Source organism: Neovison vison, chromosome 9, assembly GCF_020171115.1.
Source record: "Neovison vison isolate M4711 chromosome 9, ASM_NN_V1, whole genome shotgun sequence".
In the NCBI taxonomy this organism is placed as follows: domain Eukaryota; kingdom Metazoa; phylum Chordata; class Mammalia; order Carnivora; family Mustelidae; genus Neogale; species Neogale vison.
In genome coordinates this window covers 100,730,847-100,800,864 of record NC_058099.1, presented here as the reverse complement: position 1 = coordinate 100,800,864, position 70,018 = coordinate 100,730,847, and the positions used below count along the sequence as shown (strand labels likewise).

General features: G+C 57.4%; 1 protein-coding gene across 2 annotated transcripts; it reads right to left on the bottom strand.

Annotated features, from left to right (window-relative positions):
• Positions 1-18,633: 18,633 nt before the first annotated feature.
• Positions 18,634-57,221, bottom strand: SYK (spleen associated tyrosine kinase). Of its 2 annotated transcripts, XM_044266100.1 has the most exons (13): positions 56,808-57,221; positions 55,061-55,221; positions 45,783-45,921; positions 43,455-43,536; positions 43,066-43,115; positions 41,613-41,681; positions 34,153-34,240; positions 33,421-33,598; positions 30,823-31,032; positions 29,741-29,930; positions 23,468-23,608; positions 22,737-22,849; positions 18,634-18,772 (listed from the first exon to the last, which is right to left on the bottom strand). In XM_044266100.1, the coding sequence occupies exons 1-13, from the start codon at positions 57,219-57,221 to the stop codon at positions 18,700-18,702; spliced, it is 1,908 nt and encodes a 635-aa protein (XP_044122035.1). In that variant the 3' UTR covers positions 18,634-18,699. The 2 variants fall into 2 exon arrangements, with proteins under 2 accessions (XP_044122035.1, XP_044122036.1); XM_044266101.1 differs by lacking the exon at positions 41,613-41,681.
• Positions 57,222-70,018: the final 12,797 nt, after the last annotated feature.

The window sequence follows — 70,018 nt, the reverse complement described above, 5'->3', positions numbered from 1 at the left end:
GCTTGTATGGAACACAAAATAGGGTGCCGATGGCGGCGTCCTGGGTTGCGACCACACCACCTCAAGGAGGCGGGCAGGTGCACACCGGGTGGCCGCTCCACAAAACTCCCCCCAGAGAGGAGGAGCCCAGCAGCCTCGAGCTGTTCAGAAGTGGCGGCAGGCAACCTGGAGCTCCCCGCCCGTTAGCAGGGAGTCACACCGCTGGTGGGGGAGGCAGGGAGGAGCGGCGCCGGCGCGTTTCCAGGAAGTAGCCCCCGGTGACTGCGGACTCGTGGTTCGGAGTTTTGTGCGGCACGGGTACTTTCCACCCAGACTGCGCCGTGCCCTGGACTGACAATGAAACCTCAGTGCTGGGCTCTCGTGTTCTAATTTGTTCCAGTGAATGTCCTAGTCGTTCCTCCACGTTCAGTGATTTCTAACAGTGGGATTGCAAATGCCCAGACGTGATTTCTAGCAGCGGGACGGTTTGATAGGGAAGGATGCTCTGAGAAGCTCAGGAGAGGTGTTGAATCAGAGCCAGGCTTCAGGAAGGCGGCCAGAGCCCCTAGACCTTGGGCAACAATCAGCCCTTGATCGCTCAGCTCACTCGGACTGTGTTTTGGAGGGGTTTTATCCTTTCATGATACATCCCTGGGGCTCGAAATCTCACCCACTTAAAACTGCCACTTCTCAAGTAGATGAGAGTTACAGTATCCAGGAAAACACCTACTCTTGGGAAACTTTGTAACCAGTGATGCTGTGAATGAGTCCTCAAGTCACAGAGCTTTGGTCTTTGGTGAATTACTGGTCAAAGTGTCAAAGAAGGAAAAAATGTATCCAAACCTGCTAAGTCTTTCCATTGCTGTAAGTATCCCTGATTATGCGCGTCTGAATGGTCCCCTGTATTTGTATTTCTAAACATACTGACTCTACTCTTACACGTGTATTAGGATGATGCCCGCGTATGTGCTGTGCTTGGCGCTACTGAGCCCTGGTATTCACACCCTGGTGTTGTCCCCTCCGAATCACCGCGACTAGGCAACCGGCTTTGGCCTGCAGGACGTTAGCCAGCGTGACAATTTTGGAACAGGGTCTGCAGCCCCGAGTCTCATGAGAAGAGGCCCGGCTGCAGGGCCGGGAAGACAGTGTGCGGAGCAGAACACCCGGCCAGCCCGGCGGGGTGCAGGGACCAGCCCGGGCTCCAACCCCAGCGCATCGCGGCGCCCAGCCCCGAGAGCTGAGTCAGGAGTGCCAGGCATCACCGTCTGCACCCCTGAGATGGTAGCGTCGTGGGCTTCACGGGGTGGATAATTGAGACGGTACCATTCACAAACACCGCTCTGAGATGAGAGAAGATAAAATTACTCATCAAAGCACTGGTCAGAAGCAAGCGTTGAGTGAATCACCGATTCATTGCAAGATTAGGAGTAAATAGCATAGTTAGACCCACGCACGGAAGGGCTTGCGACTGGATCCCTAGCGGTGGCGGGTGTGCTAAGGTCCGGGGACCGGAACCGAACGTGGACACGTGAGCGGGGAGGAGATCCAAGGTGTCCGGAAGGAAAAGTGCGGCTGGGCTCTGTGCTGTGAGTCTTTGTGTGAATCCCGAGTGCGGACAGTCAGAAGCCAGGCCAGCCGTTCCCCGGCAGGCTGCACTGACTGGGGCCAAGAGCAGATTTTCCTTTTATCTTGCATTTATTGTGAAATATAAAGCACAGTCAAAAAATGGTGCAGAGCCGAGATAACGTATCAGCACGTAAATACCTGCATAGCCAGGCCCCGGGCCAGAAGGACCAGGCAGCCGCTCCCAGGAGCCCCCCCGCTTGTGTCCCTGCCCCTAAAGGTAACAATTATCCTGCCTTTGATGGAAATCACTTTCTTGCTTTCTTTAGCGATGGAATGCTGTGGTGGAGCCCCGCTGGCTTTGATGCTTGTCTCCATGAACGCGTGGTGCGGTGAGTAGTCTGTGGTCTCAGGCTGGCTGTATTTAGCAGCAGATCATTCCTTTTCCTTCCTGTCTGCTCACACACCTTACACACCCGTCTCTCTCCCTGCCCTACTTCTGTTTTCAGTTTGGGGCTGGAACAGACACGCGCGCTGAGTGCCGCTGTGCTGACCCCTGCAGCGTGGGTCCGCTGGGAACACGCTTGCTGCTGAACGTGGCGGTTCCCACACAGACTGTGTCCTTGGCTTTAGTGAACGATACTGAGCTGCCCTCCAAAGCTGGTCGACGGGCCTTCCCGCAGCCCCGACAGCCCTGTCACCACACGTCCAACCAGTGCCCTGGCGCTCTCAGTTTTGGCCGTTGCTCGCGTGGCGATCCGTGAAGCACCTGCTCGTGGGTTTACTGTGTGCGTATGCGCTCTTGCTCAGTTTTCTGTTTGATGGTCAGCTGTTCTGTTTGTTGGTAGGATGCCCTTCTACACACCAGGACAGAGCCCTTGGGAAGGTCGGTGCGCTGCGGATACCGCCTGTCTCCTTCTGACTGATGATCTCCTCCCTTCTTACCAGTGCCCTGGGGGACCAGAGGGTCTGACAAGTATCATAGAGCAAGTTGCCAAGTCTTCTTGTTTGTGGGTAGTGCTTTTTGGCCCTGTTGCATGCGTCTTTCTCCGTCCCGTGTCCAAGAATTTATCCTCTTACATTTTTGCCTGAGAATGGTCTTGTCTTGTCTTTGACATTTGGATCTGTGGGGCGCGTGCGCGGCGTGAGCCAGCTCTGGGTTTTCCCACAGCTGCATGTGACTCTCCCACAGGCCCAACCACATCTGTGGAAAAATCGGGTCTTTCACTCCGGCCAATGTTCCCGTGACTTCATATCCCATTCAGACCTGGCTTCAGTTACTCCATGGGATACGCCACCCTGTCTGTCAGGCACTGTCCGTGAAGTGGGAAAGGACCCCTGGGAAAGAGCCACTGAGCTGAGCTGGCCTGGGCTGTCCCCGTCTTCACCGGGATCCGGCCTGGCAATTCTCGAATGTGCTGTGACTTCCCCAGCGCCCTGGACCCACGTCTCTGTCCAGCTTTTCTCCCACGCCCAGCAGGAGTTCCGTTTCTGGTGACCCCATTCATTCCTACTAGAAGCAGAAGTCCGACTCAGTTTTAAATAGATTAGGGTCACCTTCGGACCCGGCAGGAGAAGGTGGGGGCGCAGGCCAGCGGGGCGTGGGGCTTCTCGGGGGCGCACGTGGCCGCCGGGGCTTCGGGGAGCGGGTTCACGCTGGGGGTGGTGTAAGGCTCCCCGCAGCGTCTGAGGCTTGGAGGGAAGGCGGTGGCCGGGGACAGAGGGAAGACGGGGGTCCGTGGGGGGCATTTGCGAGGCGGCAGTCACTCCAGCACCGGTTGGAGCCGCGGGGACAGGAGCCGCAAGTGACACACAAATGAATTCAGCGTCTCCTGGATGGCAAGGGAAATGCGTTTCCTCATGTAGCGCAAATTCTGGAGTCGGGGTGATTCCAGAGTTGATTAATTCATCTCCTGGTACCACCGAGAATGCGGGTTCTGTCCATCTTCCTGTGCCCGATAGTGCTCCGCAAGCTGTCCACGGGCAGGAAAAGGGGAGGCGCCGTCCCTGCCTCTGTCTCTCTCTGCAGCAAGGACACCCTTCCCCAGAGGCCACCAGCAGAGACCCCTCAAATGTCTCTGACAGAGAGTTCTAGAATGTCCATGCCTGACGCAGTCCCCGGGAAGGTTGGATTGAGACTCATTCTCTGGTCTGGGGTGTGCCCCCAGCCTCCCACACACAGCCACGGGGCCTCTGGGGGGGCATTGGAAGGGCACAGGGAGAGCGGGTTCCAGCACTGCCTGAGTGGGACAGGGGAAGAAGAAGAGGTCCCAAGGCCAGCGGTGGGGGGCCCAGGTGCAGGGAAGGACAAGAAGGTTGGGGAGACATGGAGGAGGGAAGCCAGAGGAAGAGAACAGGGGCTGGGGGCAGCTGCCAACCAAGAGGGGGCATCAGAGTCGCTCCATTGCGGGCCAGCTGTCCCTCGCTTGGCTCCCCGGCCCGGCCTGCTTTCATCCCCTGGAGCGTCAGGTACCCAGACGGACTGGAGCTCTGGCAGACCGAGCCTCAGGGGCTCCTTGCCACTCAGCCTTTTCAGACCCACCTTTTTGCACGAGATGACAGCAAGCCCAACGACGTGGCTCTGTCTGCACCCAGGGAACCGTTCACACCCGAGATGGGGACGGACGTGCCTGGGTACAGCATCGCGGCCGAGCTAAACCTTCTGAAGCAGGAACCCGCTTGTCCTTTGGTTCTCCGGTAAGGTAGGGCCCTCCCCAAGCTGCTGGGGTCTCCGTCCCGCAGCCCGTGGTCCAGGCAGGTCTTGTGATTCAGAGACGCCCCAGCACCCATGGGAACAGAGGCCGCAGCTGCGCTTCCTAGGAGCTGGCGGCCCATCTCTGGGATGTGCTGGTGCTCCGGGATGCCGGCCGGCCCAGCGGGAGTCATGGTGCACACGCTCTTTCCCCCGGTGTGAGCTTGGCGCCCATGCTCTCTTGCTCTCTCTTCCACGAGCGAACGCTGGCCAGGCAGTAGGGGGCCCGGGAGGCTACAGGTGGTCGTGCCTCCCGAGTGGCACGTGCTTCCCAGTCGTTACGTCCCAGGACCTCTGGATGCAGCTTCAGGCTCAAGGGCACAGATCAGGGCCAAGTCGACTCACGCCTGAAGGACCAGGTAGAAAATCATTTCGGGTCCAAGGTCGGACACTCTGCATTTCAACCCCCACCCCTGTGGTTACAACCTGGAAACTGGGTGCGGAGCAATATGAGTGAATGAGTTCTTGTAAAACTTGACGGACCGTGGCAGGCAGAGAGCTGGCTTTGGCCCCTGGGCTGTGGCTCACCCGCTCCCCATCTGAGCCAGTGGGTGATGCTGTTTTCTATGGGAGAAAGAAGCCGGGGAAATGGGGCTAAATTCTTCTTTTGTCTGGATTCACTATCTGTTCGAAACACGCGTTCGTTGCATTTTAAATTGCCATTTTTAGTAAATATGACGCATCATTTTGATCTCTTTCTGGTTGGCCATCCCTACGTGCGCAGGCCAGAAAGCAACCACTGGCCCCAAACGCCCTCGCAGGGGGATTCTGGGCGTAATTTCGTCTCAGTGTGATGAGGTGCGCGCCTGTGGTTTCGAGCAGAAGGGGACCTGCTGGGCTGTGTCTGCTGCTTCCATTGCAGTGTTCGGGAGGCAGGGGGCTCTCTGCAGCAGCCTTAGTGGAAGTCCCGATGTCCGCAGGGCCAGGCGGCTGGCGCACGGGTGGTGGGAGCAGGGCTTGGCGCAGCCACCGCACCAGTAGCCTCTAGCGGGGGCCTGGGGACCTCTTCTGCCCCTCGTGCCTGGCCGCGTGAGCCTTCCCTGAAGCACACAGCTCAGGCTGATGGTTTCCTGCTCTGGAATCTTAGTGGAGGCAGATGCCCTCGGGGGCGGCGGGGGCTCTCCGAGGGGGAGGTGGCTGCACCTGGTCTGGGTCCCTGACTTCCCACTGTGGCAGAGGGAGCGGAGCCCTGGGTGGACGGTCCGCTCTGAGACCGCTCGGAGGCCCCGGCTAGGGTCGGCCCTTGCTCCTCTCTGCCAGTTGGCCAGCAAGAAACTGCTCCCGGCAGATCTGCCTGGCTTCCTGGCACCGGGTCTGTGTGAACCAAAGGTCCAGTCCCGGGTCCTTGGGGGGCTCTGCCTCCACACCCCCCACCACACCCACGAACACACGGAGCTTCAACTTGCCCTGAAAACATACAGCTTGTCCCTCAGGAGCGTGGGCCGGCAGGTGGGGCCTTGCTCTCAGCCAGGCATCTGGCCAGCCCCACACCACCTGCCCTGGCCGAGGACCTCCCGCCCCCCGAGGGCATCCGGGTGCTGCTGCTGGCCTGGGCGGGCGCGACCCGCCTCACGCCCCCAGGAGGACTGCGGGGCCCCGCACAGGAACGGGCTGTTCCTGGAGTGGGGGGGCGGGCTGCCAGAGTCCCGGAGAGAGCAGTACCTTTGGGGCCCAGAGTGAATCATGTTCCTGAAATTTGACTGGATTTCCAGCCGGAGGTCAGACGAACCTGGGAACAGAAACTCCCTCCCTCGATGGGCGGGTCCATTTACTCTTGTGTTGGGTGGATGATTTACAGAACGGCGCTCTCTGGGGGCAGTAAAGGGCCGGAGCCTGTAGGGACCAGGCGACAGCCTGCGGTGAACGTGCCTTCACCAGAAGTCGTGCCGGGCGGGCGTGTTAGCGGTGGCCGGAGAGCACGGACGCTCAGAGCCCCGGCTCCCCCGCGGCACGGCTGCAGTGAGGTCCCGTGGCTCCGTTCCCCTCCAGTACTCCTTCACCCGGTCACCTGCGTGGCTGGGTGTGGTTTGTTCCTTAAATTCTGTAGACAACGTTAGCTGTGTGCACGTGGATGTACCCTCGCCAGCGCCCTCTGGCCACCCAGGGAGGAGCTGTCAGCGCAGGAGCGCACGGGTGTGTCCCCGCCCCGTCCCACCGTGGAGGGCGTGCCAGGCATAGTGAGGACACGGTGACCTCCAAGTGCCTGGCACACACACAGAGGAATCCTGCAGAGGCAGTCCAGGCCCGGGCAGCCGGAGGGAAGAGTAGAAGCCGCGTGAGTCCCCTGCCGTGATGTCCAGGGAAACCGAGCCTCGCAGTTAGAGGCTGGGGCAGAGGTGACCCGGGTGGGGTCCTGTGGCCGGGCAGTGACCCCCTGCGGAGCGGCTGGGGTCCGATCTCATTCTGGGGCCGAACACGTGGGATGAGCAGCACGGCTGAGACCCCAGACGCCACCATCGAGCCCTTAGGAGACTGTGCGTCTTAGGTGGAAAGTAAGAAGAGTGAGGGCCGGCTGTGTCGCAGAGGGGGGAAGATCAGAAGACGCTGGGGGCCTCTGGTGGGGGAGGCCTCCCCACATACCACCTTCCTCTGCCCAGCGGTGCTCTGGGCTGCGTTTCCTTCCTGTGGCCTTCAGTGACACCCCTGGAGACCCATGGGGACGGCCAGGACAGGCCGAGGTGCTGCCCCTGAACGCCTCCACGTGGACAAGGGGAGACCAAAAGCTGATCCCTGTTGTGGGGGTTCTCAGGAGTTTGACTCCGGATTACCCAGAACAGTGACCACCCCGAAGTGCATCATGGCGCTTGAGATGGAACATCCAGGATCCTTCTGGAATATTTATAACGGGACAGGGAGAGCAGCGTGGGGCGCCCTGGTCCTGGGCTGGAGGGAGATACAGCCAGGGACTGCCCAGAGCCCGGGAAACGGACTTCCCGGTACAGACCTCTGGGGCTGTGCCCGGAATTTACTATTGGGATTCGCAGCGTGGCACTAAGAGTAGTTAGTAGTGCAGGGAGTTGGGTTCATGCAAAACCGATACCCTTAGGAGGAAGAAATTCAGTTTCCCTCTCAGAAACCCTTAAAAAAAAGAACCATCCTCTCCCGAGAGAAGCGGACAGCCCAATTCAAAACTCTCACTTCCTCAACCCTCGGCAGGAACTCAAGCGCCCTTAAGGAAAGAAAAAACCACCAAGACACACAGGACTATTTTAAGAATATCAGGTATTTGCACATCTTTGTGTTCTGACTTATTTCTAGATCAGAAACGGGGCCGCAGGTCCCCGCCTGCCGTTTGCTCTGCACAGTAGCTGAGGAAAAGCAGCTGCGGGCCCAGCTGAAAAAGGCCGTTTCATCCTTCTTGTGATAAAATGCCAAGAACGGACTGACTCAATGCTGACACGATCCACAGAGGCCAACACTGGAGCTTAGCCTGGTCTTTTCTGGAAATGGTCCCTTTGAAGTCTGGAGGTCCACTTAGGGACGTGTCCCCTGGCCACACCCATCGCCACCGCCGCGTGTGGCCTTCGGAGCCGAGGCTTCCTCTGGAAGCTGCGGACGGGGCTTCTGTTCCCATGCAGAGCGTGAGGGTGTGCGTGTCCCTTCCTAGAACCGTGCCGGAATGAGTGGGGAGGGAGGGATTGCACAGACATTCAGGTCTGGGGATTCCCCGCAAGGAATCCGACCGTGTTGGAGCGCGAACCAGCCTTCCGGAACGTCAGGCCTGTTGGCCGCACGGGGACGGGGTCGCTGGCCCAGGAGCCACAGGGCACAGTCCGTGTAGAGGCAAGGCCGCCGGAGGGACCCGGTTGGCACCTGCCCCCCACCCCACGTTGCCTCACTGTGCTCCCACAGATACGTTCCCCCCGACAACATGTACCAGAGCTAAGAAGAGTTGAGAACCACCGACCTTCTTAAGGTCTGTGTTTTACAAATGAGACGAGAAGGTGGGAAGGGGGAACGTGCCGGTCATGGATCCGCAGACAGGCAGGGGAGCGGAGCGCCCAGCGTAGCCAGACATTGGAGAACCATCACCGTGAAAATGCAGCAGCCCAGCTGCCCCCCACCCCGGCAAAGCCCGCACAGCAGACTAAAGTCTCAGTCAGACGTAGACCGTCCAAGGGGCTGGAGAACACAAACTACCACAGCCAAGAAGAGGTTGGTACGGGAAAGAACCGAACCCTGTGAAGTTTATAAAACAGCCGTTGACACGCCTCCCTCCGCGGCTCACGAGCCCCACAGACGGGACAGGAGGGACAGGAGGGACAGGAGGGACAGGAGGGACAGGAGGGACAGGAGCAGGCCTCCCGGAACGGCCGAGCTCTCCCCGCCGCTTGCTCACGAGGACGGAGGAATGAGTCAGAGAGAGGAGCTGTTGCCCGGCAAGCCCCGCACGTCTCCTCGTGCATTTGCCAGGATTCCAGGAGGAGAGGAAGTCCGGGGGGACGCAGTCAATTCAGGAAGACAGGACCGCTTGTGAGAACGTCGCCTTCTCGGCAGGGCTGGCCTCACGGCTGTGTGGCGCTGCAGTCACATGGTCCGACACCCAGAAGGGACCCGCTGGCTTTAACACGCTGAGGATTTCGAACTCCTTCGTCACTGGATCTAAGTGACGTTCCCAGGACCTGGGCGTGCATGTGAGCAGAGATCTCACACACAACTGGTGTCCCCCAGGGTCACACCCCCCACAAGTGCAACGTCCCAGGGACTCAGCCTGCGGGGTCCTCCGAGAGACTCAGGGCAGGGGCTGGAAAGTGTGTGGCTGGACGGTTGAGCAGGTGGGCCACTGGCAGCTCTGGGAAGCAGACAGAAGGCAGTGGCCTTCTCGGAGACACCCCGTCCTGCCCCTTCTCACCCGGAATGTCCCTGCATCAGCCGCCACGTCCTCCGAAACCGAGGGCGCAGGAGGCGAGGGAAGGGCGGGGAGACCCACCGTGCCTTCTCCTTGGGTCCTCCTCCCCCCGCCGGGCGGAAGGCACGGGGCCTGCAGAACGTGCCCACGCGGGGTGGACGTGAGCGGGGGAGCGTCTCGCGACATCCCGGCTGTCGTAGAGGGCGTGAACCGGCTCCGAAACACAAACCGCACTCGGACGACTTCTCGTCTTTGCGTCTGAAGCTGGCCGCGCGCACGAGGAGGGTGAACTTCCGTCTTTGCCCGGAGTGGCTTCGCACAGCTGACACCCGGCGAGCGGCCACGGAGGTCTGTAAGGGAAAGGGACATCTCCGACTTCAAGTTCACGGTTGTCCTGGGTCAAACCGGGGTCCCACGGGGACAGAGCCCTGCAAGGGAGACGCGTGGCTTTGTTGAAAAAGGCAGATTCATAACAGAAAAGACTCGTTTGGAACTTGAAAGGTAAAGAGGAATTTCTCAGGGTTCCAGAGAGAGAGAAGAGTCCGTTCTCAAGAAATGGGAGTGAGCACGGCAGGTGTCAGCCGAGCCGGTAAGTGTCCGGTCGCTGACAGCCCTGAGCACTGCGGCTGCGGGCACTGGGGGCCTCCGGCAGGGCAGACTCGGAGCGGGGCCGGCACAGAGACGGAGATGGAGCCCCGCTGGGCTGTCTGCAGGCTTGTGGTGCTGGGGCCCAGCCTGAGGATGTGTTGGAACACGGCGCCCACTGGGAACACTGATGCGAGCAGGTGGCAGAGGCTGTGATGTCAGGAGGCAGGGGACGGCTGGAAGGGGGACGTCCTGCGGCTCCCGCACACACGGCCGACCCACCCTGCGGGGCCGAGGGCGGGGTGGCCAGAAAGCCGTGGCTGGCACACAGGGCCGGACCCCAGGGCAGGGCCGGTCCCTCGCCCTCTTGCTCACGGCTCTGGGTCGGTCTCTTGGAGCAACTCACAGTGGGGGGTGCGTCCACTGGGAGAAAAGGAAAAGTGACCCCAGTACCGGGAAATCCTGCTTCTCTAACGCAGCCGGGCCGCTGAAGTGTCCGTGTCGGCATGCAACGTGGAAAGCCACGTGGTGGTCTTCGGTACCGACTTTTAAAACGCTTTGAGCCAACCGTGGGGTGAAGATCGTGGCAAAGCACGACTCGCCCTGGTGAAGCTTTAGTGGCCACGGGCGGCGTCGTGTCGTGAACCAGAGGCCGGAGCCGGAGCCCGCAGGGTGAGTGAGGGCTGAGTGGGCGGCGCGGGGACGTCCCCTGCGTGGTGGGAGAGAGTCAGCCGTGAACTCTCCAGGTCCAGTCGCGTAGAGACAGAAACCAGTGTGCACTGACGCCCCCTCCGTGAGGCCCACTTTGCTCTCCTGGGAGCTGGTAGAGCAGGTCCGGCCTCTGCCTGGACGTCCGCCGCCCCCCACCCCGCCCACCGTGTGCCTCTCTCCGGTGCGGGAGCTCTGGCCTCGCTGCGGGGAACACGGGCTTGGCTCTGAGCCCGGTCTCCCCTGCGCGTGGCCAGGAACTTGGCTGGGAAGTGACGCGGCAGGCACTCAGCTCCCCGGCGTGTGCCCTGGAACTCTCCGTGGCGGCGTGCCCGAGTGTGGGAAGAGCTGGGGAAAAAACACGTCTGGGGTCTCCGTCCCTGACCCCTGAGTGCGGAGCCCCGGGCTGCCAGGAGGCGAGCGACCCTGCAGAATTCCGTAGTGTTCCCGCGGCCGCTCGTCCTGACCTTTCTCAGGTGTTTTCCTGGCGGTCGCGGGGGGCCTGGCCTTGGCTTTGCTTCCTGTCTGGGAACCCAGAGAAGGAGGGGCATGGCCTTGGCCTGTGACTCCCAGGCGGGGGCAGAGGGTCCGGCAGCTGCGGCCCACCGTGTCCATCCTCGTGGACGTCCACACTGTCCCAGGCCACGGCGGGTTTGGGGGACTCAGTTGCCACCTGGGAGACAGCTTGGACCGCTTTCAGGGAGTGTGTAGAATCCTACCAACGGTGTAGACTGTGTGGTCCGGCCGTTGCTTCCAGACTATCCCTCCCTCAAAGGCCCGGACTCTTTGAGCCCCATTTAGGGGCCCCAGGATTGCTGTGGTCCCGGTGGCCATCTCCAGGGACGCCTCCCATGTCCTCCTGTTCCCGGGGGTCGCAGGGGCCCCAGCTCCGCTCAAACGCGCAGCCCCCCCCCCACGGCTCACAGTGAGCACGTGTCGCGGTCAGGCTGGCAGGAAGGAACCGTGCCGGGCAGACCTTCAGCAGGAGGACTTAAAGACACCTCTCGGATCCCCTCTGCTGGCCAGGACCTAGTGGAAAGACTAGCACTTGCTACCCTGAACGGAGTAGCCGGCTGCCGGCCGCTCACTTTGAGCATAAATCCCTGATTCACTTATTGTCGAAGGACGACAGTGGGCGTGTGGGGGGACACTGCCTTTGACCTCCCCTGTCCTTGAGCCTATCACGTGGGTGGGCCGGCTGCCAGCAGGGATGCAACCCCGGGTCGGCCGGGCGGGATTAGGACTAACCCTTGCAGGGTCAGAGGGCAAAGCCGGAGCGTGCGGACTGGACCGGGACGGTTCCCCCACAGACCTGGCTGGTCACGGCCACACAGAGCCCGTAATGACCGCAGGGAACTCTGGCTTCTGGGCACAGCCTGGGAGGGGCTACCCCGAGCTGACCTAACTGCCCCGGGACGAACCCGGGGCCCTGGGACTCTGAGACCCAGGCTTTAGGCCTTTGGGCTCAGTCCCCAGAGCTCCTTCCAGGGCCCTACTTAGGACAAGCAGCAGGTTGTCCTACAGCTAGAAGATGCTTGGTTTTGAGACCCTCGTCTGCTGCTTCTCGGGATGCGGGAAAGATGTCGGGGACATGCTCACGGGACCGGGCGCTTCAGCGAACGTGAGCTATTTGACCAGTCTGATGACACACGCTGTCTCCGCCGCGGCCTCCCAGAGTCTCTGCCTGGGTCTGGTCTGAGAGGGGGCCCCAGACTAGACGAAGGCTTGGACGGCAGACACACTGAGGAATGGTGTGGGCAGGCCTGGGAGTCATGACCGTTGGCTGTGGTCTCTGTGTGGACTCGGGGACACTCAGCAGCGGGCCAGGGGCATCTCTAGATGACGGGGAGCAGGGATGTTTCCATCCTCCGTGCGCACCCAGCCTTGGTGCCGTGCACAGGCGGGGGACCTGGACAGGAGGAGAGCGGGACGGCGGCTGGAGGGGCCTTGTCAGACCCTGACAATGACGGGCTGAGCCCTGGCGAGCAGACAGAGTGGACAGGGCACAGGCAGAACTCACACTAGAGGGGGGCCCTAGCAGGTGACTTCTGTCCTCTGCCGTCTGCCTGGCCCTCACCACCCAGCCAGTTCCACCCTGTCCCCTCTTCCCCTGTCCCCTCTTCCTCCTGTCTTCCCCCCTCCTGCTCCTTGGTCTGTCTGTCCATGTCTCCGTCTTAATACTCAGGGTCTTGCTATCCTGCTGGCCTTTGGCAGCGACTCACCGCGAAGCTAACACGATCGTCCTCAGTGCCCAGGGACCGGATGGGCCCGTCCAGGTCCTGGGAGAGAACCTGACAGTGTAAGTCACGCCGTTTACATACAGTTTCCCAGAGGAAGAAATTGTATCTGTGATGTCTCAAGACAGCTGCCTCCTCCCCCTCCGCGTTCCCCGGGCTGCAGCCCTCCTATGATTCGGGAAAGGAAAGACGTGCGGGGGAAGCAGACCGCCCGGGTCCTGGGTCCTGTGTCTCCCAAGCTTGGCCGCTGCCTGCTTTCCTGAGCACCTGGCTCGAGAGGGGAAGGTGGTGGGAGTTGATAGACAGACACACAGAAGGTGGCGTGTCCCCTTGTAGGTGGGCAGGAGGAAGAGAGTTGCCCGGTTCCGGAGCTGGAAGCGTGACTAGGACAGCCGGCTCCTGGTGGAAGCAGGGACGGTCCTCTGGAAGCGGGACTCGCCTGCCCCTGCACTTGGCCCGACAAAAGTTACACAATCGTAGGTGCACCTGCCCTCTTTACTTTTTCTGTGGACGTCACCTAGGGAGGAGTCGACCAGCATTCCCTTTCCCGTGGGCCAAACCTGGAGCCCTCCCCAGCTCGGGACCGTCGGCGGGGCTCTCCCAGATTCTTCTCCCGAGCAAGGCCTGGGTCCTCTCTGTCGTCCTGGGCTGGGCACGGCTCCCGACGCCTCCTCAGCGCCTCCGAGAACTGACCCTCTTTGTCAGACGCCGCAGACAACATGGGATCGGAGGACGCGAGCTGTTTCTAGTCTGTTCCCTGACCTGCCGAGGCAGCACGAACAGACGGGTCTGACACTGAGCTTTCCATGCTGCAGGTTTCTTTGTTCTTCATGAAATGCTGGAAACTAAATCATAGGGAGCGATGAGGTTTAGCAGCAAAACCAAGTGAGTCAGATTTCTATCACGGGAGAGAACTCAGGACCCGAACTCATCCCTGAGCCACTGCGGGACAGCAGGGCCCCCACTCAGTGACCCATCACGAAGATACTGGGTTGACGCCGCGTGGCCTCCAACAGAGAAGCCGGAACCCAGGTCTGGCCGCGACCCTCGCCTTCTCGTCCCAGCTTCCGAGCGGCTCCGTGTGCCCAGGGTCAGAGCCCTGAGGAGCAGAGTCGCTAACCTACCTCCGGGCACACCTGTACAGACGTGGATGCCCGGGGCCCTCCAGGCCAGGAGGCCGCGCTCTGGGAATCAAGCCTGGGCACCTGCGTTCGGAAAGCGCCGCTGACGATTCTCTAGGCGGTCAGGCCCAGAGCCAGGGCGTGAGGGAAGAAACGGGGGCCTCGTTTCTGCTGCTCTTCCAAATCATGGCCTTTCGTTTGTAAAATGAGGCATTAATAATGACAGCTGTCTCAGAAGTTGCTTATTTTTAGACTTAAAATGGACTTAAAACAGCGTTTTATCCCTGAAAACACGTTGCCAGCCATGAAACATGCAAATGAACCATCAGCAGCAGAGCCCTCGGCAAGGCCGGCTCACTGTTTGCGTGTGTGGGCAGCGCCGTGGTGTCCCACCGTGTCTGCTGGTGGCCGCATGCAGCCCTCTGCACGCCCGTCTGCCGCGGTCAGGGCAGGGCCGAAGCTGCTGGAGGGTACCACGTAGGCATCCGCATTTCCGGCCCCTGAGGCTCAGCTGGGAGCTTTCCCAAGAGCCGAGAGCAGGGAGGGAAGAGGAGGACACCCACAGAGCCTCACGCTACAGTCACGTGGTGCGGACGTTCTGTCCTGCAGGCCTCCAAGAACCGTCGTGGCCTAGGGTCCTGGGGCCCAGGCCGGGGAGGCCTCCCTCAGCAGTGCGGGGAGTCGCCTCTGGGTGAAGTGATCTTGGTAAATCTTGCTCTGCCAGTGAGGCTCGTTTCTCAAGGGCAGGAGGACTAGTCTTGGTAGCAAAAAATCCAATTCCACAATTCCACTCTACAGGTGTGCAGAGAACGGCCCCCGATCTTGGGCCTCTGCTTCCGGCACCTTCCCTGGGAGCCAGAGTGGGTGGGCAGTCCCCGAGGGGCCCAGGAGAGACAAACCCCTCATGGGGAAGTGGAGTCGGAAGGCGTGCCCCAGGCCCAGCCCCGCGCGGAGGACAGGGGGAGCAGGGCTACCTCTGGAGGGCGGGGTTGGGAGCCCCGTGTGCTCACCGCGGGCCGACCTGGGAAAATGGTGACCAAGTAGGTTAATGACAGAATGTGGTTTTCATGTTGAAAGGAGGATTGGGACGACAGGAGGCTCAGGAACAAAGAGACAGACACTCTTTAACAGGGTCACACACACACACACACACACACACTGTCTACAGGACAGGGGGCCCCCGGGCCAGCTTGGGGACCCGGGTTTGCTGACAGTGGTGTGCAGCTGTAGGGACTGGCCAGCGCTCAGAGGCCCCCCGGGTGAGAGCCGTGGGTGGGAATCCTACTCACTTTCGGCAGAAGAGTGTCCCGCAGTGAACAAATGACGACACGCTTTGAGGGCAGGAAGAAGTCGACTAAAACGGTACGTGCTCCCTGCCAGCCTGGGGCTGGGCCGCGCTTCTCTCCGGAGTCTCCCTGGCGTAATCCTGCCTGTCCCGGAGGCCGGCCTGGCAGCCGAGTCATCCCGGATGGCTGATAGCCCATGTGCGCGTGTCCACCTGTGTGTGTGTGTCCATGCGTGTGTGTGTGCACGCGTGTGCACGTGTGTGGGCTCAGTCCTTCCTGTTTGCACCCTCGCGCCACGGGCACTGTTGCACACGCACAGGGATGAGCTACAAGCATCTTGTTTCCTCCTCCTTGGGGTGGGGGTGGTCGTGGTGCACGTCCCGCAGCTGTGACGGTGGCCAGGGGACAGTGCGCGGCTGTGCGAGCCTGCACACGCGGCAGCTCGGGCAACACGCGCGGTGAGCGTGTGGGCCACTGTCTGTGCAGCCGGGAGCACGAAGGCCAGGAGACTCACGGCCTGGGGGCCGGTAGCTCACCTCCTCAGTGAAGACCACTCTCTGACTGGCACAGACACGAGGCAAGGGCCCACGTAGCACAACAGTTTCCCTCCCGTCCCTGTGTGCGCGGCCACGGCCTCTGCGGTGCCCCCGGTCCTGAGGGAAGGCTTCCGCAGCCGGGCCTGAGCGGGGCGTGGTCCTGGCCCCGATGTCCCCCGCGCTCCGGCATCGTCAGCGGCTCAGGGAAGCACCTGCTGCCAGCCACGGGCCATGCCCAGCCCCAGACGTGGCGCTTCATTTCCACAACCGAGGAGGGGCTGTTTACGAGCAACAGCGCTCGCTCCCCCCGTTCCACAGCGTCGTGACGCGCATGGAAACCTGAGTCATTCCGAGACCTCAGGGACGGCGAGGCCTTGCCCTGTGACTCACGGCTTTGGTCGACTAAGAGCTCGCTAACGAGGTCGCTCCCGGAGCCGTCCCCGGCCGAGCGGTGTGTGCGCCAAGCGCGACCTGCGGTCCGCTGATGCCCTGCGAGGGGGTGTGACCGGCCATGACCCGCAGGCCCCAGCCAGACAGACGGCCGGCCGGCGAGCAGACGTGGGCCGTGGGCTCAGGGCGTGCCGGGCGACCAGGCGGATGTCACCAGCGGACGAGGCGGCTCCGGGGACGAGCTTTCACGAGGTGAGGCTCCCCTGACATGCTCAGAGTCGGGCCCCCAGCCTGGGAGTCCGCACGCACAGGCGTCCGTGCCAGTTGGTGGGCGAGCCTCCCCCGGTGCGGGGACGCACCACGGCTGGTGCCGGGGACCAGTGGACCGGTGCGTTCCGTTGCCACTTGGCACTCCGTGCTGTGGGGGTTCCCGGCATCATCACCCCCTTCGGAGGGTATGAGGTGGGCTATCGGCCCTCCCTGGGCAGACCCCCTGCCCCCGGAATTCCTCAGCAGGCCTTTGCCCGGGAGAAGCCCCCAGACCCCCTACCAGGTACCTCTGTGCAGCTGTTCTTAGGACTCAACGGGGCACTTAGCATTTTTTTTTTTTAAAACACCACATTTCACATTTCATGATGCTGCTTCACACTGTTTATTTGACGTTACAACCTACATTATTCCGTGAAAATCATCACAAAGCTAGTTTGAAGTTTTTATTAAAAAGTCAGTTAAAGAAAAAAGAAAAGTCCAGTGAAAAGTCGTTCTTCTGAAGTGGTGGCGTGTGCTCTCTGGGGTGGGGGTGCCCAGCAGGAGGACCCAGCAGTCCCCTGTGCGTGCGGACATCCAGGCGGGGCGGCCGTCGTGGGGCTGCGGCAACCGTGACGCTGCCGTCCAGTAGGAAAACCAAGGCCGCGACGGCCCGCGTGGGGACACACTCACATGAAAACCACAGCGGTCCCGTCACCACAGACTGGGGTATGGTTGTGTTACGGAAACCTCCAGTCCCGTGGTGGGGACAAGGGGTGTGCACGTGGCACCAGACGTGACTGGTTCTGCCCTGAGCCGTGTGTCTGTCCATGAAGCTGCCTTGTTCCTGCTGAACAAGGAGCAGAAGGGAAGGCACGAGGAGGGGGCTCAGGCCTGGGGAGGGAGAACCGGGCGGAGGGCGGCACGCCCGTGAGGTCCAGCCCCGGCAGGGCCTGGTGAGGACCCTCCCCTCCCAGACGGCACGCGTCCGCCTCACGGAGCCTTCCACGTGGCCTCCTGCTCAGAGGGCCCCACGCTCCGTCCAGCCCTTCCCGGCGCGACTCCAAATCCACGGGGGGCCCCACCGCACGGCCGTGTCCCCCAGCGTGTTGACGTCGGGGGCTCCGATGCGTGTTGCCCCTGTTCTGAGTATCTGCTCAGCACGCCAGGACCTTCTCTTCAACCAAAATGATTAATCCCCCAGCGGCACAATTTTAAAAACAAAACAAACACACCGCACAGGTGGGTTCTAAACGCATCTCCCTACCAGTTCGATGAGGGACTCCTGTCTGCTTCGGGCTGAGCAAGCGTGCCGACGGCTGTGTCCCCCCGGGGCCTCCTCCCCGGTTACCGGAAGGGACAACCCTCCTGACCAGACGCCAGACGGACACTCTAACATGTCTCGGGGTCTTGTGTCTTCTGGGTCTCCGCTGACCTAAGAAGGACGGCTAATTCCCTCCGACTTCCGAACGGCACAGAAGGGCTGATGATTTGTGTAAGCTCGCACGTGACTCCAGGACGACTAGAGCTAGCCGAGAATTCCCGGTGCCGTGTCCTAAGCCAAGGTCACACTCAGCTGTGCTTGTGGCGAGGCTCAGGGTCTGGCTGTATTATGAATTAATACAATCTTAGGAAACTCATGACCTTGGCCCCGGCATTGTCCCCACCCCACCCCCACAGAGAATGTCGGGGTTTCTGGGGGCACCATCTCTCTAGGGGAGGGGGGCTTGGACCTCCGTGCGGAGAGGACAGCCCCTGCACGCCGCCGTCTGTCCTCGCTCAGGCCCAAGGGGACAGGCACCCGCCATCTCCATGTAAGCAGCCTCTCGGGAGGGTGTGCAGGGCGGAGGCTCGCTGGGGGGCGAGGGACAGCCGGGTCAGCTCAAGCCGCAGCCCTGCCTTTCCTGAGGATCTGGGTCTCGTGTCTCCGAACGCACAGAGCAAATACAACATCCAGACATTTTTTCCCCGTTAACTGGTACAAGCTTAGCAGCCGGACTGGTCTGGCTTGATTTTTCTTCTTCGTTTTGTAAAGCCTCGAGGCACACTCTTCTCCGGGGAAGTTTGTCCGGGCAGGGCCCAGTCTTGGGGCGTGTGGGAGCCAGGTTCCGGAGGCAGCGGAGCCCCGGGCCGTGCGGGGCCGCCTCCGGGCTGCTGGACGGTCAGAGGCCGAGCTGGGTGCCGGCGGGACCTGCCCCACACGCTGCGCAGACGGGAAGCAGGAGGAACCCACGGCCCCGAGCCTGCGGTCCTTCCCCCGGGCTCTGCGGAGGGCGCGTTCTCAGGCGGGCTCCGGGGGACAGCCGCGCGGGGGACCGTCGCAGCACGGCCCGTGCGAGGCTGGCTCCCCGACGGCGGAGAGAGGCGGACGCTGTCCCGATCCAGGCGCTGGGGGGCTTCACGGCCCGGCCCCCCGGTCCCCCGGAGGCCGCGGAGGGCCCGGGGCCTTAGTTCACCACGTCGTAGTAATAATTGCGCAGCCGCAGCTCCACGTTTTCGAAACTCGGCCTCTTCTCCACCCTGCGAAGGGGAGACCCCGTTACGGTTTGTCCCGCACGCGCGCCCGACCCGCGGCAGGTGCCTGTGGCCGCGCCCCCCGGCCCCTCCCCCACCGCAGTCCGACTGCCCAGGACTTTGTGAACAGCTGCCGTTGATGTGTCCTCGACCTCTGTCCCCCCACGCGGCAGCATCAGCGGGAAGGAAGCGGTCTGAGAACTGTGGGGACCTGCCCCGAAGCGGAACTTACTTTGCTTCCGTTTGGGGCTGCCCTGCCTGCAGGCACAGTCGCCCCGGAAGTGAACCAGAACTTGAGGTCACCTGGGTGACGTGTCCACGTTCAGACTGGAATTTCGAGAGGTTCCCTGCGGGTCTGGCGGGGCAGGCTCCCGGGGACCGAGCATCACGGACCCCCACAAGAGAGCGCGGTTTCCACAGAACCCGCACGGGTTTTGTCAGACGGCACCCGAGTAAACGGCTTCTCCTACAGCCTTCAAGACGAGGAAAAGCCGTAACAGACTCCTGGAATTCAGCGGCCGTCTGTGCTCATGGCTGGGGACACAGGCCACCTCGGGCGTCGTGGTGAGAGCCATGTCTCTGGCCTCCAAGCCGCGGTCAAGGAGGCCGGCGGCCAAGCCCGGGTGCAGGAGTGTGGGTTGAACGTCTGTGACGCAGACGGACAGCCTCCCTCCTTCTACACAGAGCACACCTCCTCGTCTTTCCAAAACCCAACCTTCTCCTCCAGCTCTGGACACCCAAATGCTTGGAGCTCCCAAGTCTCTGTCCACCGGCAGCCAGGCACATGGGAAGTATTCGAAGACACCAGTCCCTCGTACAACACCCCCGGGCCGTGTCATCAGCACTGAAATGCCAAGACTCCTCACCTTCTGAGAGCACACGGGTTCCCGACCTTGTTTATAGCCTGTCCGTCCCTCCCCCGGGCCCGTGGGCTCTTGCTGGACAGGGTCTGGGCCTTCCCTGCAGGTCCCCGATCCCTGCCCCGGGTGATGGGACGGAGGCTTGCACACGGCACCTCTAGTGGTGAGTGCGGGCCGTGTGAATCCTGGGGCGCTCGGGACGGGGCGCTCAGAGGGAGCAGACCTGGCACTGAGCAGAGCAGGGAGCCGGGGGTAAGCGTCCAGATGGTCCAGGCAACGTCACCCCGTTGCTCAGGTTTAATGATCTTTTTTTTTTTTAAGATTTTTATTTATGTATTTGACAGAGATCACAAGTAGGCAGAGAGAGAGAGAGAGGAGGAAGCAGGCTCCCCGCTGAGCAGAGAGCCGATGCGGGGCTCGATCCCAGGACCCTGAGATCATGACCCGAGCCGAAGACAGAGGCTTCACCCACGGAGCCCCCCAGGCGCCCAGGTTTAATGATCTTTAGGAAGCACTTTGAGCTCCCTCTAGATCGTTCCCGACCGCAGGGATCCTCAGTATCCCGGGCTCTTCTCCATCAGGCAGAAGCCCATTTTTCAGGGTGCAGAGACCCCAATTCTCCTAATTCGCGAGTGTTTTCCCATTGGCATCCCTAATTACAGGCCAGGCACTGACTGTAAACACACTGAGGCCCCCGGCCCGCGGCTCCCCATGTTCCTCAGGGACCATCTTCCCTTCTGGCCCTGACACACACATCCCCCGCCCTCATGTGACCTTGGCGGTGTGCTCCGAACGCCTTCTCCCCTCTGCAAGGCCAGGGGTCCTCGGGGTCCAGCTGCCTGCACAGGGCTCCGGCCCTCACCACGGACAGTCCCCAGAACATTGCTCCGGGACACACGGTGGGTCTGCAGGGACAGCTGGGTGATGGCGGCCACTGCCGTCCACCTTGGCCGGGTGATGTCTTGGGGTCCCCGGGCGGGGACTCGGCTGCCAGACCGTCTCCTGGTGTGAGTGCTCCCTGGTGGCCGAGCCCCAGCGAACGGTGCTCCGTCATTCAGGGGCACATCGTCTCACTGCTTACACTGACACTGAGTCTCAAGACCCCCGTCCTGTCCCCCACCTGATTTGGGGTCACCAGCAGAAGAGCCTGGACCTTCAGAAACACGGCTTTGCCGAAAACGAATCGAAGACTGAGAAGGGCCCATCATTCCTCATCTGAGGCACCGACTGCCCTCAGTCCTTCAACCTGGCTGACACTGCAGTCCAGGGCTGGTGTTCCGTGAGCAACATGGAACTCGCCAGAGCGCATGCTCGGGCCGGACGCCGCGGGAAAGATGCCCCTGCCTGCAGGCTGCCCGCTGCTGTAGCTGAAACCCCTCTGTGAACACACAGGGCGCCGGGAACAAAGCTCCCAGAGACCTCACAAGTCTGGTGAGGACCCGGGAGACCCATGCCCCCCACGTGTCTCCCTTTGTGGGCTGTGCCACCGATAACCGTGTAGGGGGCCGTCCATGTCCCATGGGGACAGGCGGACAGAGCGCCTGCATCGGATGCCCTGAGTCACGAGTGCCCCCGGGGCTGGGGGTCTTGGCACCTGAGCCGGAGCTGCGGCGGGAGGGGGCATCCTGGGCGCCCCAGCCCACGGGGCCGTCCCTCACACCTGCCCCCAGCCCAAGCCTCCTGCTGCCATCCTTACCCTCGTCCTCGGCAAACACAAAGGATGGCAGTCAGAAATGAACATCCCAGTCTTAGCGTTAAATGCCAAAACATCGATTTTAACTATCTCCCTGAGAGCTGATTTTAATTCCAGGTTTTAAAATGTGTTTCAGAACGATTTCAAGTGCATTCTTTCACGAGGCAGTGAAACCTGCCCCAGGAGAAGTTTCCTTCTTCTAGAAGCTTGCTTACTTCTAGTGAGTGCTCTCCCCAGGACTGCACTCGCCCTGCTGCTGGGGGTCACCTGACCCAGTGTCCTTGGGAAGGGGTTGCACAGGCCAGAGCCTGGGACCCAAGTGCATGGAGGGAAGGCACCCAGAGCCCCTTTCCAACCTGGGGGCTCAGCTCCCAGTGAATCCTCACCGCCTGTGGGGTCTCCAGAGGCAAGCAGGGTTCGCGGTGCCTGCTGGAGGCCGGGACAAGACTGCGCTGTTCCCAGCGGCTCCATCGGACCCCCGCCAAAGGCCCTTTCCTTGGGCTGTGTCCACAGCATCAGCCAGGGAACGTCTGCCCTCCCCCCTGGGGGCTGACCCTGCGGGCCTTCTAGATAATGACGGCATTCTTCCCCTCCCAGCCGTGGGGGACAATGGCCCTCCGGGAGTTACAGCATCCCGAGGGACCTCCGAAAGCACCTGGAGTATTCCTCACCCTCCAGATGCTCTGCTGCCTCAGCCCACGTCACTGACCACAAACCGGACCGCGAGTGTTACAGCCACGGTCGGGCAAGCACTCGGCTCCCGTAGATCACAGATCCGCGGCACCTCGGAGCTCCGAGGGCTCACAGACACACCCCTGGGTCAGGGTTTCCCCACAGCCCGCTCACAGCCCTCCGATTCGGGCAAGGTCAGAGGCCGCGTCCCTGCCTGTCTGCAGTGATGCACGTCTCCGGTCTGGGGAGCTGCCTTGAACACCATCCCCTCAGCACCTCGTGCACGCCCAGGCAGAATGCCTGATGGCACTCGGCCGACACTGAGAGCCACGGTCCCGGGTCTGAGTCCCTTCTGGGGAATGCTTCCTGCGGCCTGGACAACGCCCCTGGTCTTGCCAGGAAAGGTGGTCGGGAATCATGACATCATGGCCCTGCTGAGTACTTCCGCTGTCCAGTACTGCCAAAGGGGGTCACAGCGCCAGCCCGGACTCCCACCAACATCTTCTACACCGACACTTCCCCCCAGATGACAGCATCTACACTTAAATTCTGACACCTGGATTAGAGCTCATTGTCTAAACTGCTTCTTTATACCGAAGAGTAGGAGAGCCTGGCCCACTCACCGCTCTTCAGTTAGAAGGGAGCACAGCCCTAGTTCATGGGAAGGCAGAGGGGGTGCTTCTTTCCAGGGCCTTCCCAAGTGCCTCAGGGCCTTTGCACAAACTGGGGCATGCTGGGTACTCACTCATACGTCCAGCACAGCTTCATCAGCTCGTACATCTCCCTCGGGCACCCCGCGGGGCACCCCATCCTCTCCCCTTTCTCCAGCATAGCCGAAACTTCACTTCCTTTCATGCCCTAAAATGCAAAACATACCCAGACACATTAAAGACGGCATTTGGCAAAACACAGCACAACAACAGGTGAAGTCCTACCCCGGCCCAAAGAGGCAGAAAGTACAGGTTGCATATTTCATACCCCATGGTCTAGAAGTCCAACGGGGCTGTCTCTGGGGGACAGCTTGTGCCTTCGGAGGGCGCGGGGGCCTCCTGTTTCGTCCTCTGGGGGCTTGCTTCACGGACACACCCACTTGTGAGAATTTATAAGCTGTGTTCTAGCCCATGTGCCCTTCCTGGCATACATATTTTGACTTTAAAGAATCTAAAATATTTAACTGAACTGTCAGTTTAACCCTGGAGGTAGCCAGGATTAAATATCTCCTTCCACTCCAATTACAGCGTTGACGTGGGCGTCTCTCGTGCGTACTTATTCCGTGTAAAGCCCAGGAGACCAAGGTCGCTGCTCCGTCAATGTCACGTGTCTGGTCAGAACGAACTGAGGTCGTCCCCGCGGCTCCCTGTCACTCGACAGGAGCCCAGACTTTTAGAGCCCCTGATTTTCACCGTCCCGTGACATCATCCGGGCCTTGTCTGTTCCGCGAGCCACGCAGCTAGAACCGAAACGGCGGGGGCTCACCCGGTAGGGCTTCTGCCCGTAGGAGAACGCCTCCCACATCAACACGCCGAAGCTCCAGACGTCGCTCTTGCTGGAGAACTTGTAGTAGTTGATGCACTCGGGAGCGTACCACTTCACCGGCCACTTGCCGTGCGTCTGCGCCTGAAAGCAAAGCGGACAGAGACTGTCGGTGACAACAGGACGGAGGGCGCCCGGCGGGAGAAGGTGCCAGCACCCAAGCGTGCACGCCACGGTCATCGGGCGCCGGACAGGGAGGCTCCGTGAGCTCAGCCAGCCAAGTCCCTGCAGTAGCGACAGTGCGTGAACAGTCACCCGAGGCCCCGAGAGGGTCCATGTCACAGAGACGGCTGCTGGGGACAGGGGAGAGGCTGCGTAAGGAGGACAGAGTTTCAGAGACTTCTGGAGGGAGCCTGTAAACACAGGGAGCGTTCTTGGCGTGACTGCACCGCACACTTAAAAATAGTTCAGACAGTGAGATTTAGGTCGACAAATAAAATTAACGTGTGTTCGCCAAAGTAAAAAAAAAAAAAAATGAATAAAATGACTCACGAAATGCCGTGTGTGTGGTGTGTGTGTGTGTGCGCGCACTTGCACGCGCACGCATGTACGTATTTGGTCTGAATCTTAAAAAAATAGGTCTTTAAATCTTAAAACATTTAAACTTTTAAGATTTAACCATAGTTTTAGGATTCAGGCTGTATTTCTTATATCCTTTTGTCTTTTTCTACTCACAGCTTCTTGGAGCTTATTGTGACCATTCAAGACTCAAGCCTGGATTTTTAGCTTCCTGGATGTGCTCCAAGAAGTACTGGGCTATTCCCAAGAACAGTGAACTTTTACTAGGTGCCTAGCTATGGCTTTAAGCCAATGCTAATCATTTTGTCACAGACCGCTAGTATTGGTCAAAAAATGTTTTGAACATTTCTTTTTTTTAAGAATTTATTTTTAAGTGATCTCTACACCCAATATGAGGCTCAAACTCACAACCCTGAGATCAAGTGTCATGCTCTCCACCGACTGAGACAGCCTATTGCTCCAAAAATGTTTTCAACTTTCTAATTTAAAAAAGTAAGGGGGTAGTAAAGAGATCAAAATTGTGCCCAACGGAAACCCCTTCCTCTGGGCTGCCCTACGGTGGGTCAGCAGGGGGCCAGCCCGGGACATCGCTGTGAGACCACAGGCACCGTGGGTGTCTCTAAGACGCTCTGATTACACTTCCGACTCAGTCATGTAATGCATTACTTCAAGATTCGGATTTCCAAAGCTCGGAACAATATTGTTACAGGTGGTATTTCCATTAGAATTTGAATTTCGAGGTGATACAAAGATAACCCTTTGACGTATCCTAAATATGTTGAAAAGTGAGGTCTCTCTCCACCAACTTCAAATCTTCCTCCATAGAGATGGGCACATTTGATCATTTTCCCCGAATCTTTGCAGAAAAATCTACATCCAAGTACAGATGGATAATATATCCCTTTGGGGAGGTAGAAGAGCTCGGGACATATGTTCTGCACTTTACACTTTAAGTCTCTCCTTAACCACATGCTGTGGACATCACTGCTATAAATATGCGGGTGCAGGTGCCCCTTTGAATCACTATGTTTGTGTCCTTTGGATAAACACTCAGTAGTGCAACATGCTGGGTCGTAGACTAGCTCCTTCTCTAACTTTCTGAGGAACCTCCATGCCGTAGGAGGGTATGAGTGGACGTCCTTCTCTTGTTCCTGATCTTAGACCAAGAGCTTTTGATCTTTCTCCTTTGAGTCTGGTGGGAGTAGTGGGCTTGTCCCCATGGCTCTGTGGGTTGAGGCCTGTTCCTTCTATACCCACTTTGTTGAAAGTACTCATCACGAAAGGATGCCGAAATTTGTCAAATGCTTTTCCTGCATCCACTGAGATGACCATATGACTGTTATCGCTCATCCAATCAATGCAGCACACCGCATTAATCGCTTTGTGGATCTTGAACCATCCTTGCATGCCGGGGTAAATCCCACTTGATCGTGGTGTATGATCCTTGTAATGTGTTGAATTCAGTTTGCTAGTATTTTTATTTTAAGATTTTTTTATTTACTTGACAAAGAGAGAGCATGAGAGAGCACGAGCAGGGGCAGAGGCAGAGGGAGAAGCAGCCTCTCGCAGAGCCGGGAGCCCAAGGTGGGGCTCAGTCCCAGGACGCTGGGATCATGACCTGAGCCGAAGTCAGATGATTAATGACTGAGCCACCCAGGTGCCCCTCGTTTGCTAGAATTTTATTGAGAATTTCTGCATGTATGTTCATCAGGGATTTTGGCCTATAATTTTCTTTTGTGATACTATCTTTATCTGGCCTTGGGATCAGAGTAATGCTGGCTTTATAAAATGTGTTGGAGCATATTTCCTCTTCTTCCATTTTTTGGAAGAGCCTGAGAAGGACTGTTGTTAATTCTTCTGTAAATGGTAGAATTCACCTGTGAGTTCTGTTAAGGTGCATTTGGCCTAAAGTTTATTTCAAGTCCAATGTTTCTTTATCCTTTTTCTGTCTGGTTGACTTATCCGTCCTGAAAACCCTTAGTACCATTGTATAATTGTTAGTTCTCCCTTCAGATGTGTTGGTACCTGTTTACTCAGTTATATTCAGAAAGTTCCCCAATGTTGGGTACATATATATTTAGAATTGTTAAATCCTCTTAATGAATTGACTCCATCATTAATACAGTGATGTTCTTTGTTTCTTATTACAGATTTTGACCTAAAGTCTGTTTCATCTGACATAAATATAGCTACATCTGCTACTACTTGGTTTCCATTTTCAAAGGAATATCTTTATCTCTTCGTCTTAAAATATGTGTGTTCTTAAAGCTAAAGTGAGTCTCTTGCAGGCAGCATGTAGTTTGGGTCATTTTTTTAAAAAAAAATTTCTGCCACCCTGTATTTCTGGTTGAAGAATTTAATCCATTTGCAATTAATTATTGATAGGTAAAAACTTACAAATGCCCTCTTATGGTATTCTGGCTGCTTTATAGTTCCTTTCTTCTTTTATTCCTCTCTTGCTGTCTTCCTTTGTGATTTGATGGTTTTCCAAAACAGTATGCTTGGAATCTCTTCCATCCTGTGTGTATTTCCTGTAGACTTTTGCTTTCTGATTACCCTGAGGCTTACATAAAACATCTAGTAAATATAACAGTTTGTTTTAAGGTGATAACTTCACTTTGTATACAAAAATTCTACCCTTTCATTTCTTCCCAACATATTTTATGGTTTTGATGTCACAATTCATATCTTTTTATACTATTATCCACTATAAGTTATTGTAGCTATAGGGATCTTTAATACCCCATCCTTTGATCTTTCTACTAGGTAAGTGATCAACACAACACTGTGTTGTGGTACTGGGGTATTTTGAATCTGACCGTATACTTACTTCTCCCAGTGTGCCGCATATTTTCATGTCACTAAATTGTATCCTTTCATTTCAGCCTGAAGAACGTTCAGCTTTCTTCTAAGTGAGGTCTAGTGGTGATGGACTCCCTGCACTTCTGTTTATCTAGAAAAGTCTGTATTTTACTCACTTCTACAGGACAACTTTGATGCATGAAAGTAACCTTGGCCAAATCTCTCTTCTCAGCACGTGGAATACATCCTCCCGCCCCTCGTGGCCTGTACGGTTTCTGCATAATCTTTGCAGAAGATCCATCTGAACTTAATTTGTTTGGAGACCAATGAGCTTCATGAACCTGGATGTCCAAATATCTCCCCAGATTTGGGAATTCTCAGTCATTATTTCTTAAACATAAGTTTTTGCCCCTTTCTCCCTCTCTCCTCCCCTTGGGAATCCAATAATGTGGGACTTTTTTCTCTTAATGGCGTCCCATAGGTCGTGGAGGCTTTCTTTCTCCATCTCATTTTCTGTGTGCCCCTCTGACGGGATCATATCAAATGACCTGTCCTTGGGTTCACTGATGCTTCCTTGTGCTTGGTCTAGGCTGCAACCAAACCTCTCCATGGTCTTCTTCAGTTCTATCGTCGTATTTTCTAGCTCCAAATTTTCTTTTGGTTCTTTTTTTATGTTCTTCATCTCTTTGTTGAACTTCTTTTTTTGTTCTTGTATCATTTTCCTGATTTTTAAAAAATTGTTTATCTGTGTTCTGTGCAGCTCTCTGCTCATTTTTAGAAGAACGCTTTTGAATTTCTTGTCAGTTCATGCATCTCCATTTCTTTGGGGTCAGTTACTGGCAGTTCACTGCGATGCTCTTGAGTTTCCCTGATCCTTCATGATCCTTGAGTTGGCCGTCCGTGTGCGCTCCCACAGCTACACAGGCTCATTCCAAGCACAGGCACAGCCGGGGAGGGCAGCGAGGGGAGGTGAGCTGGCAGCGTGCAGGGGCGCAGAGGCGGGCGAGAGCAATGAGGTGAGTCTGGGGGTGGAGGTCAGCTGTGGGTGTCTGGGCTGGTGTTCTGCATAGCTGCTGTCCTGGGTTCTAGGAAGTGGGGGGTGGGGAGCAGGGAGGGACTCAGGCCTCCGCTCTCTGTGAGCGTGGAAACATCTGTGGTGAAAACCTATAAAATGTAATCGGCAAAGAGTCTGCAAAGACTGTGCTTTTGGTGTTTTGCACAGCACTGAACGCCTCTGGGTTTCTCTGTGGTGCAGTCCACGGGGGTCCATAGCAGGATGTTCGGTGACAGAAGCTGGGGGCGTCCACAACAGCCACAGGTCCTCAGCGGCGAAGGCTGCCAGGAGGCCTCTGCACAGGAGGTCACTGGGAACCATGGCAGCTCCCGCCGAGGGGCCTACAGTGGCAGCCCCGGCATTCCTCCTGGTTCCTAGCTGTCTCTAGGTGTCCCAGCTTTGCTGATCTCTTGGGGGTGCCATGCAGTGGGTCCTTCATGCTGTGTCCCGTAGCAGGAGGTGGGTGTGACTCTGAACCAGCTCGTGGCCCTGGCCTTAGGAGCCCGGCAGCCTCTCTTCCTGCCTCCTGAGTCACCTGCCCTCAGGACCCAGCTGCTGTGAGCAAGCCAAGGCCACACGGAGAGGCCATGTGCAGGGGAGCTAGGCTGCCTGGGTACGCCCCAGTGGAGGTCCAGGACCCCAGCCCACTAGGAGATCAGGCTCTAGCCGTGCAACTGAGCAGAGTGGGAGCCGATCCTCCCGCCCGCTGGGGACCCCCTGAGGCACCGTGAGCAGCAGAGACGCGCCAACCCCCACGCCCCACCCGCAGCGTGGAACTGCGGGTCAATTAACACTTGGTATTGTGTTAACGCACTAAGTTTGGGGACGATTTGTTAAGTCAACTTCCCCGCATCCTCCTCGAGTCCTGGTCTCAGTCTCGATTTTCTTCTGTCTTTAATCATCACAACGAAATGTATGTTCCAAAGTGCCTCCGATGGAAGGCCTGCTTTTCTCTGGCGTGTGCGTGGGGCTCTCCCTCTGGGCCGCCGCTTCCTCCGTGTCACTTTCCAGCCGTGTCCGTAAAGGGCTCACTCGGTGCTTTTCGGACGGTGGCTCTTCTCCGAAGGGGCTCTGCTCTGGCACCGGCTTCTGGGGGGCAGCTCCGCTCCTGCTGCCTATCCTTTATGCCGACCCCTAGCTGACCAAGACGCGCTGTGCCCATCTGCCACCTGCAGGGCGGCCGTGCCAGAGAGAAGCGGGGGGGTGGGTGGGGGACCAGGCGCTCCAGGGTGTGGAGCTCAGGGCAACCCCAAGGCCCCCACCGTGCCATCCACAAGTGCGAACTCCAGGACGCGCTGTCTGTTTCCGAGAACGCTGAACGCCGCTGGGCACCCGGAGAGTTGGAGATCTGGTTTTGGCCGCTCTTTCGCTATCTGGGTTCCACTTCCGTTGCGTTTTCCAGTTGATCAGCCTAGACTGTACATCCACAGTGTGACTGAGCTCACGTGAGGGTTTCTTGTGTGTTTCCCTTCCTCGAGCTGCTATCGGTTCATCTGGGGGGTCGGGACGGGCGCTGAGAAATTCTACAAGAATCAACCTGTCCAACACGTTTTCCGAAGTAAGTTAAGGAAGCAATTCTATGTTGTTTTGTTTTTTAATGAGCTATCAGTTAATACCTGATTCCTTTTTGTTCTCAGGAATACAGTTTGGAAGTTACTATTTGGAATAAAGTCAAGTTGTGATATATGAATATTTCCATTTTTTAAAACAATACAATCAAATCTTAGCAAGAACTTTTCTTAAATAGGGAAGTTGCTTCCTGAAACCCTGAAACATAATCAAATAAAGGACACAAACACTTGCATTTCAGATTCTCACCACACGGGTGAAGTCATTCCTACCTTATAGTAGTTTTCGTCAGCGCGGAGTGCTTTGGAAAGTCCGAAATCACTGATCTTGGCGTAATGTTGCGTCACGAGCAGTACGTTTCTTGCCGCCAGATCCCTGTGCACGAAGTTGCATTCCTCCAAGTACTTCATCCCCATAGAAACCTGGTGAACCAGTTCTATGATGTTCTTGTCCTTGACGTGCCTGAAAGCCACACACAGGTCATTAGTGACGGCGGACAACAGTGCACTGGGGACCGGCCAGCCGGGCTCTCCTGCAGGCAGAGATCCCCTCATTTCCGACTCTTCCTAAGAGCAGCAGGTGGCGGCAGACGCCCTTGTTCACTTACAGCCGCTCCCCACCGAGCCCCGTGAGCCTGGTGTTGCACAACCAGGACGTTCAAGGTGCGCTGTGACTGGGGTGGACAGGCCAGGTTTGCCTGGAATCCTCGTTCCCACACTGGACAGGGAACAAAACCAAGTCTGACTGTTTGTCAACTGCAAAGTGGGGTAATGGCACCTTCCTCCTGTGCTGATCAGAGACACAATCAAAGCAGAGCACACATGGAACGTATCGTACGGGACCATGTACCCAGAGGCTCCGGTTATGACTCATTCCCTGGGAGTCCCTCTGCCTCAGCAGTGGCTTCAGACGAACACAGAGTCAGTCCCCCACCCGCGGCCGCAGCCTTCAGCGGCAACAGAAGTTTTCAGCGTTGCTCGTGGGGACACAGAGCTCAGCCGGACGTGTAAGACGTCAATCACTGGTACCTTCTCTTAAAATGTTTGTTTTAATATTTCTCTCCCTAGGTAGGGCGTGCTCTGCCGAGTGAGCAGAGACTGACGGCCAAGGTATTCTAAGGCTGATTGTACCGCGGGGCCGTACAGCGTGGGAAAGCCGAACGAGGACCGAACCGTCAGGCCGGAGTCCTGAGCACCGGAGGCACCCAGGAGCATCTGACGCAAAGACTACAGCTCTCTTCTGTCCTCCCTCAGGGTCCCCGAGCGTGGGGCCAGCAGAGCCCTCAGGCGATGACGTGCACCGGGCGGGCGGGCCCTGCCTGGCACAGCGTCAGCTGCCGGGGACCTCGAGGTACCTGTTCTGCTGTAAGTATTTGTTGAGCGGACCGAGCTCGGCCATCTCCATGACCAGCATCCAGGACTCGGCCTCACATATCCCGATCATGCGCACGATGTACGGGTTATCCAGCTGCTGCATGACGTTCGCTTCTGCTAACAACTCGTCTTTAAGGGCGGGATCGTTAGCCTCGTTCTTCAGAATCTTCACAGCCACCGTCTTCACGACTCTGCGGAAGAAACCGGAGCACATGAGAAACTCGGAGCGGCTGTGTTCTACGGAATCACCCTCCGGGAAGCATAACTGCTGCGCCAGAAACCGTGTCCTCGAGACGCCCGCAGCCGTGTTCTCCCATCGTGCTGTCGGGGCGGCCCCGCGTTAGCTGCAGATCATGAGGAGCTGCTGGACGCCCGGCCAAGCAGAGCCTGAGCAGCACAGGACACGCAAATAATTTTCGAATAAACCTCAGAAACCACAACACGCACGGATTCCTGCAACCTCCGCGGGTCCGTCTCCGACTATCTGTAACGTGGGTGAGTAGAACGTTCCTTCGGTACATGTCAAAGCAGAACTAAAAAGGCTACACTGTTAAAGCTCGTGGTTTACAAAACACCTTTTAAAATGGAGCATTGATAATTTTAAGCAAGCTGCAACAAGTTTGCAAAAAAAAAACCCCGATTTTCACTTGCTCATAAAAGCATCCCGTAGATCCTGTCTGACCTGAAAGTTTTCGGATAGAGCGGGACGTAAACAAACGAATGGCGTTCACTCTGCATGATCTGGAAAAGGGCATTTCTCTGGGATGGGATCCCCCTCCCCACAGGAAGTACATCTCCTTTGCTGAACGCCGAAAGGGGAGAATAGAAGCAGAACCGTCCAATAAGACGGTAAAATAAGAGAACGGTGGAGTCCATCTAACATCCGTTCACAGAAACCCCGACCACGCTGCTGTAGAGTTTAACAAGTGTTTCCGCACAGACTGCAAAGCTGTAGGTCCTGCGCCAGCGCCCCCGGAGCCTTCCTGCCCCTCCTGCTGTCGGGGAACGCTTCCCGTGCGTCTCTCGTCAGGCGTCGGGGTGCCTTTCCACAGCTCCGTCTACCGTCCCCGCGGAACTGCTCCGTGCGGGGCGCGAGGTAGGGGCCGAGATGAACAAGAGAATCCTCGCGATCCTTCGCAGTAGTGAAGGACGAGAAAACACCCGCCGCCTTTTCCAGAGAAGAGAAGAGGAGGGAAACCTCCCAAGTTATTTTGAGGCCAGCAGTATACCCTGATGCCAAAACCGGACAAAGAAACTTCCGAGAAAATCATTTACTGCTATCGCTCGTGAACATAAATGCAAATATTCTAAGAGAAGTATAAGTAAATTCAGTTTGGTGATTTATGAAAAAGGATGAATTCTAATTCATGAGCAAGAGGGGTTTATCCCAGGAAGTCGCGGTGGCTTTTAACATCTAAGAGTCCGTGGCCTTCACCACATACACGCAAGAAAGGAGAAAAACCACAAGGTCATCTTAGCAGAAGAAAACGAGTACTCAGTGAATAGTAATAAAAACGTCTCTCCTCTACCAAACCCTCCAGCTGACATTACTTATCCGTAGTTATGTGTATATATGTATTTAATATATGTATTTAATTAAGTGAGGAATTTAAGTGTCATGACCTAGTTGAAGAAATTCCTGCTTTAATACAGAGTAATTTATATTCACTTCGCAAACGACTGGGACGTGCCTGCATGGATTTTCAAACGAGCCTATCAGTCAGTTACCCGCATCCAGAGAAATGGGACGGCGGGCGAGGGTTTCTGGGCAGGTTTTGCCCTGTTCTTGACACTTGAGTCATGTAAATTCACCCACTCCGGATAAAACATCTATAAAATGTCTTAATTCAAAATAACATCAAACAACTAAACCCAACTCTATCCGTAGCAGTAATGTACTAATTCAGACACACACTCAGAGACAGGGTCTGTTCCGAAGGACTATACAGTCTGACCCTTGTACTGGACACTCTTCGGGACGCCTTCTACAGAGCAAATGAGGTACAGAAATTTCAGTGACATGGGAATTCTAGCTATTGTACGGTATGGATTATTATCTGAAATTATAGGAAAAAGGAGATAAATACTTGCACTGATGATGTCTGTAATCAGGAGTTTTCTGGGCAAAAGAAACGATTTGAAAAATAAAATAAAATACTTAAAAATGCTGTGTTGTCACAGCTGAGTAATTTAACTAAAATTTAACTGAACAGGACCTGCGTGTATATATGCCTAAAAAGGCCCCAAAGTTAGACACTACTGTTGGTTACGGGAGGTAACAAGAGGATGTTCTCATTTTACGACGTTTCGCGGGTTCCTACGTTCTAATGCTCTAAGAGGCACACCTCCCACGAGCGGACTCTATAGCCAGCATCTGCAGAGTTAACGTACGCAAGGAATGCTTTCGCCGGAGCCGCACCGGGGAGGGAGAACCACACACCGTTCACGAAGAAGGATCCGGCCCTGCCAGGTTAGATTCTGCGTTTGGGGCCGTGCGCCCGGGATGCGTGTTGTGTGGCAGTTTCTAGAACGTCAGCTCGGGGGAGGGCGAGCCGTGCGGAGGCGTCGCCGTGACTTACTTTTTCATTTGGTAGTAGCCCTTCTTCACGGTCCCGAAGTTGCCGGAGCCCAGCTCACTGTCCTCCAGGGTCAGCAGCTTGCGGTCCAGGTAGACCTCCTTGGGCCGGATCTCCTCGGGGTCCGCGTAGGGGCTCTCGTACACCTCGGTGTCCATGGGCATGGCTTCTCTCTGGGCATCTGCAGCGCAGTCAAGCAACAGGAGACCCGGGGCTGGGTCCCTGCTGAAAATCCCAGCATCACGCGCTCCTGCCTCCCACGGTCACACCTCGCCTTTCCAGACCCTGGTCTCCCCTGACGGCTGTGACGCCGCTGAGCACTCAGGGTACAGTGTCTCCCGGTGTGTTGGGGGCTAGCAAGCACGCCCCCATCCCCAGGGGACTCACCCCCGTTCTTGCACGGGTGTGCCCAGAAAGGGGTCTTCCGTGCCAGAGGTGAAGATGGAGACCTCAAAGACCACGTCAGGCCCAAGGGCACCGTGGCGCATGCACAGGGGACCTCTGCCACCTGTCCCCGCGAGCAGCGGCACCCACCAGGCACCTGCCGGGCCTCTGTGCGGGGCTGAGTCAGCACCTGCCGGGCCTCTGTGCGGGGCTGAGTCAGCACCTGCCGGGCCTCTGTGCGGGGCTGAGTCAGCACCTGCCGGGCCTCTGTGCGGGGCTGAGTCAGCGAGCCCGCTCCGGGCGGCGCTGCTGTGCGGCAAATGGCCCGGGACGGAACCGCGTGCGTCTCACCTCTGTCCGTGGCCCAAGGCCCCCGGTCTGGCTCGTAAGGATTGAAGGTCACGGAGCTCTCGGGCCGGCTCCCTGCGGACGAGGAGGCCTGAAGCACAGAGGACAGCGGGTCACTTGCCTTCCCGGACACACCGCTGAGCTGATCTGCACAATGACTTGTGTTTTCAAATAATCACATCACGACGTACGCGGGGAAGACAAAGGGAAGCGTCAGGGAGACAAAAAAAGCCACCATGGTTTATCTCATCCTTCGGGCGACTGCTTGGACCCTGTGGGGGCGAGACGGAGCTCGGGCCCCTGTGGTTCGAGGGGCCGCCGGGTCTCAGAGAGGCCCCGGACACAGACCTTTTCAAACCCCATTTCTGCCTACACATGACCCCCCGGACTTCTCCCTCCGCCAGCTCTCTCTGCTCAGTTTCATGTCATATGAAGTTATGCAAGAAAAACACGGAGTACCCACCGCCGGCTGCCCCCATCCCGACTCCAGAACGTCTGTGTGGTCCTGGTTTCTGCCTGAACTTGGCCTTCCCTGGAGATCTAGCTCCGTGGATGGGGTGCCCGAGGGCGGCGACCTTCCTGATGACTGATCTGATTTACATCCATCTGCATGATGAGGGGACGGAGTGGGGGAAGGACATCCTCCTCACGTCCCTATAACCTATAACCTATAACCTATAACCTTTCCCTCTTGGAAGTCCCTGTCTCGAGTCTTCCCGGCCTACCTTCGCCCCCTCCTCTTAAAACGAGGGTGTTGCTACACTTGGTTTGTGAAAAAGAATCACAGTCCAAACCTTCGGTGTGTTTGTTAGTTCTGTGTAGTTGACCGGAAGGGTCAGCCGGCCGTTTCCCATAGCAGGGCCCAAGCACTGGCCAGGAAGCCACGAGATACCGCCAGGGTTTGGACGAATGTGAAGACACAGAGACATCAAGCTTCGCACACGCGTGACCTAACTCACGGCACACACGGGGTCCCCGTCTGCCTGCCTGTCGTCCCAGGCTCTGGAACCAGAAGGACAATGATAGGTCACACGGCACCTCGGCCACCACCATCTCCAGAACCTGGCCCTCCGTCTTCACCCGTCTGCGGGGCGCCACCGAGGAGCTGCTGCTCCCGGCACGAGGACCCCAGGGTCGGGGCCACTGACGTCCGCTCTCCTGGGTGCGCTCGCTCCGCGCTCTCCGCCTCTCCCGGCCCACCTCCCTCCTTCCTCCCGCGCGTCATCCGAGGGGCCCGGACGCACCAGGAGCAAAAACCGCGTAAGGCCCAGTGGCGCCCTCCCTGCGTCTGAACTTCGCCTTGCCCACCGCCGGACCGCGATGAAATCGTGCCGAGCAGACCGGCGAGTGACTGAATGAATGATCGTGAATGAACGAATGGGGATTGTGTCTCAGCACCGGGAGCTCTCTCCAGCCTTACACTAACGGAGGGAAACAGGCGTGGGTAATCCCAGGGACGACCCAGCGGCAACCCGCCTCTGTTAAGAACCGGCCTGAGATTGCAGGTGACGGGGCGTCCTGTAGGCCCACTTGTCTAGGCCGCAACCACCCTGTCTCGACAGAACAGTCCTCGGAGAGACGGGGGACCCCAGGCCTCCCATTAGCCCTGGGCTCAGCTGCAGTCGAACTCCAGAGTGGAACAGTATTCAATAAAAAATAAAAAATACAAAGAAGCCTGTGGGGGAGATTCTAAAGCAGAGGGACAAGTGTACAAATGGGGGACAAGGGCACATATACAATCATGTCACTGTCTCTGATCTTCCCTGTAGGCAGGAAACTCCGAGATCCAAAGACATGACTTCAGGACACCAGGACCGGCTGTCCCAGACAAGGGGACACCAGGATGCCTCCTCCTGACCCCGAGATCTGCCTCTCCACGGGCCGGCGCTCCGTCCTGAGCTAATGCTCTTCGGAACAGCGCAACGTCACAGACCAGGCCGGAGGGCACTGAGCTGCCACCGCAAGCCTGTGGGGGAGATTCTAATGCAGAGGGACAAGCGCACAAACGCGAGACAAGGACGCCAGGGCACCAAGAGTGAGGGAGAGCTGGTGGTCCTGGACACACCGAGCCCACACCCACTCGGGTGGGCAGAAGGTCACGCCGGTCCCGGGGCATTCCTAGCCTTCCCCGCCTGGCCGAGCCCCGCGAGTCCCTCAGTCACCGCATCCGCCCCCTGCCCGGGCCCTGGGTCACCTCCCTGGGACAGAGGTCGGCACGGCCCTCGAGGGAATGTTCTTCCGAAGAAATGGGACATTTTCTGTCGTGTCGGTTGTCGGGGCATGTGAGGAGATGATGAAGGTCAAGTCCTAACACAGCCCCATCTTTCCTGCGGCGCCGATGGGTGCGCCGCGGAGCAGGACACCCAACTCCCTCTGGGATCGAGTGCTCGGCCGGAAAGAATTCGGACTTGGTGGAGAACAATGCTAAATCACAAACGTACAGATTCGCGTTAGGACTTAGAGAAAAACACACCGCTGGCCCATTCTCTCATCGGCCCTTATTCTTTCCGCTTCACACCTGCGGCTCCTTCTCTGCCCTAATCAAGACCATCCCCTGGGTCCCGCCGAGAGCACGAGGTGTCCCGGCCAACCCGCCGGCCACCACTAGGTGGCACTAGCTACCTGCGTGTTCGCCCTCCAAGGCCCTCGGTGCGCTTGTCAAGTTTTAGGAAAGGAGGTTAAAGACGGGTCGCTCCACAGTAATAACAATTAGACCAGATTAGGCCTTAAATTATGATCCCTGACCTCTTACCGTCCAGGCTCAGCTGCAGACCGACATGTGTTGGCCCGCGAGCCTCTGGGGGCAGAAGTGCACGCGGTGCACATGCACTGCTCTCCCGGTGACCTGGGAGCATCACGCCGTGCCCTAACGTCCATTCCTAGACCTTCACGTTTAGGCCTCCGGACAGGCCTGTCCCGATCAGGCACGGCATTAGGAAAGAGGACCACAGACGTGTCCCAGCCGCTTCTGTGATGGGCTCGGCTCTGGTCTCTGTGGAGCAGCCGTGGTCCCAAGGGGGTCAAGACCCCAGAGCCCAGGGCAGCCCCTCCCAGGCCGTGTGACCACATCTGCTTCGGGTGCCCGCAAACCACCCCCTGACCTTCACCGTCCATCCTCCCGACCGCAGGAGCGGAGGGCTGCGGGGTGGCCCCTGATAACCCCAGGGCAACAGGACTTCTCCAGGGTCTGTCCCCGCACCTCGCCGTGACCGCCTGCCGGGGGCTTCACAGCCGTTTCCCTGTTTGGCTCTTCCAGCTCAACCCTAGCGAACTGCGGATTCAAACAGAGCCTTCCAGGGGTCCAGTCACCAGGGCAGGTGCTGGAATAAAGCATGAGCAAAGGGTCTGAACGCACGTCCACCTCGGAGCCACAGGTGACGGCTGGGTCGCGTGTGGGGAGCTGGAGGCCGGCCCGTGAGGACGCTGTTGTCACAGTCAGCCCGTTCACAAAGCACGGGCTTCTGTGCCTAAAAGACCAGGCAAACACTTTGGCTCTAGGTGCGGGAAGGACTTCATTCTTTAAGGACGTCCAGCCTTTCTGGCGGGGAGGGGAGAGGGTCAATCATACCGACACTCGCCGGTTGGCTTCATCTTTATATTTTCAACGGCCAAGTGTCTCTAATATCGAAGGAAACCATAAAACAGACCCGTCCCTTGAGTTTTTATTATGGAGGACAAGGAGGAGGATGAATCATATCTACATTTGTACTTACTTAATTTCATTTGCATTTTTTAGGACGAAAGTATTCCCAGTCTCTAAGGAAAAAATTTAAATTAGACCTGTTCTTAAGTTTTTATTATGGAATCTCTAATATCTAATTAACAGTCCTCTTCAAGTCAAAGCATACTTTTCAGTAACTACCCACGTGCCTGAATTAATTCAAGTTCTGACATGTCCTTTTTGGGCCAGAATTATTAAAAAGAAAAACACAACTGTGTATACTGATCAAATTAACAAACTCGAGAAAGTCATGTGTACCTTATCTAAACAGATGGGATATCTGACATAATTCCTGTAAGTCCTTTCCCATGACTGCCTAATTAATAGAAAATTCTTCCTCCACTTGCGAAAACTTAAATACCAGCTCTTCTAGAAATATTTCTGATGAGCAATTAAAATACATTTAATCCATAACTTAAACCACCCAATCCTTCTTTATTGATATTTTTGGCATCTATGAAAATTCAATGCCTGTTTCAAGTTGTTATAAATTTAAATAGGCAAGAACCTTTTTTTTTGCCAGAAAAGTATTTTCACAGTCTTTATCAGATTCATTACTTTCTAATATTTAATTCTCTTTTTAAAAAAGTTGATTAAATTCGAGAGGTATGAATTGACAAAGGCACACGGGTTTACGGTGGAACGGGAGACTCCTTGACACCCCTATTTTGTGCTCCCACAGTAGCTACTTCCACTGCTGTGTTTCTGTATTTCTTCCAGAATATTTTACAGTCTATCAGCACATATCCCTTGTTTGTAATTTACACTGGATTTTGGAAGTAATTCTAGACCTCAGCTGCCTCTCCCGCTATGACTTTTGCTGTAACTGGTTTATTTCCCAAAGCCAGACTGCTAGTTCGTTTCCAGACTGTGTCAGTTACACGGTGCTCGAATACACACTTTCCTGGACGCGTAGTTACACCTGGAGGGAAGAATAATACACACCTAGAAGCAAAATTGCAAGTAAGAAGCCGTATGTGGCTTTATTTTGGATGGATGTCGTGAACTTGCCTTCTTTGAAGGCCTCATCATCTCACACTTCTCCAGCCGAGTGTGGCAGGGCTTACTCACCCACTGCACATCCTGTCCGTTTTTACGTGGGTCCATTTCACAGGTGAACTTAACAGAGCACCTAGTTTTCACTTGCATTTCTCTTATTATAAAACAGAACAGCTTTTTCTACGTTTATATTTTCCTAAGTGGGTACTATATCTGCTTTACTACAAACTACCTCCTGACATCCTTTGCCATGTGCCTACTAGTTCAAACTTCTACTGACTTACAGAATTTCTTTATATATTAAAGATCTTAACCTTGCCAGTGTATCATCATGACCCATATGGATTCCCAGTTTATTATTTCCTTTGATGACACGTCTTTATTTTCAGGTCGTCTTACTGATATTTCGATAGTGTGAGATACAGACACATGCTCTCGCTTGAGCATCTTCTCTGGGTGTTTCCTTAGTTGCTGCAAGCGAAACAAGCTGGCTTCTACCTACTTAGCTGTGAGTCTCATCTCACCAGGCTGGGTTACGGACTTTTTGATGGGTCTGCGTGTCTAGTCTGAGCTCCAGTCCTCTGTGAGCTGATCGAAGTGTCCTTTGGCTTCTGCTGTGGACGGATTCTGTAGATATAACTGAAATCCCTAATTAGCTGACTTAAATTCATGAGATTACGCTGGTGGTCCTGGCTTAATCAGTCAAGAACCCTCTTTCCTGATGGTCTGCCCTGCAGATCCAGGATTTGCCCCTCTCACTGTGTAAGGCCAGTCCCTGTGCTACACCTGTACGTGTGTGTGCAGGTACACGCGTGTAGAGGTGTGTGTTTCTAAACATGTACATGTGACATGCGTGCACTTAGATAAGTGTGTGTGTGTGTGTGTGTGTGTTTTACATACAAATCTCTAAGTGGTCACACTTCCTCAAAGGATCCCAGAATGCTGCACTGAGAGCCACAGACCTAAGCCACACACGGCATGTGGTCCGTGCACAGTGAGACAGCCCATCTCTGGGCCCGCACGTGGGTGGGGGGCTGTGTGTCGGCACGTCGGTCATAAAGGGAATAACGACTGAAGGGTCAGTGGCATCCAGTGGCGTGGCCCACATCCACAGGGCTTCCTCCACGGCTGCCATGCAGGCCCTGGGCGTGGGGAGGCCACAGGAACTGGCAAGTAAGGGGTTCCTGGCACTGTGGAGGCCACATGTCCCACACTGAGCTGTTCCCTAAAGGGCTGTCCATGCTGCGTTTGGCCAAACGCTCTTGCGTCCCGTGTTTGACCGCTAAACCACGGCCGCGCAGTCGCTAGCTGGAGCTCAGTCCGTGATTACGGCCTCAAAAAGAGGCCTCTGGATTGGAAAGCTCCCTGAATCAGAAGACGCTTTGTATCACTGTGGCTATTTCCTGCTGTGCTACGGGCCCGTGCGATGCCATCCCAGTGACCACCCCTGCGGAGCCCTCTCCCAAGAGAAGGGACGCCTGCCCACAGGGGGTCCCAGGCCATGTGGGTCGGAAGGGGGCAGCTGGACGGACTGTTCTGCATTGGTGGCCGCTGACCTTTTCCACGCCACAGCCTCAGTCACCTGCTGGGTCTGGTGGTTCCTGGCCAACCCCAAGCAGTGGGACAAAGAGGCACCAGACACAGAGAATGTGTCCCCTTAACAACCTGGTCACTGTCTCCTCACACGCCCACCCTGGTATGGGCAGCCCTGACTGTAGCTCCCACAAAACAATGCCACATCCTAGCTGAGGCTCCGTGGGCTGGTCCACAGCGCCTGGCCATGCACGTTCAGACAGACGGCCACTCCGTTCCATTTATCAGAGAACTTGTTCCCGACCATCCCACGAAACTATCTTCTCTGATCTATCGTCGGCAGGACTGGGAGCACCTGGGGTCTGACTGCCCACCTGGAAAATTCTCTCTAAACAAAACCTCAGATTTTATGCTTTTTTATGTCCATTGTTTCTAACAAGTCCTTTCAGCAACTTGCTTCACGAGTCCATACCCACCTGTACGGCTGAAAGGTTTGAAAAAAAAAAACTGGTAAGAAAATGAAAAGAATTATTAACAAAAGAATCAACTTTCTACCACCAATGAAAAAATACAAACAAAAATAAGGAAACAAAAATAAGTCATACACCCATACATATATGGAGATGATTCATTATAAATAAAAATCATTAAAAAAAAAAAACCTTCACTTTTTCCCTCGCAATTCAATCACGCAACCAAACCCCAAAATACACCCCAGGTCGAAGTGAACGGCCTCATGAAGAAACAGGGACTTCTAACCCTTGAATTCCAGACTTGACTTTCTATGTGTTCTACAGCCTCGATGCAGGGGCCCTGCCCTGGGGAGCCACGCCATAAACAGCCCGAGACGCTCCCTGTCCGGCCCCCACAAACCCCCGGCCCCCCTTCCTCCATCAGCACATACTTGACACAATCGACCACCGCGCTCGGCAGCTCGCGATGTCGGCAACAGATCCCTCGGCTTGCTCGGAGCAGGTTCTGGACACGAGGCTCCCCCTCCCGTGCCACCGCGGGACGTTCAAGCGCACACGGAGCGGGGAGGGCACGCTCGCAGGGGCGCACGGGGCGGCAGGGCTGCGACCCACACACGGCAGGCGGGAGAGCACAGCAGCGGGATGGGGGGCGCAGCGCACACGGAGGGCAGCGGGGAGGGAGCGCGCAGCTCCGTCCCGCCACGTCGGGGGGTAGCAAGCAGGGGACACGTCAGCACCTTTCTGTGGCCAGGCTTGGGGAAGGAGTACGATTTGATTCTGGAAATTATTCCACCCGCCGACCACGTCTAGAAACCATAATGGCAAAGAGGGGAGAGTCAATGTTTCAGAAAGCAAACACACGACATGCTATTCCGTCTGGCTTTGTGCCCACACCACCAACCCCCTCTGTGCCCCGCAGGGATGCTGCCAGCCACACCTGGTCATGGGGGAGGTTTCAGGGAAAGCCTGCCCCTGAGTGGAAGGATCTGGAAAAATACCTTGGTTCATAATTCCCATGGAAAGCTCTAGAACCAAGGCTGTCCTGTTCAGCAGCCCCGTCTCCTATAGATACTACATCTCGAAAGAGACAGATCTAAAGAAACCAGAAGTAAGTGCCCAATTGTGTTATACATCCGCGGGGGCTGGTCCCGTGGTTTGTGCGAATTCCTTGATTTGGACACGAAGGGCAGGCGCATTTTTCCTGTCTGCGTTGACACGCAGTCAATAAAAGATTTTCCGAGATATCCAACTTCCTGAAGCTACGGGGGGTGATGCACGGCTCCACGCAGGGGCTCCATTTTAGGCGTTGGTGCTGAAGTTGTCTGGTATTTTAGCAAATTCCATCCCTCCCTGCTAATCTGGGGACAGGGGCTGCCCCCGAGAGCCTCCCTGCTTCTATGTGGGTGCGGCCCGGGGGCGGTCAAACATCCTTACTGTGGGCAGGACAGACGTTCCGCTTTCTGCCAGTGGTTTTTTAAGGATTAACAGGCAAAAAGGGGGATGTGATGCACACAGCTCATGGGAGGGGATTTTTATGCTTTAGAGATGGTAATAAAGGACACCGAAGGTCCACGCCAAGATCCCCGGAAAGGAGCAGGACCTGATTCCTCCTCTGGGTATAAACCTGTGTGTTGGCTTGGAAGAGCTGGGAGGGGGCGGAAGGCGGGATTCTCCCCGCAGGTGCGTGTGCTGGGCAAGCCCACGTGGAGATGCAGGGACCGGCCACACTCACCTCCTACGGATGCAGACGGGACTTTCTAGAGGCTTCTCTCCGCTGATGCTGCTGAACATCCCGCCCCCACCCAAGCCTCCACTAAGCTACTGCCAAGCCAGCTCTCAGGAAAGGTCGAGGCCTCTGCTGACGATGATCTCACCAGAAGAGCCGGGGGGACAAGCTCAGTGAGGCATCGTGGGCGGCAGACTGTGTGCACGGTCTCCTGCGTCCTGCCCCTCACTTCCCAAAGGCGCCAAGAGGCATATTTCTGATTTAACATGGGCGCCCGGTCTAACCTACGAAGAAATGAGCCTGGCTGGCCCAGAGCTAGAAGTCGGCCAAGTCCAGCCGACGTCCCCAGCCCTAGGCTATCAAGGGTGGCAGGAACAGTCCCGGCCGATCCCGTGGGCTGACCCACGCCTCTCCCGGCGCTAGCGTCCAGCCGCTCCCCCGCGGGCCCCGCTCTCGTAACTTACGGCAGGATGGGCTCCCGGGAGGGGCGCGCGGGCTCCGAAGTTGATGTTTCCTGGGTGGAAAGAGCGTGGACAGTTACGGCTACGTCCCCCACACCCAGCGGCTCCCACCTCCCCCTGGGGGGGGGCGCTCGGCCTGACCATCAGCCAGCCTGACCCCGAGACAGTGTCTCCTCCTTCACTCGGGGTCCTCACCCACGAAGGAGGACCGACCCGCTTGCTCCAGTGAAAGCTACCGGCTACGTGTGATTCGCTGGAGGGACCCGAGCTCATCTGTTATCAACCGGGAAGAAACAGCCCTCTCCCCACCGTGATCGGGGACAGGCCGACTGTGAAGCCAGCCTGGTCGCTGTCGAGATCGTAGGGACTGAGGCTCCTGGGCAGGGACCCACCTGTCTGCCCTCCGATCTTCTGGCACGGAACCGTGAGAACTCTCAGCAGTCCATCGGGTTTGTAAGAGTAATGCTCCACCAGCTGAAAGGGAGGAGGACGGAGCCATAAACACCAGAGATAACAGAGATGGGGAAATCCTTCCTGGAACAGCCGACGCCCCCCGCATCCCTGAAACGCGACTTGAGGACAGCCCTGGACAACGAAATGTGCTTCCTCGGGAGGTCATCCCGGTCCGTCCTCATGCCTCCCCCTCAGAACACTCCCATCCTGGACAGGAGCCCACCCACCACCGTCCCTCTGGACTGCGGCACCCTCCATCCAACCCCCTTCCCTTCCGTTTTTGGTACCAAGTTCCATTTATTTGTTTATTTTTCTTACACCTATGTAATGTTATAAAAACAAATTCAGCAGGTCAACACTTATTCCTTCATATAGTCATTCAACAAACAGCCTGGGCCCCTAGACATGACTGAAGGCAAAGCAGAGTGAACAAGACACATTTCCTACCCCTGAGGCACTTCCTCTCTTGATGGAGGGGCAGGCCAAGGAATCACAATCTGCTATTACTATCAATTACTTCTCTATGAGGGCTGCGGGCAACGGCTTTGGAGGGACCAAGTCACTGACCCCAAGACTTTTGGGGAGAAGACAGCAGAGCTGGGACATGGGGAAGGGGGGAAAGGAGGCCTGTGGACAGAATGCAGCCGTCCTTGGCTAATGGCTCTCAGAAAACTGTGACTCACGGCGTCCAATTGGCCCATTAGAAAATTAATGGACGGCAAGTAGACCCTGAGATCAAAGTCATGTGCTCTACGTACTGAGCCGGCAGGCGCCCTTGAATGAATCTATTTTATCCTTCCTGCAGCGTCATCTTCTTTACGTTGTCTTACTGTGTGAGATCGACCCGCTAAGCAGACGCTGCCATGGGACGAGCCCTAACATGCAGGAGCTGCTCTAGGGCTGGGGGACTGGGGTCCCTAAGGCAGGGACGTTGGTGGACTGGGTTCCCTAAGGCAGGGACGTTGGGGGACCGGGGTCCCTAAGGCAGAGACGTTGGGGGACCGGAGTGCCTAAGGCAGGGACGTTGGCGGACCGGGGTCCCTAAGGCAGGGACGTTGGGGGACCGGGGTCCCTAAGGCAGGGACGTTGGCGGACCGGGGTCCCTAAGGCAGGGACGTTGGGGGACCGGGGTCCCTAAGGCAGGGACGTTGGCGGACCGGGGTGCCTAAGGCAGGGACGTTGGTGGACCGGGGTCCCTAAGGCAGGGACGTTGGGGGACCGGGGTCCCTAAGGCAGGGACGTTGGCGGACTGGGGTCCCTAAGGCAGGGACGTTGGCGGACCGGGGTCCCTAAGGCAGGGACGTTGGTGGACTGGGGTCCCTAAGGCAGGGAGGCACCCCGCCCAGCTCTCCAGTGTCACTCCAATATCTGGTGCTTCCTGACAACGTGCTGGACAAGGGTGCCTGCAGGTGGGGATACCTGTCCGGGTTCTCTCTCGGGTAGGGGTGAGCAAACTTATTCTACAAGGGGCCGGAAGGCAGTATTTCAGGCTTGCACAGCCTTTGCTTTTTTTTTTTTTTTTTTCTTCTTTAAAGGACTCTTCGACTCTTTGAAGTGGGGAAAAAAAAAAACCCACTTCTTGAAGAACTGCACAAAAACAGGCAGGGGCCAGGCTGGGCTCGGGGTTCACGGACTCCCCCAGAACAGGCATTCCACTGAGCGCAGGGATGGGGAACGGGAAACCGGCCCTACTGGGCCCAGCCAAGGGGCTTGGCTGAGAGGGTGCAAACACACAGCCCCAGCACGGCCATGTGTGGCTGTGACGCACGTGAAGGTGAGCGGCGTGTGTCCGCCTCGGCCCACGAGGGAGTGTGATGGTGTTTGTTCCCTGCCTATGTGCCTCCCAGATTAGGTGCCACTTGGGGGGGTTTCCTGACAGTTTCCTTTTCAGACCAGAGCTGGAAACATCCTGAGCATGGGCAGCGAGTGCCGACCTGCTTTCTACGCCGCCTCAATTTCGCGGGAATTCCTTCCGCGGTGGCCGGGGCACCGGACCCTTGGTGCTCAGAGTGGACGGCAGACAGAAGTGCGCCCCGTGCCCCTGCAGGGCCGTCTGTGCACCTGCCAGTGCCGCTGTCCCCAGACACTGGGATGCAGACAGCTGAGCGGCCCTGGACCTTCCGGAGCCTTGGCCTCCTGCCGTCCCGCCCCGTCCATGTCCCCGCCTGGGGCTGGCTTCAGGGCACCTGAGGGCTGAGAGGCCCCGCCGGGGCGGGCGTCGGGCAGGCACCTGGGTGGGCTTTCTCCTCCCCGCGGACGGCCCCTACCTGCCAGAGTGTGTCGAACTTCTTCCCGTCGGGGATGGAGAGCTTGCCCGTCTTGTCCTTGTCGATCCGGTAGTGCAGCACTTTCCCCTCGTGCAGCACGCACAGGGCGTACGACCCGTTGTCATTCCTGTCCCTGATCCTGCGAGAGGACACCACGTATCACGCTCGCAGCCCGCGGGCAGCAGCGGCCTTCCTGACCTGGGCTCTGGGGCCCGGCCCCTGCGTCCCGACAGGCCCAACTGGCAGCTCGGTGACCCCAGCAGCTCCTGACGAGGAAATGCTGTGTGGCGGGTGGGCCACAGCCACGGCCCGGGGGTACCCCTGGGTGGACAGTGGGGGAGCCCGGGCTCAGCTCACCCGGAGAGGCCGCACAGTCAGGCCACCAGCACGGGGGACCCACAGCACAGGGGACCCACGGCACAGGGACAGTCTCTGCACTCCCCTCTCTTCCCTGAGGTCACAGTCCAGCCACTACCGCTCCACCGGCGGCCAGGGCGTGGTGTGGGGCGTTTGGTAAGCACTCTACTCAGGGAATTCCAGACCACAGGTGGACCACGGACCGCAGCCCTGCTCCCCAGGGCCCGACGGCATCCGCTCACACTCTCCCATTGCCTGGAGGACAGGGCTGCCCTGGGCCGTGCTGACCCCCAGGCTCTGCTTTCGTGCCCCCGTGGGGTCTCCACCCCCTGCCCTGTGAACAGGACTTCAGAGACCAATAGCGAGCCTTGTGCTTGCCCGCTGCCCCACGGGGAGGAGTGGGCCTGTGGGGTTTTGGGGGGGCAGATCCAGGCGGTGGGGACTGCAAACAAGACCTGGCCACAAGCCCCTCCCCCGGTGCAGCTCCTTATATCTCCCCCAACTCTCCCCTGCAGCAACTCAAGCCCTCAGAATCAGGAGCTCGGGGAGCCAGTGAGGCAGGAGGCTTCCCGAAAGCCTTTCTGGCCCCGAGGAAACAGAGACGCCCAGATGTTTAGCATGTGCCCCGATGCACCACATTTTGGAGAGCATTCAGAAGTGCCAAGCTACCCCAAATTTCCATATTTGGGGGATTTCTGATGAGTCCTCCGTGTGGCAAGAGGTCACACCCCTGAGATGTGTCTGTGCTGCCCCTGCCTGTGGATTTGTCTCCAAAGGCCGCCTGACATTGAGGGCTGAGCTGGGTCCTGTGGGACTGGAACTGTTTTAAGAATAAATTTCCTGGGGCGCCTCAGAGGCTCAGTGGGTGAAGCCTCTGCCTTCGGCTCAGGTCATGATCTCGGGGTCCTGGGGTCGAGTCCCGCATCGGGCTCTCTGCTCGGCGGGGAGCCTCCTACTCCCTCTGCCTGCTGCTCCCCCTGCTTGTGTGCGTGTGCGTGCTCTCTCTCTGACAAATAAGTAAAATCTTCAAAAATAAGAATAAAGTTCTTGTGGGGTCACGCTTGGCTATGCACGATGGATGGGTTCCTTGTCCAGCCCACTGCTCTGGCATCTGGTGTTGGTGGATCAACAGGCCCAGACCCTCAGCGTCCTTGGCATGACTACTTCTGAAACCGTCCGCACCTTGCAAACAGCTCCCTCCTCCCCACCCAAGCCGCCAGCACCCCAGGCGTGAACCCGTCTTCACAGTCCAGCCACCCATTGAGGCCTGCTACTTGCCATCAAAATAAAAAACCACCACCCAGAAAAGGTAAAACCTATTTTCAGAGGGGAGGGGAACTCGGCCTACCGGATAGGAAGCTGTCTTATAATGTGGGGCGTGGGGCTACTTGTATTTCGTTTATCTCATAAGCATCAATACTGCCCACAAGGTGTAGTTAGGAGATATGAGAACTACACAAAACGAAGACTGAGCATCGAGAATTTGGACGGCAAGACAAGGCTATCCGTGGGCTGTTCCAAAGGGTCACTCTCCATGATTTACAGCCTTTCCCCTCTTTGACCTCATGGTCCTGGAAACAAGGAAAAGGCATCCAAATTGAGGTTTTCTGAATTCCTGTCTAAACGCCCCCCCACCTTGTGTTAACCCCGTGGACATCTTCTCCTTAAAACTGAGACCGAGGACAGCAGGCGGCCCCGTGAGCTCCTGCCACGAGCTCTTCAGAAAGCTGAGAAGGGGCCAAGTACGACCACAGGGGGACACCCTCCACACCAGCAAGAATGCAAAAGGCCACTAGTGCTCTCGGGCGGCAGGACGACGGGTCCCTCTGCGCTGCGCCGAGAGTGAGTCGGACCATCTCGGGAGACCGTCTGGAATTCTCTGGGGAGAGCACACCACTTCGATCCTGGTGAGGCAGAAGTCCACACTCTCTCTGCATCTGTCTCTGCGTCTGTTGTAAGACACACATTCTTACGCCCTCCGCGCCCAGAAAGGGGCGTGTTTACCAGCAGCTTTATCTGTGACTGCCGGAAACCCGCACAGAGCGGCCACGCTCACGGCCTGCGGATCATAGATGCTGGGACACGGGTGTGACGGCACAGCACAGAACCAGGACGACAGACAGCCGCGACACAGAACCAGGACGCACGGACAGCCGCGTCACAGAGCCAGGACGCACAGACAGCAGCGACAGAACACAGGCCACGATTTCATGCGCGCAGGGTCCTGAGCAGGCGAAAGCAAAGGGTTTGTTTAGAGAGGAGCACCGAGGTCCTAGGTGATAAAACCAAAACAGAAGAAAACCACCCAGAGCGTCCGCCGGACAGGAGGACCCAGGAAGTGGTGTCCTGGGGTGTGAGTGGGGCGGGCGTCCTGCGGGGGGGGGGGTGCTATCTCCACCCCGCGGCTGCTGCTCCTTCGCACGTGTTAGATTTCACGACAAGGATGGGATGGGATGAAGAGAATCTGGTGCAAGGCGGAAAGACAGTGTGTCTGGCTTCCGGACAAGTGACGTCAGTGAAAACGCACCCCTCCTTGGGCTCTCCCCTATCCCCCGGGCTCAGGTACCGGAGGGGAGCCCCTCTCTCCTGGGGCTCCAGCCGGGCAGCTGGCAGGAAACGAGGGCAGAGAAGGGAAAGCCCCAGGCCCAGCCTCTGTAGGTGGCGAAGACCAAAGCCCTGGTGACATGAAGGGCCAGCGCGGGGACGGGTCTGCTGGCTTCAGGTGGCTCCCGGGGAGGGGGGCTGTTTTTAATCCAGTGCAGTAGGAATACAGCTCTGAAAGCCAAGGTGGCCTCCTCCCGGCCCCCTCCTGCCCCTCCGAGTGCTCCCTGGGCCCCGGCATGCCACCACACAGACCCCAGCAAGGGGAAGAGGCAGTCTGCTTCCTGCCCCCAGGCTCAGCCAGCCTCGGGAACGCTCACAGAAGCCCTCCTGGAGTTCTTCTCCGCGAGGCTCTTGGAAGGCACAAGCTCACAGCGCAGTGTGGTTTGCTATCACGGAGGATGGGATTTCTGTGCTTTGGACCACGGCTGCGCCTCGATGCTGCAAGGCACAGTGGCTCTGCAGGGTCAGTGGGCAGCCACCGGCCACCGTGGGTGGAGGTCTTGGGCTCATGGCTTTGCACTGCACAGATGCCGAAGCCCTGGGCCTGTGAGGTGAGGGAGCGTCCGTCCTGCCATGCCCAGTCTGCAGGACCTGAACCCCTTGTCTACACTGCTCCCTGGCCTCCTAGGTCAGAGATACTGAGCACTGGTGAGGCCCAGGCCCTGGTGGGGAAGGGAGACCTGGGTGGGGGAGGCACTCTCACGTTCCCCCCACCTCCTCCCGGGTCCTGGGACACTGGGCGAGGTCTGCTGCAGACAGAACACAAGAGCAGGGCCCAGGTCTGCCACCCCGCCCTTCTCACGGTCCCATGTGTGGTTTCCATGGCGCCACAGAACCTGGCTGGCCAGAGCGGAAAGAGGGCTGGGAGGGCAAGGGACGGTCACTGTGGCTGGGGTGGGCTGTACAGATAGACCCGGAGGGCTCCCACGGGCCTGCCCTTCCCATCCAGAGTGGACATTGCCCTGCATGGGGCCTTGGGCCAGTCCTCGGCCAACTGTCTGTAGAACGATGGCTTCTGGGGGGCAGAGCTGGAGGGCTGGGAGGGAATGTTACGTAGGGTCCCTGCAGATCCATGAAAGAGAAAAGGAAACACCTCCTGGGCCCCATTGCAAAGCGTGATCAGCACAGAACACGCGTCCCCACCCGAGGCCTTCGTCTCTCTGCTCTGGTTCACGAAGTGGAGCTGAGCTACACGTGCCCTCGTCTAGCCTCACGGGGCCTCGGGCAGGTCAGTGAGCGCATACTGACATCCGTCCACCAGCACCTCGAACTCTCCCTTCAGACAGGCCGGGCCTCAGCCTGACCCGGGCCCCCAGAACCCCACACGTCCGATAACATGGCATCCGCTGACCAGTGACGGCGCCGATGGCCTTCCTCGCCAGCGGCACGGGGGGCTCTGGCCGGCCACACGTCATCTCACACGTCAGTGAGCTCCGGGAAGGGCTTTTCTAAACCCACACTTTGCTTTTGGAATTTAAGTATATTTAAAAAAGGGAGTTGAAGCTGGAGCAGGGGAAAGCGAGTGGTAAATAAGAACCAAGAAATAACACGAGTCTGGTCTCGCAAGAGACAGGTGATCTCAACGGGAGAACAAGGCTCTGTCCCCCGCTCCACGCACCCGCGCCGGCAAGGATTCGGAGAACATGCGTGCGCCACTGCTGCCGAGTGCTGAGTCCAGAGGGAGGACCAGGTTTTCTTTTCTCCGCACGTAGGAAGTCACATCACCACGTTACTGTCCGTGGAAGAGGTGGTCAAGGTTACAGTTGAAAAATAGAGAAAATAAAAGGTCCTGTTGGGAAGGCTCGGGCAGTTAGGTCGAAGATCACACCGCTGCTTTCTGAATGTTGTATGTTTGTTACCTTATTTCCCAGTTTTAAAAAAAGTATAATATGTTGCAATTCTTTTCTTATCCTAAAAATATACTTTGCACCTAACTTTGTGTTATTTTAAAAAAGGGTTAAAACTGTGTTTGGAGCCCACCAATTCTGGGCCTTCCTCGGGAGGGGGATACGTAACTTTTGGAAATAAGTTGTTTCCTTTTCTAAGAAGTTCACTTTTCAGCTCCACCTGACCTAATTTCTCAAGGTTGCACACTGTGTCACTGTGGGGGGCTTCGGGGAGCCAAGCGGCTGCTCCCTAGCAGAGCCCTGGTCCCTGGGGTCACCAGGAAGGCAGAGCTCGGACCCCCTCCTGCAGGACCATGGCTGGGGGTGTCCGGGCGATTCCCTGTCCTCACGTGTGGCTGGCCAGACCCCAGACCTGCACAGGTGTCTTAGTCAAAATACCAGCTTCAGTGCTGACATCGCTTCCTCACGGCTGTGGAGGCCAGAAGTCCCAGATCAAGGTGCGGTGGATTCCAAGTCTGGTGAGAGCCCGATTCCCGGGCGGTCGGTGCCCCCGTCTGGCTGTGCGCTCCCAGGGCCAGGCCCGGTGCCGGCTCACACGGACGCCGCCAGCCTCCTGCTCCCACTAACCCATCACGTCGCCCTCACGACCTCCTCTGACCCCGCCCACCCTGAGGCCCACCTCAGAGGGTTTACCGTAGGAATTTGGGGAGGACGTGAACATCCAGCCCATGACAGCATGTGGGGAGTAGTCGTGTCTAGGAACACCGCAGATGACGCGCCGAGGGTCTGTCGACGCACACCGTCCATCTCCGCGGTAAAGACCCTTCATGCCCGCACGCTTCATTCTTCCAGCATAGTATGAAGACCCTGATACCTGCCTCTTCCAGCTCACCGCCGTGTGGTCCCGGCAGGCTGTGTGGACGGGAGACAGACGGGCGAAAGCGGACACTTCCCAAGGACACGTCCTGGCGCCATGCCCGGCGTGGGGAGCTGCGGGAGGGCACGCCCTGCCCTGGTCTCGGCCCGGACCCCTCAGGACCCTGGGTCCAGGCTCTCATCTCCTAGTTCCCTGACCACCGTGAGCAAGCTCCCTTGTGCCTGAGTCCCCCTTAGAAAGTCCAGGGTTTACACCCACGAGCCATTAGGTCCCTTTTGGCCCAAGGCTTCTGCCTCCACATGTGGACCTCACACCCCGATCCATGAGGAGAGGAGAGCGGGCCGGAGTCCGCCAGCATGCCCCCGTCACAACCTGGTGGCTGGGGGTTTCTTGATTTACGTCCTGCATCTTGAGCCGTACGGGTGAAGATTCACAGCCTCACGCAGGTCTCGCACATTTTGAGATAGGCCGACCTTCCTTCCGTGTCCTCCGCGGTGGCAGGGGCGTGTGCTCGCCCCAGAGAGGGGCCTTGCCACACTGAACCATAAATGCAAATCAGAGGTTCCAGAATGAACGCGTGCAACGTCCCCATTTGATCCTCCACGTTGTTCTCTACATGGAAACAGCCAAGCCTCCAGCACTGCCCAACGGTGTCCCCTGGGTTCCAGGACCCCAAACCAGCTTGCACATGGAGTCCCCGTTCACGATTTGGTTCGTCTTGTGATTTTCCAACTTCACGGCCATGGAGAGAAAGTGCTACGCGTTCCGTAGAAGCTGTACTTCAGGTTTGAACGTGGACCCTCTCCCAGGTGGGCGATGTGTGTCGTGCGGCCCCCGCCACGATACCAGGCAGGGCGGCCGCAGCCCCCAGGCAGCCACGCCGTTGGGGGAAAACGGACCATTCCGTCGCTTCCCACGCAGCGTTTCATGACTCACGTGAGAGAGTCAACACTCGACTCTCAGACGGACTTCGTGGCGATGATGTAGCCTGACCGTACGCCCAGTGAGGGGCTCTGAGCGCATTCGTGGTGCTGGGCTCAGCCGTGCTGTCTGTCCCAGAGTCTGGGGCATGAGCGTCTGTCCGGGGGGGCAGGGGCATGACATGCATCTTTGACTTGCGGTATTTCCCACCTACAAGGGTTTGTCGGGACGTAACCCCATCGCATGTCGAGGAAGATCTGTACTTATTCAGCACCTGCAGGGGCACCGGACATGATGCCAGCACGCGACACGCGTCGGATTATCTCAGACCGAGTCCACGACGCCCAGAATTCGGAGCCACAAAGATGAGGCACTTTTCCGGATCTGAGAGCCTCCTTCGTTCTTATCATTCTGACGGGGGCTCTGGGGGACCTGGGGAGCCTGGGGAGGGCAGGCTGGCTTGACAGGTCTCAGACAGGGTCGTGCCGGGAACAAGTGCCCCTGCGAGAGGCAGTGCGGAGGGGATCGGGGGTGGGGAGCACACAGCAGGCCGCCGACTGCAGCCAGACCGTGTCCTAGAAGGGCTGGGACCAGACCAGTGTAGGAAACCAGCAGCGCAGACTGAGAAACCCACATGGCCATCCCCACCCCAAATCCTGCTTTTCTCCTCAACGGAGAGTGTGCCAGGGACCCCAGAAGACACAGAGGAGCCGTGCTCACAACGAGGGCACATCTGCAGGGAAGAGACCCAGAGCCCTGGCCCCGACCAGAGCCAGGTGCACAGAGCACAGCGCAGGGCCACGGTGCAGGGCCACAAAGCAGAGCCACAGTACAAAGCCATGCAGCAGGGCTATGGAGCAGAGCCACAGTACAGAGCCCCGGGGCTGGGCCATGAAAGCGCAGGGCCAAGGAGCAGAGCCATGAGGCACGGGGCCATGAGGCAGGAAGACAGCACAAGAGCTACACGGCAGCCCCACGCCACTCCGTCTTCCAACAAGCATCCCACACAGCTCCTGCACTCAGGCTCGAGAAGGCGGAGGCCCTGAATGTGCAGAAAGTGCACACGGCGCTTCGGTTCCAGCGTGCGTGAACGCACCCCGTGTGGCCTCCGAGCGTGCTCACTCTGGCAGGCCTGCAGGACTCTCCGACGCCAGACGGGCCCACGAACAGCAGCTCTCTCTGCCCTGACACCTCCCCCAGGTGCACGGACTGACGGCCCAGCGCACACGCCCTTCCCCGCCGGAGGCTCCCCACGGTCCTCAAGTCTCCTCTGCTCAGTGTCTCCCTGAAGAAAGGCCCCTCGTCTCGGCACAGAACAGAACCTGCTACCCCCACTGCGGCGTGTCCATCCCCTTCCTTCTGTGCCCCGGGCCACTGGACGGCTTCTGTTCAATTCCTCAGTGTCCGCTCCCCCAGAGATGTTAGCTCAGGAGGCAGCCGGCCGTGTGGCTCGGTCTCTACTGTGCAGAATGGTGCCCGCAGCCCTCACAGTGTGGGTTCTGGGGACACTGGGTCAGGGACGGGTGAGCCAACTCCCGTGACCGGAAAGAGTGCAGGAGGGACATTCTACAGGAAAGCGGGGATGAGGCGTGAGGACGCTGCTGGGGAAGGAGCCCGTGGCTGAGCCTTCGGCTGTCCGGGGCTCCCCGAGTGAGTGGGGAGCAGGCTCTGACCACAGCTGGTCCCCAGCGAGCCTGGGAGCAGGTGTCTGAACCATCGAGAAGGCAAGAGGCCTCGATCACTCTTTGGAATAGACCACTCGGGGCTGACTTCACACACCAAGATGCTACGTGCACGGTCCCGTGACATTTGTGTTGGGAATTAGTCTTAAGAAGACAGTACAAGTCTGAACCTCAGGGGCAGACGAGCAGACAGGTGCCCCATGAGGAAAACCGTCCCCGATGCGGGATTTCGGCTGGAGGCTGCGCTGTGCCCTTTAAATCCGACCTGGGCTCCCACCATGGGCTGACCCACTACTCTGTTCCGGAGCGTTACTGAGCAGGGACGAAAGGAGGCCCGCGCCCCCTGCCAGCCACACTGGGGTGTCAGCTGGACCACAGCTCCAGGGGTACAGCCCACACCTGCCCGGGACAGCCAGTGCCATCCGCGACCACAGACCTGCCCCGAGGGGGCGGCATCCCCAGGATCTCGAGGACTGAGGTCCATCGGGTGTCGGGTGACGATGAACAGAGCGGGACCCACGCGTCCTTTCTGAGTTTGTAAGGCCGACGTCCACACACCCGCATGGGCTCCCCTCACAGGAAACCGCTCCAACACTCAGCACGTTTTGTTATCTGTCCTCCTGGCACGTGGTTCCCAGTGACACAAGAGACGGTAAAGCCCGACATCTGGGGCTGTGAGTGAACAGGCTGCAGTGTCGACAGCCCCAGGGACCGCTACGCGTTCGTCTTTGCCACGAAAAGCAAAACATGCAGCGGAATAACATTTCTTTAAAGGTTATGTCCCTCAGTCCCCGAAAAGAGGATTGACCCTGGGGTTGGACTGGGCAAGACACAAGCTGAATGACAAGGGACAGCTTTGGCACGTCCGGCCTTCACGGCAGGCCCACGGGCGTGTGGGCTCATGAAGCTCTGTGACGGGGAAGCTGAGTCACCCCGTCCCTCCGAGCGGGCCCGGCCATGGTAGGTGAGGGGGAGAGACCCCATACTTACAAAAACTTTCCGTTTGTCTTGGATCCTATCATGACGATCTGCTCAGATTCGACCCTTGAGATTTTCCCGTGGAACCAAGGCATCTTCTCGTGGGCCGTGGTGGCGATCAGCTTCTCCAGCTGTGGCTTCTGGCTGATGATGGCCTGCTCCAGGGCCTGGCCCTGCCACGAGAAGGGAGCAGAGAGGGACAATGCATGAATGGCAACAAGACGCAGGAACCTTCCTCATCTGTCCCGGGTCCTGGCATCGAATTCATTCATCACAAATAAAGCCATAAGATCCGTACACGTGGTCTAGTACCATCCAGTAGAGAACTACCAGTGCAGGCTCCGGAGGCCTTCTGAAGCTGGCACGACCCCCCAGGTCCTGAGACCAGGCCTCCTGGCCCCTGTGGATCACGGCCCTGCACCAACCCGACAGATTTGGATCAGAACCCGACTCCTCGCCCCTGCGACTCAGCATCCCCCGGGTGCAGGCCACGAAGGAGACGCGGTTTTCCCGGCTGCCCACCGAGGCCGCCTCCCACCGCTCACGCTGCTGCCTGTACGTGTAAATGTGTCCGGGGGCACGGAGGACATGAGCTGTGACAATGTGGAAAACAAAATCGGGAGGGGGCTGGCAGCCGGCTGAGTTCCCTTCCCAGACCCGTTTAGTGGGAGACACAGTGGTGTTCTCCGCAGCCGGAAATGAGGACCCCACACTGGGTTACTGGACGGTGTAAAGAGGGCAAGAAAAAGTAAAAATAAAAATATAATGAATCCAAATGAGGGGACGTGTGGGTCCCTTCACATAGGACGTTCTGGAAGAGGCAGCACTGTAGGGACAGAATGCAGGTGGGGGCTGCTGGGGGCCGGGGTAGGAGCTGCTCATCTTGGTTTTAGTGGGACCTACGGGGTGCTCTGTGTTGGTCAAAAATCACGTAACTGTAGGCCTAAAAAGCTTAGTTTTACTGTGTGTAAAGTAGAGCTCCACACGTCTGATCGGGCTCAAAACCGTAAGAAGATGATCTGAGGCGTAGCTCACGCTGCCGACGACCGGCGCTGACCAGGATGCTGCCCTCCGTCTGCGAGGCCGCAGAGATCCCATTCGAGGAGGGAAAGCAGTCACCGTGCAGAGTCCCCCAAAACCCTGCCCGTCACACGTCCGTGGGCATCGGAGGCCGCTGCCACCCGTGGTGCAAGGACCCGGGAAACGCAAGAGAGACGTCCGGACACCCATATCTGAGAGGGAGACCCTCAGCCAGCCCGCTAGCTCCGGACACCGGGGGCTGGGAAGAGCTTGGCGGGAGTTGAGCTGTGCCCCCGCCCCGCCCTGGGGCCTTTGTGGACGGCGTGTCACTGCGTACTCATTAAACACACACATGTCCCTGTGGCCAACCCGACTAGCTGGGGGTCTTCTTTCCCAGGGGCTGGGAACAACAGGCAGAGGGAAGTTCTGAGCGGCACTGAGGGCCCGTCACTAGGCACAGGCCCGGGGCAGGACAGGGCGCTCAGGGGAATGCCAGGCGGCCAGCCAGGGCCGCTGCACCCCTGCGTGCTCGCCCGGAATGTTCTGCCCGAGACACTTGGGAAGCTACAGAATCAGGATCCCGTCCGCTTGAACAGGGCGACCCCCTGCTGACTCCCGGGCGGCCTGTCGGGGGGGCCCCTGCGGACGGGGCAGCCGGGTGACCCGCGCGGCCAGCAGACGGGGCGCCCTCCCCACGGGATCCCCCAGGGAGTCGGCTGCCGGCGGGGCCGGGACGCACCTGCAGGTTCCAGGTCTGCTTCACGTACTCGCGGATGAGGCTCTCCTTCAGGTCCTCGAAGGGGCCGGTCTTGGGCTGCACCCCGGGCGGCCGGTGGAAGGGCTTGGTGAGGAGGCAGACCAGGCCGTCGGACTCCTGCGAGTGGTAGAGGCAGAGCTCGGCCGGGCTGCCGTGCGTCCTGCCGCCCGCGATGGCGTAGGTGCCGCTCATCTCGCGCTCGATGGTGTAGTGGTGCGCCTTCCTGCCGTGCGCCACCGACAGCGCGAAGCCGCCCAGGTAGTTCCGGCTCTGCCGCAGCAGGTACAGCCCGTCGCTCATGCCGCCCTGGACCAGGTAGTCCTCCGCCTCCTCCCGCGTGATGTTGCCGAAGAAGAAGGGCAGGTGGTTGGCGCCGTCGGCCGCGCTCCCCGCCATGCCGGCGCCTCCCGGTCAGCGTCCACGGCACACGGCACACGGCACACGGCGGGGGGCTTCCTGGCAGGGGGAGAGAGGATGGGACGTCGGTCAGGCCCCGGGCAGCGAGCGCAGGGGCTGAACCGCTGACCCTCGGAACGCCGACCAGGTCCGCCGACCGGCCGGAAGCCTCCGGCAAGGACAGGGAGGGCTCAGTGTGGGCTGTTTAGTTTGGGGCGGGAACACCGTCCGTGAGCCCGGGTCGTGCTCCCTCCAGCACCCAGCCAGGGCTTCTGCCGGGGGCCCCGGCTCATCACCACACGCCGTCCTACCCTGGCTTCCAGACACCAGAGCCGGCTCGCCATGGTGAGCCCCGGGCTGTGGGGCCTCCGTCTGGGCCGCTCCCGCCCTGACCCAGGGACCCAGGGACCCAGGGCAGTGCTGTGCCCTCTGTGCCCCTCCGTCCGCCTGCCCGTGGACACAGGCCCACCGCCGCCCCCACCTGCGACTTGTCTTCAGGCCAGCCCTGCCTTCTCCTCCGACCCCGGGGAAGTCTGTTGCTTGCACTGGGCTCAACACCCACGGGGAGAATTTGCTGCCTGAGTTTGGCCTATTTGAACATTCCCCGTGATTTTTCTCCACGCCGGAAACCACTTTATTCAAAAGCTCCAAACTGAGAAACAGAGGGGTCCCCTGGATCCCACAGAGCGGACCCACGCCCCGTACCTCGGCCGGCACACGCGTGCGCAGCCTGCTTTCCAGGGAGCTGGGGCTGCGGGACAGTGCGGGCTGAGCTCCTCCAGGCAGGCAGCCTCCCTGCCTCCTCCGGGGCCTTCTTACGACCCAGGTTCGATGGGCAGCTCAGAACAGAACACGTTTTAGGACACGGAATCGTGTTTTGTGACACCTGGGGCACCGTCTCTCGCTCGCTGTCTCACGCCCCCGCACACCCCACCAAGCTCATGGCCAGAGACCACAGGCCCTTCCCACGCGGGGACCTCCCAAGAGCGCGATGCCCGCCTCGACCCCCACCCGTGGGCCGCCTTCGGGACCAACACGGAGATGCCGGCACCCACGGCCCCATGTGGGTGCCCGGAACGGTTCCTGGCACGCGGCAGGCGGCCACAGACACCGGCTGATGAATAACAGCGTATTTCAAAATAGCGCATCCAGAGGAAGGTTCTGTTCTCAGAAGCTGATGCCGCGCGCATGGGTCAATGTGCCCTCGTCAGGTTGGTGCAGAGAGACGGGCTGCGGCCGCGGGCACCTTACCCCCCTGGGCTCCGTAGCTGCCGAAACCCCGCTCCGTGGCTCGGCTCTGCCACCGGCGATCTCTGTACGCTCTTGCCCGTCACCAGTGGCCAAAACCAAGGTCAGCCCCTACCCACCTTATCGGGCTTGACCTTTGGGAGTGCTGGACCGATCCCAGTGGCCCTGCCTCGGTGGGTCAGTCTCTCTTCTGCCGTGGCTCCTTCCTTCACTTACTCTGCAAGCCGGGGCTGGGCCTGGGGCTCCAGCCTCATCCTGCCCCTGCACACGCCCCTCCCCGCCACGGGCAATGCTCGCCGACCCCACCCCCTGCCGTGCCCACCGAGCTCCTGACGAAACGCTGCTCACCTGAGGTTCCCACCTGGCTGTCCAACAGGCACATCCATGTCACGTGCCCGCAGGTGCCTCCCTCTGTCCTAACTCGGGAAGGATGAGACCCCAGGGTTGGCAGACCCCTCCCTGTCACAGGTCACTAACCTCCGGAGTCAGCAGACCGCACGCCCGCTCCTGGGGGCATCTGAGCTCCGTGCGGGAGATGGAACCAGGATTTCTCCCGGGATCTCTCATGAGTTTCATCCAAGTACGTCCCAAAGCCGTGGCGTCTCGCCATCTGCCCCGATGTCACCCCGGAGGAAACCACCGCCTCTCGCACGTCGATGCGTCTTACCCAGTTCTCCCTGCCTCCCACCCCCCTCACGGCCCCCTCCCTACTCAGCAGGCAGGCGATGTCAGCGAGCCCCCTCCTTGTCCCCGTCACACTATTTCTAGAGCATTCCCCATCCTGGGCACTTTGCCCACACTGTTCCATTTCACCCAAGACCCTCTCCAAAGTGTGGTCAGCTTCAGTGCCACCACAGTGGGGACCTAAACAAGCAGGGGCACAGGCCACTCCTGGGTCTGCAATTGGTGTCCCCCAGTCGCGACCGTGAGTGGTCTCAGCACCCCGGTATTCACGTTGGGCTTCTAGCTAATGAATGCTGCCATTTCCACAGTGGCCAACGCATGTCCCTGCCCTCGCTGTGCATGGAAACACTGCGGCTCACCCTCCTTCTGTCCCCCCACCCCCGTCATCACCCGACATTACCCTAGCTCAGGGTTTCCCAACGTCTGGGCTGCACCTTTCTGTCACAAGGGCTGTCTTGTCCATGACCAGTCGGCCTCCACTGACCACCCCCAAAATCCCCACGGGGACAACACGAACCATCTCCAGATGTTTTCACATCCCCCCGGAGGCAACAACCCCCAGGCTGCCTGATCGGAAACCACCGTGCTCACGGTCCAGCTGCCCGCAAATCTGACATGTTCCTTCCACTGCATTCAAGTGGAAGGACAATGTCACCACTAGATCAGACGCTCAAATATCCCCTGAGGAAATTCAGTATCGCCGTCATGGTGAGCAAAGGGTGGGGAGGGTCGGAAGTGAGCAGAGTCCCGTGGAGGGAACCGGACCCCGCCACCACGTCACCGCAGCTGGCTGGCACTAAGCCTGGGCACATTCTCAACACTGCCACCAGCCAAAAGCACAAAGAAGCATAAAAAACCCGGCAGTAAGTAGGCCCCGGAGAGGACACCTGTTTGCAGTGTGAGCCCGGACGGGACAAGGAGGCCGAATGCAGCCCCCGGGGCCCCGGCTGGCCAGGAACGGGCGTGGGAGCAGACGACTGCTTCGCTGCTCTGCGCACGTCCACAGCTGACCACACGGACCAGGTGAGCGCTGGCTGTGGGCTGCGGAAACATTTTGGCGAGAAGGTGACTTCATAATCGTGACATCTGTGGATAAGGGGGGTGGACCACCCGACGTGGCTCCCTGTCCCAGGCAGAGACCCTCCCTCGTGGCTGGAGATGCACGACCCTGCCTTGGGGTAAGACACGTTCTCGACAGTGTTATTCTCGTTCCCGAGATCCTTGTCTGTTTCCGTGCTTTAACCTCAGCCGTGAAGGGGGCCGGCTCTGTCTTTGTACTTCCGTTTCTGCTTAAGCCCTGTCTGTCCCTGTTGTCAGAGGCCGTGACCGGTGCTTGGAGACTTCTGCTTTTCTTACGAGCCGCGAAGCGTGGTTCCTGCAGGTGTGGCCCCTTCACTTCCTGCAGAGGACCTCTCCGTCCGCGCTCAGCAGGCTAAGGGGGCTGACACTGTGTCACTGGGCCCCAGAGCCTCCCCACAGAATACGGACTGAGGTGACAGTGGCAGAAATGAACAGGACTCTGGGCAAAATCTGGGGACGCTTTCTGCCAGAGCCCTGCCACCGAGGGGAACTAAAGATACCTTGGCGTAGGACCCTTGGCACCACACAGCCACGTCGATGCAAAGCAGCCCCAATAAAAATTCACGTGGGAATTCCCTCCGCAGCTCGGAGCTGAGAGAAGTCCGTGTGGGACTGCTGTGAAAGGAACCGCCTCGTCTGTGGGTTTCACTCATTTTCATAAGAAAGAGGAAAGAGCCCAGTCGACAGGGGCAATAAGGTTTCCTGGGCTGGTCAGGGGCCGGTTGACTGGTTACAGTGACCAGGGCAGGGCAGGTGCAGGGGCCACCCCAGCATCCCCCGTACTCAGATGACCACCCTGGGCCCCTCCGCAGAGGACAGCAGGCACTGTCTCCCGCAGGGGGATCCGCTGCTTGGGAGGTAACACATGGACGCAGATGCTGGGCCGCCCATGGAGACCCGGTCCCCCAGCGTCTGGCCTGAGCCAAGCCCTGTGTCCACCGGCTTCCTGAGCGATACAGGGTTGTCCTCCGGAAGACACCCCTCCCCTGGCCCTGTCCCCAGCCTCCGCGAGGCCACCGGCAGGCCACGCCGCTGCAGACCCGGCCCCCTGGGGAAGATCGTACAGCCCCATCTCTACCTAGCGTCCCCCCTTCTGCATTTGGGGGAAAGCACAGCTTCTCGGAACATGGAGACACATGTTTCAGAAACAAACAGTAAATCTAAGGCCAAAGAAAGTGATTTTTTTTTTTCACTAACACTTAGAAGTAGAGGAGAAGTTTCAGTACTTGAACCTATCACTGAACCTTCAGACCGGAGTTCGTCCGATGCTTCCAGAACTCGGGGGTCCGGACAGCGCACCGAGGACAGACAGACGCCTCTCAGGCAGCGTCTGGATTTTCAGGCTCCACAGAATCCTGCTTCGTACCTGCCTGATCTCTCTCCCTTGCGTATCAGCGCAGATCACAGATACTAAGCTTTGATGTCAACATAAATGTTCGCTCTCAACATACTTGCTTACAAGTAAGTGACCAGCCCATCCTAAGCGAAGTTAACATGAAAACAGCAATCAGTCATGCATTCTTCACGTTCCCTGGGCAGCTACTACGTGCAGGCGATTGTGCTCAGTGCCGTGTGGGAAGGAGAGTGCGTACCTTTCCTCCAGGAAAAGAGCAACGGAACAGGCTCAGGGGCGGGTCCGCTGCAGGGGCCAGCGTTTACCCCAGGCTGCGACCCCGGGGCCCCTGCCGTCTACACCGCTCCTGCCTGCCGGTGGGACCGGCAAAGCGGCTGCCGGTCCCGCTTCTCGCCGGCAGCTCCTGCTCACTTACACCCTGAGCCTGCCCAGTGTGGCCCTCAGGCCGGCCCAGACTCGGCCCCGGGAGGTGGGGCCCCAGGGGACCCGCCCCAGCTCAGGACTCGCACAGAGAGGGTGAGTCTGGATTGCAAACAGCTTCCCCGTGGAGAGCGTTGGGGACGAACCGGCATTTCATCCTGCAGAGAGATGAGCAGGCCGCGTCCTCCCCCAGGGGCCGGGGGGGGGAAGGAGGCGGCAGGCGGGCCGAGACAGGCCTGGGGACACAGGGCTGCATCTGCACGGCCACTCCCGGGGGTCCCGGCGCACGTGAACGTGCACAGCCCCGGCAGGACTGAGGCGCGAGGACGTGCTTGCGACGTGAGCTGGGTTAGCGGACACTCCGTGAGCACAGGATGGCATCCGAGGCATCGCCGGGACACGTCCCCGTCCTGCTGTCCTGGAGGGATGGGGCTGCTGCCAGCAGGGTCCCAGACACCCCGCCACGGGGTCCCCAAAGCAGGAGAAATGAAGACAATGACGTGACAAACGAGAATACACCGAGCGTGACCGGTGCTTCCCTCCAGCTCTTCACGGGGCGAACCACGCAGGGAAGCAGGACGGGCCACAAACAGCCTTGTTTCCTTTGTTCTGCTCCAGGCGACACTCCAGGGAAGACCTGATCACCCCACGGAGACTCGGCTCCTCCCGTGCCATCCCGAGAGGCCTGGCTGAGGTTTTCAGCTTCTGGATACTATTTTTGGGGTCCCCGTCCCTGCCCCTCATTTACACAAACCACAGGGAGCCAGTGCCTGCGGTAGAAGCCAGAGCACTGGATTTCAGCCTGTAGGGACGTGCTCGCGTGGGCTGAGACATCGACAGCAAGGGTTGCTCCGTGTAAGTTAAAAGTCACTATCCCGCACCGTCTCCTTGTCCGTGCAAGCGCATTTGTGGGGGACTCGGGACAGCACCACATGACGGAAGCTGAGGACGGTGCTCGTGGATGTCATAAACCCATGACCCAAGCACGCCCCATGCTTGAGTCGGTGGCCAAACTTACATGACGGGAAGAAGGGTGGTTTGGCCACATGACGACCGCAGGAAAGGACGGCGTTGGACGGGACGTGGGCTGCGCAGGAGAGCGTGGGCTGCGGCAGGAGAGCGGCACAGACCTGGACTTGCTGAACCCCGAGTGCAGCCCCGTCCTGCAGACCCCGCAGGAGCTGGGAAGCGGGAGGCCGGGCTTCTGGACGTGCCTGTGTCCACACGCTCGACCTTCCTCCCTCTCCTGGACTCAAATGGGCGTCTGGAATCAGGAGCCCGGGACAGCGAGGGTGTGGGCGAGCTGGAAACGCCCACAGAGATGGAGAGAAGCTCTCCAAGGGAGAACGGCGGAAGCGACGCAGAGCGGAAGACAAGCCCCCACGAGCCGGAGTCCTTCCTGCGGCTGCACAGTGTCTGGAACTAGGGAAGTGGGCCGCGCCTCCAGCCTCAGCACAAAGCCAGCCGGAAAGCAGAAGTGCCGATCACCCTGGCCGCGGGCTCCCTTCAGGGGCGCCTTCAGATGAATTCAACCCCAAGGACACGGACCCACTGGACAGACCCAGCACTGCAGGCCTGTCCCCGAGTCCCAGGGACCTAAGTGCTGAGCTGCGTCTACCAAAAAATTCACGGATATTTTATATATATTTTAAAAAACCCTAGACATTATAAGTATCAAACTCCCTTATAAAACTATATCAAGTAGAGAGAAATCCTAGAGAATCTTCTCAGGATGGCAGCTCCTGGCAGGGGGCTGGCGAGGCTGAGCAGATGCGGTCTTCATGTCCACGTGCCAAGCTGGGTCTACCAAAACTTCTGTGGCGCTCACACTCCGGGCAGCGCTGTCCCCCACACTTGGGAGAGCCAGGAGAGGCCAGACCCCACGCGGAAACACCACAGGAGGCACAACACGGAGAGACACCCTCTCCACGCACTGAAGCTTCCAGAACTCTGGTGGAAGGTTTACTTCGATGTGTCCAGGAGACTCGCAAGGATGTGTTCGGGGAAGAAACGGACGGCATCCTGCATCCTGCTTCCCGGGCCCACAGAAGAGACAGGTCTGTGCAAGCTCCACACCGTCTTACAGACGGTAGACCGAGCCGCCAGGAGGACAGGTGCACCTTCAGGGCCTGCCTGGCGACAGTGGATGGTGACCCGGATGGCAGGATGACAGGGGGGAGCTCCCAGGCGCTGGCTCCCAGGGCATCAGCTGACTTGCCCGCATCCCTGAAGGTGGTGGTACCCAGGTTCATCAGGCCTGGCACTGAGCCCAGGACATCGGTTACCTCCCAAAGGACTCACAGGCAGTCGTGGGACAAGCAGTGCTGGAGGCCAGCCCTTCCTTAGCTACAGCCTTCGGAGGCCCTCGGGGACGTGGCAACAAGTCCCTCAGCCCGCACGTCCTAATGCAAGCACAGGCCTTTCTGACCAAACTCGGAGCTCCCTCCTTGGCCCCACGCAGCGGAGGCTGGCCATGGGCGACCCTGAGACCGACAACACCAGCATCACGCGGAGCTTTCAAGAAATGCGAATGGAAACGTCCAGGCCCCACGTGGCTTGCAGAATCAGAAGCCGGGGGTGCGGTCCGGCCATCTGTGATTTCCCGGGCTCAGGTCTGAGGACGCGCACCCACAATGTCATCCGTGTGGCTGTTCGAGACGAAGTCTATGTCCTCCTAGGAAGCGCACTTCTCTGCGCTGCTGGGTCTCCAGTCCTTCCCACCTTAGCTCCACCCTTGCAACAAAGCCTGGTCACACCGCTTCTCTGCTAACGGGACTTCCGCCCTTTGATCTCAGGGTCACTCACCATCCGCCCCGTCACGCCCCGTGGGCTCTCTGAGCACAGCACCTCGGATGCTTCCAGACCAGCGAGGGCCCCTCGAGGTACCCCGCTCCTTCCTTCACACCACTGACCACAGTTCTGACTTAATTTTAATATCCCTTAACTTAGATGAGTGCATTTGACGAACGCTTGCCTCCAGGAGGACAGAGATGGTATCGATCCATCTCTTTCTCTTTTAGTTTGTAAACGAACTTGACATTTTAGGATATACTTAGATTTTCAGAAAAATCGCGGAGATAGTACTGTCCATACACTCCATGCCCAGTTTCCCTGTTCTTTTTTTAAAATTAATTAATTAATTAATTAATTTAGAAAAGATTTTATTTATTTATTTGACAGAGCGAGATCATAAGCAGGCAGAGACAGAGGAGGAAGCAGGCTCCCTGCTGAGCAGAGAGCCCGATGCGGGCCTCGATCCCAGGACCCTGAGATCATGACCCGAGCCGAAGGCAGCAGCTTCACCCACTGAGCCACCCAGGCGCTCCAGTTCCCCTGTTCTTAACATCCTACAGGACATGGTACGTCCCTCACAACTAGTGAACCAACAATGACCCATTATTCTTAACTAAAGCCCCTCATTTATTACTTTGTTTGGATTTCCTTAGTTTTTTACCTAATGCCTTCTTTTTATGTCCCTGGACCCCAGCCCAGATACGGCATGGTACTGAGCTCTCACGCCTCCTCAGGCACCTGCTGGCTGTGATGGGTCCTCAGACTTTCCTTGTCCTGCACGGCCTGGACGGTTTTGAAGAAGACTGCTCAGGCCGTTTGTAGAAGGTCCCTCATCTGGGTTGTCTGATGTTTTTCCCATGGTTAGACTGAAGCTACATGTTTTGGGGAGAAAGACCCCCCTGGGAAAGTGCCATCCGCCTCACATCAGATCAAAGGTGCACGCTATCGACGTGACTTATCACCTTTAGGGTTCCTCTTCGACACGGGCCGAGCTGGCGCTTGTCGGGTTTCTCCACTGTGAAGGTGATCTCCCCCATCCCCTCCTCTTCCCGTCCCACCCGTTTGGAAGGAAGAAACTCCGTGCCGTCCATCCATCAGGAGAGGGGAGGAGTGTCCCGGCCCCTGGAGTGCCGAGGATCTACATAAATTGTCTGGAATTCTTCCGCAGAGTCGATGGGTCTGTCCTCTCCTCTTATTTATGTGTTCAGTCGTATTTTATCTAAGTATGGATTCAAGGTTATTTAATTCATGCATCAGGTTTTAATGAAATATTACTTGACTCTGTTGCTCTGACAGTCCTTGTGTGGCCACTGGGATCCCTTCCAGCTGTTCCTGTGCCCTGGGCCACTGGCCCTGTCATTGTGGTTTGTGTCGTGTTTTGGGGGCACTGCCCCGAAGATACTGAGGGTGTCTCAAGTATGCGTCTCGGTTTCCTCTCCTTTCCCTGTTCCGTGTGCTGGGCAGTGGTATTAGAGACCAAGATCTGAGCACAGGGTGTGTTCGAGTCTAGCAGAAATCCACTGCCTCTAGACCCCCTCAGACGACGGAGAAAGTGTACATACAAGCACACGTCAGCTGTGTGTGCGGCACCTGAAGTCTCTCTCTGTCCATCTGGGTCCACATTAACCTGAACGTGAGGGCGCACTCATGTCTCCATCCCTCTGCCCCTATTTTCTGGTAGAGAAAATTACTGAAAATTGCTATAAGTTCCTCCTTCAATGTATGATATAATTCATCAGTGAAACCATTTGAGCATGGACCTCCCCTGACCCTGGCAGGGAGGAGGTTATTACATTATTGACCTAAACTGAAGAGACAAGGCTATTCAAGCTCCGTTTCCTTCTGTGAGTCCTGGTGGTTTGTGTCTTTCAGGAACTAGTCTGGTTCACGTTTGCCATCACATTTGTGAGGACAGAGTCTTCCACACTATCTGGTTACTGGTTTCTGATGTCATGGTATCTGTACTGATGTCTCCTACTTCTGAGACCAGTAATTTGTCTCTTCTCTATTGTTGCCCTGTTTTCAATTTCAAGGATTTCTACTCTCATTTTAATTATGTCTCTTCTTCTTGCTTTAGGCTTTTTCTGCTCTTTTAGTTTGCAGTTTTCTAAGGTGGAACACAGGTTATGGATTTTATAAATATTCCTTTTATCTAATATTTGCACTTAACTCCATAAATTCCCTTTAAAGCACAATTTTTGCTAAATCCCATAAATTTGTTGTTGTATTTTTATTCTGTTCAAAATACTTTTGTAGTTCTCTTCACACTTCTTTGACCTACAGTGTATTCAGAACTCTGTTGTTTAATTTTAAAAACTGGGGGGGATTTATAGCTATCCTTCTGTTACTGATTTCTAGGTTAATTCCCTTATATTCTGAGAACATAATTTATGTTATTTTTTATTCATGTAAGTATGTGTACATACATTTTCTAAGAATGTGCTGTCTTGATGAGCATTTACTTGGATTTATATCTAATACATTTGCAACTTTTTTTTTCATTGCATTTGTTCTTTGTCTCTCTGTTCTCTTCTTTTTCTGCTTTCTCTGGTTTTACTCAAGCATCTTACTACATTTTGCTTTTCTGTTTTTCTCTGGTTTTATTACAAGCATTCCATCATAGATCTTTCCAGCATAACTTTAAAAAATTTTTAGTGGTTTCCTTGGAGTTTACAATATACATTTAAAATCTAAATTTTCTTTTTTTAAAAAAAGATTTTAATTATTTATTTGACAGATGGAGATCACAAAGAGGCAGAGCAACAGGCAGAGGGAGGGGGGAAGCAGGCTCCCCGCTGAGCAGAGAGCCCAATGCGGGGCTCGATCCCCGGACCCTGAGATTACGACCTGAGCCAAAGGCAGAGGCTTAACCCACTGAGCCACCCAGGTGCCCCAAAACCTAAGTTTTCAATCTAACTTTCAATGACACTATCCACTCCACATACAACACACTGCCTCCTAGCAGTATTCCTATCTTCCCTTTCAACATTTGTGACAACCCTGCCTTTCTTTCCACTTATAGACACATAAGAATCACTACTACACTGTTACTTCTATTGCATAAATGAACGATTGCCTTTTGGAGCAATTAAAAATAAGAAAAGTAAAATATCTTATATTACCTTCACTTTTTCCTTCTCCGATGCGCTTCCTTTCTTCAGGCACATCCGAGTTTCAGATCACTCTTCTTTTCCTTCTGTCTGAGAAACTTCCTTTAATACTTTCTGTAGGGCCAGTCAGCTAGTGGGAAATGTTCCTTGTGTGTGTTTGTCCAAGAAAGTCTTGATTTCTCCTTCACATTTGAAGGACACTTGAGTGAGACAGAAGATTCTAGGTCGGCACTTGTGTCTTCTTCCCCCTCAATTCTTCAAATATTTCACAACTTCAGTTCTGGTTTGCAGTTCATGACGGGAAGTCTGCCAAAAATAACTCTTCTCGTTCCTCTGTGCGTAGGGTCTCCATCCCTCTCTGGCCTTTGTCAAGATTTTCTCTCTGGCTTTCTCTTCTTTCTCTGGGTTTCCTGGATCCTTGTGTGTTGACTGTATTTTCGCTTCCCCTTTAGCACGTTTGTCATTCTTTCTATCGAAACCTGGAAGGATTTGGTTTTCTTGTTTTGTTTTTGGTTTTTGTTGTTGTTGCTGTTGGAAACATGGCAGGGTTGAACCAGACAGAAGGAGCCGAGGAGTGAGGTTTTCCTTTACTACACTAGGATGCCACGTTTTCTGTAGCCACAGGTGCAAGACTTCACATTCTTCTGTGTCTCATTTCTGTGTCCTTCCCCAGCTACTCCTTCTCAGAGGCGTTTGCCCTCGTTCTTTCGGCTGCCACCCGGTGCTACCCTATGCCTATCCTTGTGGAGGTGAGACATGCGGAAGGGGCACTTCCCGTATGTTGCCATTAACTCTCGGGCTCCCAGTGCACCGCGGTCACAGAGCTTTGACCTTCCCCAGTGTTTATCCAGTGGTCTAGCTTGTTTTTCTCCCAGACCCACACTCCCTTTCCAGTCTGCTATGTTCCAATCCGTTTACTTGAAGCCTTACCCCCATTAATGATGGGTCTGTATCATCCCCTCCACAAGGAGGGGAACAGAGTATGAGGAATCCTTTTGCTGGGACACAGCGGTGACAAGGTCGTCTCCCTGGAGGGGAGCCTCCTGTGGAGAAGGCCCCGGGTGCATTTCGCCCACTACAGTCTCCCACTACCAGTCACGAGGGGCTCGTTCTCAGCCGTCACCACGAGAACCGCGTGAGGCTCGTATACATCATTTCTCTCATTACTTTCTTATTCTTCTTCTTATTTTCTGTATTTCTGAAGTTTTGTTGTCTGGATCTAGTGGATCCCAGAGAGATTGCCCCTCGCAGCGTTGGACCATTTCTGTCGACAGTAAAGGCTCTCCGACAAGGGGTCCTTTCTCATCCCAACCGACCCACCAACGCCCCATCCACCTCCTCCCCCGGGCTCCCACACCCTCGGCCAGGTATCAGGCCATGGTGAACAGCCCTGACACCCGAGAACCTTATGAAATTTTTCAGAGGAACGGATCCCAGGCCTGTATACCCTGCCTCACCTTTCCTGCAGAAACCACAAGTTTGCCTCTGTTTTCCCATTTCCCTCCGCCTCCTGACTGACCCCAGTGCTTCCTCCCTGGGGGAGGGGGGTGTATACAGTCCCTCCTGTTTCTAGGGTTCTGTGGGCACAAACACTTCTTCCTTCACGACACTCATTTCTGCCGCTGCGTGTCTTACCACACCTGAGCAAAATGCTTTCCAGGTATCCTCAGAATGAGACTTTTACAGATAAAAACAGAACAAGTGGAGGTCTTAAGACTACAACCCATGGGACTTTCTCTATCAAACGAGTCCTCACTCAGTTCCAGAAGTTCACCAAAATGGCCTTTAAGAGCTCCGGTCCTGACCCCTAGTTCATAAATTGCACGTGCATTGGAGGAACTCAAAAACATGTTAAAAAACAAAGCTTTGGTTCAGTGTCTGGTGGGGACGTGGGCCTGTGGCAGGTGCTGACCCCTCCCCTTGCATCCAAGCTGGACGACGCAGTCCACGGCCACCGAAGGCGAATGCCCACTGCCTGCGTCATGCGCCCCGAGGGTCTCTGCCTCCTGCCTTCCAAGTCAGCCTGTGTGGAACGTGAGCTCCGAGGACCGGGGGGTCTGAACAGTGTGAGCCATAGGGACCCCCCAGAAGCTGTGCGTGTTACGACA

Bases quoted from the DNA above. Each gene is read 5' to 3' on its own strand.
- SYK (XM_044266100.1), bottom strand. From the start codon at position 57,221: ATGGCGGGGAGCGCGGCCGACGGCGCCAACCACCTGCCCTTCTTCTTC. The intron at 22,850-23,467 runs GTGAGCCCCCGC...TTTGCATTTTAG, and splicing joins ACGGGCAGAAGCCCTACCGG to GGCATGAAAGGAAGTGAAGT. The intron at 18,773-22,736 runs GTGAGTACCCAG...TCCCCTTCGCAG, and splicing joins AAGCTGTGCTGGACGTATGA to GGTGGAGAAGAGGCCGAGTT.